Source organism: Triticum urartu, chromosome 7A (genome assembly GCF_056163025.1).
Source record: "Triticum urartu cultivar PI428250 chromosome 7A, HENAU_Tu73, whole genome shotgun sequence".
Taxonomy (NCBI): Eukaryota; Viridiplantae; Streptophyta; class Magnoliopsida; order Poales; family Poaceae; genus Triticum; species Triticum urartu.
The window spans coordinates 30,869,183-30,941,271 of NC_141879.1; the positions used below are offsets into that span (position 1 = coordinate 30,869,183).

General features: G+C 46.5%; 2 protein-coding genes and 2 pseudogenes across 2 annotated transcripts; 1 reads left to right on the forward strand and 3 right to left on the reverse strand.

Annotated features, from left to right (window-relative positions):
• Positions 1-1,518: 1,518 nt before the first annotated feature.
• On the reverse strand, positions 1,519-2,461 carry LOC147957289 (uncharacterized; annotated as a pseudogene).
• A 4,506-nt stretch (positions 2,462-6,967) lies between these two features.
• On the reverse strand, positions 6,968-7,425 carry LOC147957290 (protein phosphatase 2C 53-like). Its single transcript, XM_087531633.1, has 2 exons — positions 7,384-7,425; positions 6,968-7,246 (listed from the first exon to the last, which is right to left on the reverse strand). Exons 1-2 carry the CDS (start codon positions 7,423-7,425, stop codon positions 6,968-6,970), a joined length of 321 nt encoding a protein of 106 aa, XP_087387759.1.
• Positions 7,426-26,643: 19,218 nt separating this feature from the next.
• Positions 26,644-30,253, reverse strand: LOC147957291 (uncharacterized; annotated as a pseudogene).
• A 39,306-nt stretch (positions 30,254-69,559) lies between these two features.
• LOC147957292 (cytochrome P450 89A2-like) lies at positions 69,560-71,356 on the forward strand. The gene has a single exon (XM_087536778.1). The coding sequence runs from the start codon at positions 69,614-69,616 to the stop codon at positions 71,048-71,050; it is 1,437 nt and encodes a 478-aa protein (XP_087392904.1). The 5' UTR covers positions 69,560-69,613; the 3' UTR covers positions 71,051-71,356.
• The last annotated feature ends 733 nt before the right edge of the window (positions 71,357-72,089 follow it).

Genomic DNA, 72,089 nt, shown 5'->3' on the forward strand with positions numbered 1-72,089 from the left:
TGCCACTGAAAATGCTCATGATGATCGTTCACACATGTTTCTTCTATATTTGTGGTACTCACTAATTTATTTATATATTGCAGAAACCCATCTTTCTTACAAGTCACAGTTACGAAATTATGCTCAAGACCTACAGAAAGATTTACATTTGTATAACACCACTCAGAGTGGTCCGCATCATGAACCTATCTTCAAGTCAACAGTGACCATAGATGGGCCGACATTTGGAAGTCTGCAAGAATATGCTATAAAAAAGGAGGCAGAATCGGCTGCTGCGGCAACTGCCCTAGTGGCAATACGTCAAGAAGCAAAAATATCAGAGCAAATGCTTATGGTTTGTTTCATCTACTTTTTTTTATTCTCATGGGAGGCATTTTACTTGCACCGCCTCGCCTCTATATCAGCACTAACATCGTTTGACATTTATATGTATTAGTAGTAAACACATTCATCACCCACCTTGGATTTCAATATTCAAGAACTGAGTAAAAACGGTATTGATACACTCACTTCATTTAGTGAGAGTTGACAAACTGGATCTCTATCAAATGTTCAGCATAAAAAATAACCCATATACCTCCACACACAAAAAAACTCTGTTCTCTAAAAAATTAACCCAAACTAGCCCTTTTCCTCAATGCCAATCGGTCTGGTGTTCAACTTGGCTAGACTGCTATGACGTTTTGGCTCATTAAAAACCTGTGCCAGAGGTTCAAACGGCACGTAAATGGGCTGGGTATGCCCACCAACTCAAATTTTGCGACGTACATCGGCAAGTGAGTAGCATGTACTTGGATCAGTGAATGCTGATGTACAAAACCCGCATGCGCTGGAGCAATACCACCACTGGCGTGTTCTTCAGAGCTCACATTCTGAACATGGTTGCCTTGTTCAGCGCCGACAACAAGGGCACTCCAGCTCGAACAGAAGGAGCTCCCGTAGGAAGCCAGCACAAACATGTCCACTCACACACAGGTCGTCTTGATCCCATGTAGACTGTAGATGAAGCTCCGGTGTGTGCTCTCCGGAGGGGATGCAGCCCCTCATTAAGTACACCCCGCTTCCTTGGGGAGCCCTCTCAAGCAGTTCTAAAATAAAACTGTACGGGTCCCGCCCATGACATACAGCAGGAGTGTGTTGACCTGTTTTAGGCCGCAGTCACATTGAATCGTTGCCACCACGGTCTAGCTGCATAGTGGATCCTGATGGTAACAAATTTTGTAAGAGGGGGACAGAAACAATCAACTGAAATTTTGCTCACACACATCAGTAGACCAAATTGAGAATTGTCAACTAAAATTGCAATGAAACCCATGGGATAATGCACACTCCATATGAGATGGCACTCAAATTTCGCTCATAACATTTTTTGATGATAAACATGCATACAACACATAAACTTATGACAACAGCACATACTACTCAGTAACAGTTTTTTCTATTAAGAATAACAGTCTTCTAGCTAGCAACCACGGAGCCCTCAGCAACTCGCAGAAAAAAATATTGAATCTAACCAGGTCACCCGCAAATGGCATTTCCATCTAAAGTGGCGTTTTCAACAATATGCAGCACAACCTTAGGCTTGTTGTAGGTGTTCTTCCTGTGAATACCGATGCCATAGTTTCAGCATTTTGCCTCTTTTCTTTCTTTTTGAGGAAGGTCGGCCCTCTGTGGACACGTGGTGCTCTTGTGACATTGCTCCAGGCATATACTACAGAAGCGAGTGTGTTTGCTTGCACCGCATCCATCGGCAGCTTTCTCTTCGCACCCTGAACATCATATGGAGGCTTGTCCCTACCGATGGTTGGTCGACCTGGCTTACGCTTTCGTTCTGGAGCCTTTAGAGCGACGAAATTACCAATGTCACTACCTTTAGCGTCGCTCCCACACCCGCTGGAGGGTGCCCTCACTGAATCGGTTCCTTATCTTTCCCCTTGTCTTGATTCAGTCTTCTAGCTCCATTCCATCCCGCAACAGTGGCTATATATAGGTGTCAGTTTAGCCATTGCTGTCTTCAAGATATTTGCACACTCGTATGCACTTGTATTTGCATCTCCCAGCCTTACAACTTCAAGGGCATGGGTCCACATATTTGAGTGTCCGAATGTTATCGAGTTTACACAAATTTTGCCCTGAAGATGTGCCAAGTGGTCTAGCCGCATATCCCTCAATCTTTTGTCCAACGTTTCACAATGAGCTTTGCCTCTATCTAGTTTATACAAGGAAATCGCGGACCTGCAAAACACATAGTTCGTATGCTTAATTATGCTGCTCAACAATTTTTTTGATTTAGCAGGCTTGCAGCAAAAGCCTTGATCATCACAATAAATATTGTTACCTTAACAGTGTGGCAGCACAGCAAGCCTGTGTGCTCAAAATTACCACACTCACATATCAGTTCCCTGCCCTCCTCAACAACTTCGACTTTGTACACAACCCTGAACCCTGCACCACTGGTCATGTTTTTCTGGATGGTACCGCCACACAAAATAGGTTTTTCCTTTACAGATCTCATCTACCTTGTACTGCCCTGCTTCATATAGGACCTTGCGAAAATGTTCAAACATACCTCGAGTGTAGATTTCTCTAGCGAGCAACTCCAGCAGTGTGTTCATTTTCATTACTGGATATGTCTGCATGCATGGGATGCATTATTAATACTAGCAGGCGGAGGCATGGCGGCATGCCGTGCCTGTGGGGGAGCCTGTCCATGCGATTCCAATGGTTCATTTTATTGAAAGAAAAAAAGGAATAATGAATTGGGAGAGCAGTTGACCTACCATAAGTTTTTATTTATGTAGCAGTTTCATGCAGATCCAACAGATCCTGCACATTTTCGTGGATCATTACAGAAAAGCCTGGCCGTAGCAGTAGCATCACTATATGGGGTAACTTGATGAGACTTTCCTCCACAAGTGCACAGGAAATAGAGCTTTCTGCTGGTGCTCCATAGGTGTCATCACCATCTCCACCACGCCGTCGTGCTGGTTGAGATCCCATCTACTTCGCCTCTCTTGCTTGCTAGATCAAGAAGGAGGAGACGTCATCGAGCCGCACGTGTGCTGAATGCGGAGGTGCCGTCTGTTCGGCACTTGATCGGATTGGATCGTGATTGGATCGCGAAGAGTACGACTACATCAATGCGTTATATACGCTTCCGCTTTCGTTCTACAAGGTATCTAGACACACTCCCCTCTCGTTGCTTTGCATCTCTCCAAGATTAGATGTTGGGTGTTTCGTAGGAATTTTTTTTTTTGATTTTCATGTAATGTTCCCCATCATCACTATTTAAAAAAAAATAGTTCCTACTAGTTCAAAAGATGAGTTTCAATTTTTATTTTTAAGAAGCCAACCAAGTAACCTGTCTTGGAAGAGATAGGGTGTAGAGGTTGAGAGTGGAAAGAAAGAAACGGATGCGAGAAAGGAGAAAAGACGAGGAAGGTGGGAGGATGACGAAAAAAAATTCAGGCGGGAAGCGTTTTTGCGCCACACTCGTATGGTAATAAATTTAAATTACCCCAAAGGCTATCAATCCAGGTATGGTAAGGCCATAACTCGGGAAATATCGAATATGGTAATAAATTTAAATTACCACCAGGTATGGTAAGGCTATCCACATATAGTAATAAATCATATAGTAATAAATCATAATTAATCCACATATAGTAATAAATCAATCCAGGTATGGTAAGGTCATAACTCAGGAAATTTTGAATATGGTAATTATATGGTAATAAATTTAAATTACCCCAAAGGCTATCATTCCAGGTATGGTAAGGCCATAACTCGGGAAATATCGAATATGGTAATAAATTTAAATTACCACCAGGTATGGTAAGGCTATCCACGTATAGCATTAAATCATAATTAATCCACGTATAGTAATAAACCAATCCAGGTATGGTAAGGTCATAACTCAGGAAATTTTGAATATGGTAATTATATGGTAATAAATTTAAATTACCCCAAAGGCTATCAATCCAGGTATGGTAAGGCCATAACTCGGGAAATATCGAATATGTTAATAAATTTAAATTACCACCAGGTATGGTAAGGCTATCGATCCAGGTATGGCACGCCCTCACCCGATCACCTATCACAATCTCCAGCCCCACGCACGCACCAAAGAACCCACCCGGCACCAAACGCAGCTCCTCTCGATCCCCTCGAGTAAACGCCGCCTCCGTCGTGCGATCTTCCTGACACAGACGCCGTCGCCGCCTCCTTCCCACCTACGGCGTCCCCCACGTCCATGGTGACGGCGCTCGCGTCCTACACTGACCCTCCGCCTCATATAGGTTGGTCGTTGATGGAGTGGGATGTGCCGCTGCGGTTTGGGGAGGCGCAATCATGATCTGGTTGGGATCTCAGTGTGGACTCGTTCTCTGCGATGAAGGATGGCGCTGCCTCCCTTGCAAATGGGATCGGAGGAAGGGGCTCTACGTCGTGAATGTCGGCGAGGCAGTGGCCGAAGGTGAGCCCGACGGTGAGCACGGGTGTTCGTCCCATGAAATAGGCGGCCACGGAGGGCGGATCTGAGGCCACCCCAATCGCCAGTGGCCCTTCCTCCCATCGCTCATCGCCTCCATTCTCTCTCTCCTCTAAATCTTTGTTGCCCCTGCCTGATTCTGGCCGACGCCATCCGGCTCTCGCATCGACCACCACCAGCACGGCTGCGGACGAGGCGCAACCGCAGACGCCGCCGCCGCCATCCTCATCCACCTCCTCCACCATCCTTCCCAGCCGTCGTCGGGGGCACCCGCCATCTGCGCTCTAGCCCACCCGCTCCCTCCTATCCCCTCCCCCTGCCTGCCAGCCCCGTGATCCGTCGCACAGATGGCAGGTACTACAGCGACCTCCTCCCCAGCGGATCCGGCCTCCTCCGATGGAGATCCATCCTGGGCACCGCCTTATTCTCATGCGTGCACGTCTATATCAACGTCTCATTCCACCTCACCTGAGCCTTTACCTTCCCACCTCTGCTTCAGATCCACATCACTTTGCAAGGTATGTGCTTGATTGTTCCGAACTGGATCGATGGATTGTGCAAGGTACTTTGGGTGTCGTCATTGACGGCAATTGTCACGCCATGCTACCATCGGAGGGGTCCCTCATCGATGATTAGGGTCTTCCGAACTGCACGAGCTCCATTGAGAAGGATGATTTAATTCTGGTTTTGCCTACATGCTTTCTTTGCCTGTATCTACTTAGCTAATGTCTTCTTATAGATAGTAGCTGCTGAAGTGGTGATCAAAGTTGTTCACTATAAGGAAACAACCATGATAACAAAAGTGTATATTCCCTGACCTTTGACCTGAAGTACTTTTTCATTAGAAACTTGCAACAGCCAGGCATTGAAATTAGCAACAGCTTCGTACGTACTGAACTAATTTGCAGCAACACGTACTGAACTAAGTTAGGTTATGCTCATCGTTCCAACATGCTTAGTGATAACCACCTAGCAAGCTGATCAAACATGAAAAAATTGAAGTGCTACTGCTAATCGTACTATTATGAATGTGAAAATCTATTTAATTGGCTCTTCTCTAATTGTACACTTGCATAAATCTCAGATCTTGCAAATTACAGTATAACCATAAAAGTCATGCTTTGACTCCTATAGGGCCTTTTGCACTTTAATATGACCAATGATTTGCCTTAATATCACAGATTGTATTACTACCTTTCTAAGTGAATGACATTCAAGAAGGTCATTAAATAAAACCAAGAAATCCATAGTGCCAGTGATCCAAAAATCATAGGGCCTGGATATAGCTCTAGCAGACGTATGCGGCTTGCGCATCGAGCTTGGTCGTCTCGAGAATGGAGATAGGCGAGTTGTAGACAAGAGCATGTCCAGTTTTAAGTTTTCAAATTTTCCTAACTAGTAGATGTAGTAATATAACTACCTCTGGAAGGCTTTTATTTTTTGAAGTTTTTCTCATTTTCTTTTGATTTTTTCAAAACTGAAATGGCGATAAGGGGGGGTTAGAGTATGAAAATTGCCCCCTTTAGTGTGGGTTCGTGTCACGAACCCACACTAAAGGGAGCCTTTAGTGTGGGTTCGTGACACGAACCGGTACTATTAGTTAGACCTTTAGTGCCGGTTTGTGTCACAAACCGGTACTAAAGGGGCTCGTGGGGACCCGGCCTGGCGCCAGCCTGCCACTACCCCTTTAGTACCGGTTCGTGGCACGAACCGGTACTAAAGGCTCAACACGAACCGATACTAATGCATATGGTGCCTTTAGTGCCGGGCCAACTTCAAACCCACACTAATGTGTCTCACATTAGACCCTTTTTCTACTAGTGCCCCCTACAATGGACGTGATACTAATTTTTTCTACGAGCCAACAAAGTAACCTGTCTTGGAAGAGAGACGGTGTAGAGGTAGAGAGAGGAAAGAAAGAAATGGAAGCGAGAAAGGGCACAAGACTCGGAAGGCTGGAGGATGATGAAAAAATGTTCTGGCGTGAAGTGTTTTTGCGCCACACTCGTATGGAAAAAAAGGTTCATCGTGTATATGAAAAAATATATTCACCGTCTATTCAAACAAGTGTTCATCATGTACTTGAAAAGGTGTTCAACAAATATTTGAAAATGTGTTCAACACATATTTGATAAATGTTCATCTTGTATTTGAGAAAGTTTTCAACACATATTTGATGTTCATCGTGTATTTCAAAAATCTTTACCGCATATTTCAAAGCGTGTGCATAAGAACCAAACAAACTATACACGCCTTTGATACAATAGTAATACGTACGTACCTAAAGCCCGCGACATGGCAAGCCCCCCAATCCCGCAGATGCCTGTTGTTGGAGCTCCACACTTTGCCTCCGGACGCCTTGACGCGCGCCCTCTCGTCCGCCCGCTCCAGCTGTATCCACTCCTCATCAAGCTCAAAATTTGTCCAAAGGAGAAAAATACAATGCGCATGACGCGATTAATCTCACCTTTGGTCCTCTCACAACGGGATGGCATCATAGGCACGGCATAACACGGCGCGGGAGTCGCCGCAGTTGGCCACCAGGATGCTACCGCGGACCAGAAGCGCCACCACGGCAGTGCACCCCATGACGGGCCATCCCGATTCCGACAACCCCATCCCTAGTGCGTCCGCCCGCTCGAAGCTCCGGTTCAGCACCGCCTCCCACGCATGACACTCCGCCTGTTCTTCATTTTCCGGGCCGGCGAGCTCCTCCACCAAGATGGCGTGCATCTGTTCCCTGCACAGGGCTGACAGCTGCACCGCCACGTACCAAGCAAATCAAACGTGTAAGGTAGGGTGCACATGTGTCGAGTACTCGACCTGGATATGGCGTGGAAGGTTCGTAGTCTGGCCAAGTGAACCAACGACTAGGTGAGGAGAGGGGAGGTTACCTTGGGGTCGCCCTGGCCGTCGAAGAAGGCGAAGAAGTGCATGGGCGAGCCGTCGGCCTAGGCGCAGAAGAACCCGCACAGCCCCTTGTCCGATGTTGACCTGAACGCCAATGGGCCACATGCGCCACACAGCTCATGCCGTCGCTTCAGCGGGCTGTGTAGGAGAGCCGCCACCGCGCCGGAGCTCTCCCCTTCCACTGGACCCGTGACGTAGCCCTCCGACTGCTCCGAGGATGCATGGTACCCGGACAAGAGAGGTGAGGACAGGAACTCACCTTCCTCCAACTCCACGGCAGGGTTGGCTCCCGACTCGCCGGCAGCGCTGGCCATAACTACAGAGTACAGAGCACAGATCGACCACGCGAAGGGGCGAGCAGGTTGAGCACAATGCCTGCGGGCTACGGCTCAGCAAAGCCTTCGCTACCAAGCAATCTGCGGGGAAGAAACAGGCGCGGAATAGGAGGAGGAAGACTGAAGCACTCTCTACTTTATCCTATTTTTCGTACTAGTGATCAAAGCAATTTTGTGTATGAATCGGGGCTATAGGTGGCAGGCATCGGACAAGCGTCTTTCTTATCCATATTACTAGTCTTAATTAATTAATGTTTCTCCATTTTTAATGTTTCATTATTTCCTCCTATTTTATGGTCAATCTCAAATGATACTATATTTCCAACTCAAAAATGAAAAATACGATCTTTCATTTATTATTTCTCCTATTGATTCTTAGAATATTTTCTCATATTTTTGTGCCGCTGACACGTCATGAGGCATTTCTTCTGCATCTTCTTCCTTTTAACGTTTCATTATTTGCTTCTTTCTTTTCTCTTTCTCAGACAATATCTTCTATTTATTGTTGATAATTTGCTTATTGTTGTCGCATGTACTAGAAGATAGTGAAAGATCCAAATTCAGAGACATTATGTCACCCACGTCCCATCCTCATCCCGAAGGTGTGTCTAGCATCATCGGAAGGCATATGAGAGTAGTCTTCGTCGGATCTCTCAAGATCCTGTCGGTGCATGTCTTCGATGGATCTGTTTGGATCTAGTGTTCGTTCGATTTCGGTCATTTGTCTACACATTTGATCATTACGTTCTACACTTCTCATCTACAGTATCCATTGATTGCTATTGATTAATGTGTCATGATTTTCTCCTTATCTCTTTCGTCCTTCTCAGGCTGGCCCCGTGTTCAGAGCACTCGCCATTTGTTGTCTATCTTGAAGATTCAGAGAATGATCTCTGCATGTATTCTCTCTCCCCATTTAAATTACATGCGTTTGATTTTGTTGCCATATTTTGAATGATTGATATCTTTCAAACTAAACTTTGTTTCTGATACTTTTTTATAAATTTGAATCCGTAACAAGAAGAATTTGAACTGTCTTTTTATTTTACTTGTTTCAACTATCTTTGAAATTACTTTCATAAAACATTACATTATTCCACTATTTGAAAAACTGGTTTTGACGGTTTCACTATTTTAAAAAATTGTTCCTACTATTTCAAAAGATCAATTTCAATTTTTATTTTTAAGAAGCCAACAATGTAACCTGTCTTGGAAGAGATATGGTGTAGAGGTAGAGAGTGGAATGAAAGAAACGGAGGCGAGAAAGGGCAGAACATGAGGAAGGTGGGAGGATGAAGAAAAAAAGTTCCGGCGGGAAGTGTTTTTGTGCCACACTCGTATGGAAAAATAGTTCATCATGTATTTGAAAAAATAGATTCATCGTGCACTCAAAAAAGTGTTCATCATGTACTTGAAAAGGTGTTCAACAGATATTTGAAAAAGTGTTCAACACATATTTGAATAAATGTTCATCTTGTATTTGAAAAGTGTTCAACACATATCTGAAGTTCGTCGTGTATTTAAAAAATGTAAACCGCATTTTCAAAATATATTCAACGTATATTTCAAAATATATTCACTACGTATTTAAAGAATGTTCTTTTGTATTTAAAAAGTATTTACCATGTACTTGAAAAACTGTGCATTGCATATCTAAAAAAGTGTTCATCACAAATTTTTGAAAAACATATTCATTGCATATTTCGGAAAAAAAATGTGGATCACATATTTGTTAAAAACTGTTAAACACACACATTTGATTCTTTGTATATTGTATAAGATAGATATATACAAAACCAATATTAATGCATGGAAACAAAACGTGTACGTATGTATCTAAAGTGCAGGTAACTCTGACCCTGACCCCAAGATTTGCTAAAACCTCCACCGGTGCTTAGAGGCGGCCCGCGGGTCATTAAAAGTTTCTCTGCTGTGTTCTGGCACGGGGCTGATCTGAGGCATGATCGTGCATGCCTGGGTCCGCGAGTTCACGAAGGTAAGACGGGCGGTTCGGGCCTGACGTGTGTTCCCGGGGATCTGATCTGGGGCGCCAGAACTATTTCGCCGAGGAACAGCCGGCCGCTTTGGCTTTCCGTCGTCTTTTAGAAGTTTAATTAGGATTTTGCTGGTACGGATCATAGAGTGCACGTAGTAGTAGTTTCATCATGCGGTGATCTGTGTGGCGTTTCTAGTGAGAACCGTGTCCACTCTAGGCCTCGTGATATGTATAAGTTCCCTTGTTATTTTTTGCTCTTCCGTGAGTCTCTCTGAGGTCGCTATCTGAGATTGATTGTTGTCTCTGTAAGTTGGGAAAGAACGGGCTGCTGATTGCATGCCTCGTCCAACTCATATTCACGTATATATAGAGTACAGGATTACAATCAGGTTACAATAAACAGTTTCCATGTACAGTAGATACCATGCCATCTATATGAGGCTTGGCGTGAACGCCAAGATGAGCAGCACCGGATGTGCCTGATGCGGAAGAATCTGAACGGCCAGATACGGCCATCCGGTCATGCTCTAACACGCCCCCGCAGTCTGAACCCGGGAGAGCAGCGACGTGAAGACTGGTCCGGAAGTCATGAAATAATGCCGTCAGTAGTCCTTTGGTGAAAATGTCCGCAAATTGAGAGGACGAGGGGACATGAAGAACACGAACGACACCCAGAGCAACCTTATCGCGAAGAAAGTGAATGTCCAGCTCGATATGCTTCTTGCGACGATGTTGAACGTTGGCAGAAAGATAAACTGCAGTGACGTTATCGCAATAGACAATGGTAGCACTATTAATAGGTCGATGAAGTTCATGGAGTAATTGGCGGACCCAACAAGATTCAGCCACTGCCGTTGCAACAGCTCTATACTCTACCTCGGCGCTGGACCGTTGTTTGCCATCGCGAGGACCAAGAGATAAGGTTATCACCGAGGAACATGCAAAAACCCGACGTTGAACTTCTGGTGTCCGGGCATCCGGCCCAATCGGCATCAGAGTAGGCAGTGAGAGAATGGGAGGAAGAAGAGTGTAGGAGAAGACCATGATGGAGAGTACCTTTGAGGTATCGAAGAATGCGTTTAATTAGATGGAAGTGAGGCTCTTTAGGATCATGCATATGAAGGCAAACTTGTTGAATAGCATAGGCTATTTCGGGACGAGGGAGAGTGGCGTACTGGAGAGCTCCGGTGAGACTCCGGTAGAGAGAGGGATCGGTGACGGGAGTGCCAACCGAACCGGATAATTTGGCCTTGGTATCGATAGGAGTTTGGACGGGATGACAGTCGCGCATACCTGCACGAGAGAGAATGTCGAGAATATATTGGCGTTGAGATAGGTGAAGACCAGAGGCGGTGCGAGTTACAGAAATACCGAGGAAGTGGTGAAGGGTGCCGAGATCCTTCATGGCAAATTCGGTGCTAAGGGACATGATGATAGACCGTAGAAGTGTGTGAGTAGACGCGGTGAGAATGATGCCGTCGACATAAAGAAGAAGATAGGCTAAGTTATTGTTACGATTAAGGATAAATAGAGAGGCATCAGACTTGGACCCGATAAATCCCATTGTGCGAGCAAAGGTTGCGAAAAGCTGAAACCATGCACGAGGTGGCTGTTAGAGGCCATAGAGGGATTTGAGAAGATGACATACATGAGTGGGATGTTGAGGATCCAAGAAGCCGGATGGTTGTTGGCTGTAGACTACTTCATCAAGATGACCATGAAGGAGGGCGTTTTCAACGTCTAGTTGATGGATCGTCCAGGAGTGGGATGTAGCTAAAGAAAGAACAATACGAATGGTCGCAGGTTTGACGACGGAATTAAAAGTCTCATCAAAATCGACACCATGTTGTCGAGAGAACCCTCGAACAACCCACGGAGCTTTATGGCGAGAGAGAGAACCATCGGGATTGTGTTTGTGACGGAAGACCCATTTTCCGCTAACGATATTAGCACCTAAAGGGGGAGGAACTAATTGCCATGTTTGATTGAGTGTGAGAGTGTCGAATTCTTCCTGCATGGCGTGTCGCCAAGAGGGATCGCGTAGGGCAGTGAGATAATTGTATGGGATGGGAGAGGCTGTGATGGCAGATAAATTAAGGCGATCAATGGGTGGTGGAAGTCGGCCTGTGACTGAGCGTGTATGATGGAGTGATGGCGTTGGGTGCGTAGCTGACTCAGACGGAAGGGTTGCAGAACGTGTTTGAGATAGAGAACTTAGAGAAGGTGGTTCGGCTGGAGATGGAGGTGGGCCTGGAGATGTTGAACCTGAAGATGTTGGACCATCTAGTGGTGGAGAGGCGGAAGGAGTTGAGCTAGGTGTGGCTGGTTGGATGCTCTGGGAAGTGTGGCCGGGAAAACCATGCATAACGGGTGCATGCATAGTGGGTTTGGGACCTGGTACATGTAGAGATGAATTGAGTGTAGTGGTTGGCGTTGTAGCATGAGCTGCTGGGTGATGCACGTATTGAGGAGCTGGTGGTGGATCGAATAGGACAGCGGGTGGTGGTGGCGTAGAAGATGATTCGGGTGCATACGGAAATGTAGGCTCGTCAAAGATAACGTGACGCGAGATAATGATGCGCCGGGTTGTGAGATCAAGACAGCAGTACCCAGGATGACGTGTAGGATAACCAAGAAAAACACATTTAGTTGAGCGGGCGCTGAGCTTATTAGGGGAAGTGGAGGATGTGTTAGGGTAACAAAGGCAACCGAATACTCGAAGGTCATTGTAAGATGGAGAGAGGCCGAACAACAGGGTATATGGTGTTGAAAATTTCCGTGTGGCTGTAGGACAAATGTTTATGAGGTAGGTGGCAGTATGGAGGGCTTCGGCCCAAAGAGATGGTGGCATGGGGGCTTGGAAGAGAAGGGTGCGAATGACATTATTAGTGGTACGGATTGCTCGCTCGGCGGTACCATTTTGCTGGGAGGTGTAAGGACAAGATAGGCGAAAAAGAATGCCATGGGTGGTGCAGAACGTATTTAGTTTAGTGTTTTCAAATTCTCGTCCATTATCACATTGGAGTGCGGAAATAGACAAATTAAATTGGGTACGAGTGTAGGCGTGAAAAGCAGTGAAGGTGGTGTAAACATCAGACTTTTTGCGTAGGGGAAAGCTCCAAAAATAATGTGTATAGTCGTCGATGATGATAAGATAATAACAAAGATCAGAAGTGCTAGGAATTGGGGCGTCCATAAATCACAATGAATTATTTCAAACGGGCGAGTAGTAGAAGTTTGAGAAGCATAAAATGGTAGCCTAACATGTTTGCCTAACTGAAACGCATGACAGAGGGGAGGCCCTCCTTTATTGAAAGAAATATGCTTGGAGCTATTTAGACGTGACATGGTGTGGTTGTCGGGGTGGCCAAGTCGACGATGCCAAAGCGAGCGGGAGGCGATGATGGCGTGAGCTTCGGCAAGTGCTGGTTGGTGGAGAGGGTAGAGTGGTCCGGAGCTATTGCATCGAGAATCACGGTTTTGGATGGAAGGGCCTTCACAGAAAAAACCGAAGGGATCAAATTCAATAGAACAATAATTATTAATGGTAAGTTGACGAACAGATACGAGATTTTTGATAATGTTGGGAACTACAACATTATTGCGAAGATAGAGAGATTTAGAGAGAGATGCAAGTGTTTGAGAGCTAATATGAGTGATGGGAAGAGACGCACCATTGCCAACGGTTACTGTGTGAGCAGAGGATGGTGTGAGAGATTGAAGTTTACCCGGATCGGATGCCATATGGGAGGAAGCGCCGGAATACATGTACCATTGGGGAAGTGCATGTTGTTCAGGGCGGTGACAAGCGCAGGGTCGAGCTGTTGTTGCTGCTGCTGCAAGGTGGGAGGAGGTGGCGCCTGGTGAAATGCGTGTTGGTGTAGCCAGTTGCTGGAGCATATGTTGCATATGCTTGAGAAGTGCTTGTAGGACGAGGATCAAGAAGGCCTGGAGCTGGAGCACGCCATGCACGTGTTTGCTGCCATGGTTGAGGCTGGGACGGCGCCGGCTGTTGTACGTGGCCTGCACGAGTTGGCAGCCCTGTCCACGGATTAAACATCCATGGTTCACTGCGTCCATGACCACGTCCGCCACGGCCACGTCCACGGCCACCGCCGCCACCGCCGCGGTAGCCTTGGCCGTTGCTGTCGTAGGAGACTGAGCTGCCTCGTCCTGCGCCCCCGGAAGGTGCGCTCTCACCACCGGCGCTTGGAAGAATGTTGTTGCCGCTAGCCCATAGAGCTGTGGCAGTAGCGTTCTTGGCGTCCACCTTCTTCTGTGTCTTCTCAAGAATTAGTGCTGATCTTGTCTGCACAGTGTTCCTTCCTTGATGTCTATTGTTTTGTAAGCACTGATTTCAGTATGAATTGCCGCATAGGGTCACGGTGGTGGATGTTTGTTAACAAGTACATGATTTTTCTTATTCTTCATGTCTTTCTATTTATAGAAGAATCAAGTCCATTGACACAACATGAAATGGAGCAGCAAGGAACAAATAGTTGCTTGATGTTCCCCGATTAGCTACATAGTTGTGGATGTCACTGATGTGTGCTAATTCTTTATGCGCTTGATCCTATTGAACTGTTGTTGAGTTGTATTTTGTGTTGCATGTATTAAATGTTGTGGCCTACCTCTTAGTTGTGCATAGTTGAGGTTGAGGCCTACCCTGTATTTATATATACATGCACCAGCACCCCATCAATACAAGGATTATTGTATTGCAAAACATCTCTGGACATGATATCAGTTTTTTAGATTTTGATCCTCGTCTTCCGCTGCCGCCGCCGCCCCCGCCGCCGTGCGCTCATCCCGCGCCGCCGCCGCCGCCGCCACCCCAGCGCCGCCGCCGCCGCGCGACTCCTCCCGCGCCTCTGCCGCTGCCGCGACCCCCCCGCCGCCGCCGCCGCCGCCGCCGCGTGACTCCTCCCGCGCCGCCGCCGCCGCTCTCCCGCCGACCGCCGACCGCCCGCTGCCGCCGTCGGATCCCCGATGGCGTTCACCAGCCTGTCCGTCGCTGCCTCTGCTGTCCCGCCACCGGCACCCTTCGGTGCGGCCCCACCGCCATACGGCGCGACCGCCGCCTACGCCGCATCCGGCGTCAACCACATGCAGCCGGCCCTGCCAATGGCTGGTGGCCATGCTCCGCCCGCCCCATCGATGGCCTCTCCGGACTGGTATTGCCCGTTGCCGCCATCCGCGCCTCCCCAGCAGCAGCCGGCCCAGGGCGCAGGGTGGGCCCCGCACTACCCGCAGGATCTCCTCGCGGGCCACCAGGGGTTCGTCGGCGCACCTTACCAGTCAATCGGCGCCGGCTACATCGCCCTCCCTGTGCCGCCGCCCCTCGATGGTTATGGCCCGCCCGCTCCGGCGCTGCCCTACGGGGGCCTTTCGCCGCCGCCGATACCTATGCCATGGGACCCCGCCCTCCTCGCCGCCCAGCACTCCGCGCCATTGCCGAGTAGCTCTGTCGGCGGAGGCGACTGGTACATGGGCTCAGGTGCTACTGCGCATATGACAGCTCATCCCGGTAACCTAACCTCCTCCACTCCCGTTCACACACCCACTCGTATCACCGTCGGCAACGGCTCCTCCCTACCTATTAGTCATATCGGTAGCACTAGTTTTCCCTCCACTTCCACACCCATCACTATGTACAATGTTCTTGTTTCAGCTGAATTAGTCACGAACCTAGTTTCTGTTCGTCGTCTTACTCGTGAGAACCCACTTACTGTTGAATTTGATGGTGTTGGCTTTTCTATGAAAGACGCCCGTACCCGGATGGTCCATCGATGTGAAAGTCCCGATGAGCTCTACTATGTGCACGCCGGCGCCTCCACCTCCACACCCGCCGCCCTTGCCGCCGGCGTTGACCTTTGGCACGCTCACTTGGGTCACCCCAACCACACCGCTTTACGTCAGATTCTTAGGAGTTTCTCTTTCTCGTGTAATAAGCTCGACGAGCACTCTTGTGAGGCTTGTCACTTAGGCAAGCACGTTCGTCTTCCCTTTAGTGTGTCTTCTTGAGTTTCCACTTTTCCGTTTCAATTACTTCATAGTGATGTTTGGACTTCTCCCGTTGCGAGTAACACGGGCTATCTATACTACTTGGTGATTTTAGATGATTATTCTTATTATGTGTGGACTTTTCCCCTTCGTCGTAAATCCAATGCTTTAGCCACACTCACCGCCTATTATTCCTATGTCACCACCAAGTTCGGTCGCCCCATACTCGCACTCCAGAAAGATAACGAAAAAGAGTTTGACAACGTCGCTCTCCGCACACTTCCTGCCTCTCACGGTACCATCTTTCGTCTGACTTGTCCATACACTTCACAGCAGAACGGCCGCGCCAGCGCTTTCTCCGCACTCTTAATGACTGCGTTCGCACATTACTCTTTCACTCTAACGTGCCCGCTCGGTTTTGGCCCGATGCTCTCGCCACCGCCACTCTCTTAGTTAATATTCGTTCATGTCGCCCTCGGGGGAACTACGCCCCTCACCATCTTCTCTTTGGCACACCACCATACTATGATGGTCTCCGCATCTTCGGGTGTCTCTATTATCCTAGCACCGCGTCCACCACGCCACACAAGCTCGCACCACGATCCGTCCGATGCATCTTCCTTGTCTACCCTCCTAACAACAAAGGTTACCGGTGCTATGATTCTGTCACTCATCGCATGTACACCTCGAGGCACATGTACTTTGTCGATACGGTGTTCCCTTTTTTCCAGGTTCCAACGGCATCGGCTCCTTCGGCGCCGGCCCCCGTGCCCCCTTCGTGGAGCGATGCACGGCGGCACCCCCCGGCGCCCCCCCCCCCCGGCCCGGCGCCCTCTGCTACCCCCACCCAGCTTCCCGACTCCCTCCCCCGAGGTCGAGTCTGAGCGGGCCCTAGGGTCCCTGTCTCCCTCACACGAGGTTGAGCCCGGCACCCCGCCCGCCACCACAGCGACGGGCTCGACGTCAACCTCGCCCGTCGCCTCTTCCACCGCCGGATTGGCCGGCGCTGCTGCCGCCGCCGCCGCTGCTGCGTCCTCCGCCGCCGTTGCGGCCTCCGCCGCCGCCGCTGCCGCGATCCCCTCTGCGGCCGCGGCCCCCATCGCTGCACCGGGTGCCCCCGCCGCCGTGGCCCCCGTCCCCGCGGCATCCGCCGGCCCTGCTGCCCCATCACTTGGTGTGACCACCCGTGCCCGAGCAGGAGTGCTTCGGCCTAGAACGCGCTACTCCGCCGACGATTATGCGTGCACTGCCTCGATGTCGATGCCATCACCCATCCCCACCTCCGCTCGCGCTGCCCTTCGGCATCCCCACTGCCTAGCTGCGATGCAGGAGGAGTTCGATGCCCTACAGTGCAACCGCACGTGGCAGCTTGTTCCGCGACCCCCTCGTGCCAACATCATCTCTGGCAAGTGGGTGTTTCGCCACAAGACTCGCCCGGACGGTTCTCTCGAGCGCTACAAGGCTCGATGGGTGGTTCGGATTTCGGCGGCGCGCGGGCGTGCACTTCACCGACACCTTCGCCTCGGTTGTTAAACCGGGCACGATCCGCGCCGTGCTCCAGTTGGCGGTCTCGCGCGCCTGGCCTGTGCACCAGTTGGACGTCTCCAACGCCTTCTTGCACGGTCACCTTGCCGAGCAGGTGTACTGTGAGCAGCCCACTGGCTTCGTCCACGGCGAGCACCCAAACTTTATGTGCTTGCTCTCCCGTTCTCTTTATGGGTTAAAGCAGGCGCCTCGGGCTTGGTACCAGCGTATCGCAGCCTTCCTGCGGTCTTTGGGTTTTCGGTCCACTCGCTCCGATGCCTCACTATTCGTGTATCATCAGGGAGCTGACACTGCATATCTGCTGCTCTACGTCGAAGACATCATCCTCACGGCGTCCGCCCCCGATCTCCTTCAGCGGATGACTGCTCGTCTTCGTGATGAGTTCTCCCTCAAGGACTTGGGGCCCCTGCACTACTTCCTCAGCATCGAGGTGGTCCGCCGGCCTGACGGCTTCTTTCTGCATCAGCAGAAGTACGCCCACGAGCTCCTGCAGCGTGCCGGTATGCTTAACTGCAAGCCGGCGCCCACACCCGTCGACACGAAGGCGAAGGTCTCTGCTCTGGAGGGGTCTCTCGCGTCCGATGGAGCGTTTTATCGCTCCATTATTGGTGCTTTACAGTACCTGACGCTGACTCGACCCGACCTGCAGTACGCTGTTCAGCAGGTGTGCCTCCACATGCACGCCCCGCGTGACTCCCACTGGACCTTGGTGAAGCGTATTCTCCGTTATATACGTGGCACCATGTCCTTGGGACTCACCCTGACGGCCTCCGCCTCCACCGACCTCGTGGCCTACTCGGATGCCAACTGGGCTAGCTGCCCCGACACTCGACGCTCCACGTCCGGCTACTGCGTCTACCTTGGGCCCTCGTTGATCTCTTGGTCATCGAAGTAGCAGCCCATGGTCTCCCGCTCCAGCGCCGAGGCAGAGTATCGCGTCGTGGCTAATGCCGTGGCTGAGTGCTCTTGCTCCGTTAGCTGCTCCAGGAGTTGTTTTGTGAGGTTCATAAAGCTACTCTTATCTACTGCGATAACGTCGGCGCGGTCTACCTTTCCGCCAACCCGGTGCACCATCGCCGTACGAAGCATATAGAGCTCGATATTCACTTCGTGCGCGAGCAGGTTGCCCTTGGCCGTGTTCGGGTTCTTCATGTGCCAACGTCGCAACAGTTTGCTGATGTGATGACTAAGGGATTGCCTACTTCCGTCTTCGAGGAGTTTCGGTCCAGTCTCTGTGTCTCTGGCGACGCTTCGACTGCGGGGAGTGTTAAGTTGTATTTTGTGTTGCATGTATTACGTGTTGTGGCCCATCTCCTAGTTGTGTATAGTTGAGGTTGAGGCCTACCCTATATTTATATATACGTGCACCAGCACCCCATCAATACTAGGATTATTGTATTGAAAAACATCTCTCTACAGTTGTGTTGATATGTTAATTTACTTATATAAACTATGTGATAAGATTTCTCATGGTGTGTGCATTTTGAAGTTACCTCATCAATATCGGATACTCATATTTGTGCACTTAGGTGTTGTAGTCACTGAGTCAGCAATTACCAACGTGCTCTAAACTGTTAACAAATTTATTCTATGGAGAAAAGTGACAAGTCTAAAACAGAGAATGATCTTTTTGGGTACAAGAGAGTTCTTGTGGATGAAACTCATCTGGCTACTATTGGTCGCCTTCCAGTTAGGGTTAATTCAAATTTATCTTGGTTGCATGAACTCAGGGAAAGTGACTGCCTTTTTTATTCTGGTGGACACTTTTTGATCAGGGGAATGGAGAAGGTATTATTCTACTGCTCTCTCTTAATTTAATTGATGTATCATGTAGTCTGCAGGATGAAGACGAAAAAAGTTCTGGCGTGAAGTGTTTTTGCACCACGCTCCTATGGAAAAAAGTTCATCGTGTATACAAAAAAAAAAATTCATCATGTATCCAGAAAAGTGTTCATCATGTACTTGAAAAGGTGTTCAACAGATATTTGATAAAGTGTTCAACACATATTTGATAAATATTCATCTTCTATTTGACAAATTGTTCAACACATATTTGATGTTCATCGTGTGCTTCAAAAATGTTTACCGCGTATTTCCAAACATGTGCATAAGAACCAAACAAACTACACGCCTTGATATAGTAGTAATACGTATGTACCTGAAGCCCGCAACATGGCAAGCCCCCCAATCCCGCACCTACCCGTCGTTGGAGCGCGACACTTTGCCTCCAGCCGCCTTAACACGCGCCCTCTCGTCTGCCCGCTCCAATCATATCCACGCCTCATCAAGCTCAAAATTTGTCCATAGGAGAAAAAGACAATGTGCATGACGCGATTAATCTCACCTTGTGGTCCTCGGAAAACGGGATGGCATCACCGGCGCGGCAGAGCACGGCAAGGGAGTCGCCGCAGTTGGCCACCAGGACGCTGCCGCGGGCCAGAAGCGCCACCACGGCAGTGCGTCCGCCTCTTCCCCAGCCCCATCCCTAGTGCATACGCCAGCTCGAAGCTCCGGTTCAGCACCGCCTCCCACGCACGATACTCCGCCTCTTCGTCATTTCCTGGGCCGGCCAGCTCCTCCAACAAGATGGCGTGCATCTGTTCCCTGCACAGCGCCGACACCTGCACTGCCACGTACCAAGCAAATAAAATGTGTAAGGTAGGTGTACATGTGTCGAGCACTCGACCTGGATATGGCGTGAAAGGTGTTGTAGTCTGGCCAAGTGAAGCAATGACTAGGTGAGGAGAGGGGAGGTTACCTTGAGGCCGCCGTGGCCGTCGAAGACGGCAAAGAAATGCATGGGCGAGCCGTCGGCCCAGGCGCAGAAGAACGGGCGCAGCCCCTTCTCTGATGCCGACCCAAACACCGTGGGTCACATGGGCCACACAGCCGCTACCGTCACTTCAGCGGGATGTGCATGAGAGCTGCCACCATGCATGCGGGAGCTCTCCTGTAACGTAACCGTCTGACTCCTCCAAGGATGCGTAGTACCCGGACAAGAGAGGTGAGAACTGGACCTCACCTTCCTCCAAGGCCATGGCGGGGTTGGCTCCCGACTCGCCGGCGGCCCTGGCCATAACTACAGAGGAAGACTGGAGCGCTCAGCTGTACTTTCTCCTAATTTTTGTAGAGGAAGACCCAAGCAGCAGAGGAGGAAGACGGGAGCGCTCCTGAAGCAGTTTTGCATATATAAAGAAACGCACGGATCAAGCACACGTATCTTGAAATATTCACCGTGTACTTAAAAACGGTCCATCACATATTTCTAAAAAAATGTTCATCACATATTTGCAAAAAAACATGTTCATTGCCTATTTCTGAAAGAGAATGTGGATCACATATTTGGTAAAAAGTGTTCTACACATACTTTTGTTTCTTTGTATATTGTACTCCCTCTGTCCCATAATATAAGATGTTTTTTGACACTACACTAGAGTCAAAAAGCGTCTTACATTATGGGACGGAGGGAGTATCAGATAGATATGTACAAAGCCAATGTTAATGCATGAAAACAAAGCATGTATGTATGTATCTAAAGTGTAGGTAACTCTGACCCTGACATCAAGATTTGCTAAATCCTCCACCGGTCTCCTTGATAATCACCTTTTATTCAATGGAACTTTGGTCGGAGATAGAGATTCGTTTGCTTAGTGGCCACCCGCGGGTCGTTAAAAGTTTCTCCGCCCGCGGGCCGATCTGAGGCATGCCCGTGCACGCCTAGGTCCGCGAGTTCACGAAGGTACGACGGGTGGTTCGGGCCTAACGTGTGTTCCAGGGATCTGATCTAGGGCGCCGGAATTATTTCGCCGAGGAAAGGCCGGCTGCTTTGGCTGTCCGTCGTCTACGGTGATCTGTGTAACCACTATAGGCCTCATGATATGTGTAAGTTCCCGTTGTTATTTTTTGCTCTTCCGTGAGTCTTTCTGAGGTTGCTGTCTGAGATTGATTGTTATCTCTTGTCTGTTCGAGATCGCTCGGCCCATTCCTGATTGCAACGTTTTCGTTGACTCAGGTCGCAAGGTCGTCCCAGTGCCAGGCTTAGACTAGTCACAATGAAAGTAACTTAACTAGTAACATCACACATTTCAATACAAAATTGCTTATGTGGCAGCTAATTAATGAGGAGAGAGGGTTTTGTGGTAACTTAGCTAGTTACTGTAACATCACGCATTTCAAGGCATAATGAGTCTATAGCCTAATAAATGAACTCTTTCATGATACCACTCATATGTTACTACCCACTATGGAGGTACTAACATAGACTAGTAACATCGGCAAGTTACTACTCTATGTTACTCCCCACTGTGAGCAGTCTTAGGCAGTACTTCTTTCTTTTTGGTCTACCTAGGCGGTAGTCCTTCCGTAAATAAATATAAGAGATCTAAACGACTTTTATCTTTTCTTCGGGAGGGAGTACTTGTTGTATGAGTGCGCCTCGGAACAACTTGTATCCAAACCCCACGACATGGCAAGCATTCCCCGTACGCGCAGCTGCCTGTCTGCGGAGGCGCACACTTCTTCTCCCGCCGCCATCCCACCAGCGGCTCCAGCTGCATCTATGCATCAAGCTCAAATTCGTATAGCCAGACCAGACCAAAGGAGAGAAAGGCAATATGCATGAGGCAATTAATATCACCTTGTGGTTCTTGAAAAGTGGCAAGCCGTTACCGGCGCGGCAGAGCACGGCGCGGGAGTCCCCGCAAATGGCAACGCGGATTCTGCTGCGGACCAGGAGCGCCACCACGGCGGTGGGTGGACCCCATGATGGGCCATCCCGATGCGGACTGCCCCATCCCCGGCGTGTCAGCCAGCTGGAAGCTCCGCTTCAGCGCCGCCTCCCACGCACGACGGTCCGCCTCGTCATCCTCTTTCGGATGCTCCTTCTAGTAGGAACTTGCCCCGCCGGCCAGCTCCTCCACAAGTATGATGTGCATCTGGTCCTTGCACATGGCCGACCTCTGCGTCACCACATAGCAAGAAAATAAAAGTTGTAGCGGAAAGAGCATGGATGGTGTCGACCACTAGACTTGGAGGTGGTTTGGAAGGTTACCTGGGGTCGATGTGGCCGTCGAAGACGGCAACGAAGTGCATGGGGGATCCGTCGTCCGGGCGCAGCGATACGGTGTCCTCCATACCATTTCGCTGATCGAGTCCCCACTCCAACGTGAACCGGAAATTGAGGGACCACACTGCCGCCGCCGCCGCTTCAGTTGGCAGCACCGTAGCAGGGGCGCCGGCACCAAACCCGATCCATCCCCTTCCTCGGGGACTTCCAGGTACCCCTCCGACTCTGATGATGCGTTGTACCCGGACGAGGGCAGTGAGGACTGCGCTTCACCTTCCACGGAGGCCACGGCGGGGTCGGCTCCCCACTTGCCGTCGACGGGGACGTTGTTGACCCCGGCGTTGGCCAACTACAGATCGACGATCACGGGAGGCAGCTTATTGATTAGAACGGGCGAGGAGCGAGGGCGCTGAAGCAGCAGAGAATTCGCTACCAAGCAAAACTTGTGGGAAAGAAACGAACACACGAGGGGCGGAGGAAAGCTAGAGATGAAAAAGAATCCGGTCTTTGGGAGTGAACCAGTTTTGTGTAACGGACAAGATGTATGGAATTGTGGCTACGCGGCAGCAGGCGACAGACACTTGTTTATCCATTTATTACTCGTAATTAATTTCTCCTCTTTTTTAATATTTCAGCATCATTATCTTCTACTCCCTCCGTCCCATAATATAAGAGTGTTATTGACACTACTCTACTGTGAAAAATGCTTTTATATTATGAAACGGAGGGAGTATCTTCCATTTATAATCTTCTTTTCTTTTTTGGTGAAAAACTTGATTGCTCATTGATCAAACTAACATAGCCTATGACGCCCTCCCTCCCATGCGGCTCTCGTGTCGCCTACCGGGCGCCTCGAGGGCCATCAGATCTTTCGTCGTGCCGCCTCCCCTCATCCCTCTTCCCTCCCTCGCCGCCACCAGAGACGGCCACCGGCAAAGCCGGCGCGGGCGCCGGGGAAGGTGGCGGCAGGGATCTCGGCGCCCGGATCAAAACATATTCACTGCATATTTAAAGAAAGTTATTTGTATTTAAAAAATATTCACCGTGTACTTAAAAATGTTAATCACAAATTTCTGAAAAAGTTTGCATCACATATTTGTCAAAACAGTTATGCATAAAAATGACCATCATCTCCTGCTGAACTTGCACAAGTTCCGACGTCGACCCGAAAGCCATTGGCCATACTGTCGCCGCTGCCGCTTCAGCTCGTAGTTGGGGTGCTGCCAACACATTGGAGACATCTCCTTCCTCGACGTAATTCACAGGACCCTCCGATTATGTGTAGCACCTCGATGTGGTGTGTGGGGACCTCCGTAATTTAGGGATTGCCACTGAACCCTCCGACTATGTGTAGGGACACCACAGAATGTAGTGGGTGTCATTTCTTTGTGAAATTTCATATGTGGGTAGAGTGGTCGACCATGTATGTGAAAAAAAAGTTCAGATTTTTTTTGAAAAAAAAATCAGTATATTTTTTTTCCGAATTTACTATTCATAACAGGTGCGTGTGTCGAACCATGCCCCAAACAAAATTCATGTTCATTGAAAATCTTGAAATTTTAAAATTTCTCGAGCTGGGCTGAGGTACGTATTTGGAAAGTGTTAAAAGGAAAGCATCAAAAATGGGAAATGACAGAAATAAAAACCTTTCAGTTTTACGGCATTAATTGGAATTGACAGCACCCAACATGCGTTCAATAGTGAACGGCACGCTCTGCAAAGCTCTCAGCAAACTTCCAAATCCAAAGAAAGAAAGAAACGCAGTAGTGCTGGCTGGCGCGTCCAATTAGTGCACACGACGCCGGCCAGAACACAGCTGCGCGCAGATCAGATCAAAGCCCCCAGGAAATCCTTCCCTTCCCAGTTTCAATATAATCCCGGTTTCCTGTTTCTGATTCAGACCGCCCCCACGCGACGCGATCGACGATGTACAACCTGTGCCAGCAGCGGCGATAGGCGACGCCGGCTTACACCGACCGGGGCGAGGGCCCTGACCACGGGTCAAGGTTCCATTCCACCGTTGCCGTCGGCGGTGCCGAGTTCAGCTCGCCAGAGTCCGGGTCCCGCACGCTCATCCAGGCGCAGGACGTCGCCGCAAGGACAGCCTTGGAGGACATCGCCGCCAGGGAAGCGTTGGAGCACCCCTCGTCACCTCCGCAACTACTGACAGGTGAGTATGTATGCGCCCTAGCTAGCTAGATCTCGTTTTGTTCAAGATTTTAGGGCTCCGGTTAGCGCCAGATGCATGCGCCGTCGCCGCTCCGCCCCTCGGCAGCTACTTTCCGGTGTGTACGTCTGCGCCTTAGCTAGCTAGATCATGTTTTGTTCAAGATCCTAGTTCTCCGGCTAGCGCCAGATATATGCGCCGTCGCTGCTTCTCAGTCAACTACCAGAGCAGACGTGAGACGACTCCTAAGAACCTGATCCGCCACAACTGATGGGGCCTCGTCGTGCTCGACAAGATCCCAGAAGATCGACTTGTAAACAGTACATCCAGACTCTATACATATATGTGGGTTACGTTGCCGGTTGTTTGCAGACCACCATATATATATAAGTGGTGTCAACTGTGAAAATGAAGGTTTAAGCCGTTTTGATTGCTAGCTACTCAGAGAGCGTCTAGTAGAAATGGATAGCTTATTGGCTATTGAAGATTATTCTTTTGTTTTTTCTGTTCTCTTGATTGGCCTTTACTACCTATGTAGTCATATAAATGCCCCTCATGCCAAAAATTGATTTGATTTTTTACGTCTCTATCATGCCGCTGTGACGTTTTTATTCCTGCCACTGAAAATGCTCATGATGATCGTTCACACATGTTTCTTCTATATTTGTGGTACTCACTAATTTATTTATATATTGCAGAAATCCATCTTTCTTACAAGTCACAGTTACGAAATTATGTTCAAGACCTACAGAAAGATTTACATTTGTATAACACCACTCAGAGTGGTCCGCATCATGAACCTATCTTCAAGTCAACAGTGACCATAGATGGGCCGACATTTGGAAGTCTGCAAGAATATGCTATAAAAAAGGAGGCAGAATCGGCTGCTGCGGCAACTGCCCTAGTGGCAATACGTCAAGAAGCAAAAATATCAGAGCAAATGCTTATGGTTTGTTTCATCTACTTTTTTTTATTCTCATGGGAGGCATTTTACTTGCACCGCCTCGCCTCTATATCAGCACTAACATCGTTTGACATTTATATGTATTAGTAGTAAACACATCCATCACCCACCTTGGATTTCAATATTCAAGAACTGAGTAAAAACGGTATTGATACACTCACTTCATTTAGTGAGAGTTGACAAACTGGATCTCTATCAAATGTTCAGCATAAAAAATAACCCATATACCTCCACACACAAAAAAACCCTGTTCTCTAAAAAATTAACCCAAACTAGCCCTTTTCCTCAATGCCAATCGGTCTGGTGTTCAACTTGGCTAGACTGCTATGACGTTTTGGCTCATTAAAAACATGTGCCAGGGGTTCAAACGGCACGTAAATGGGCTGGGTATGCCCACCAACTCAAATTTTGCGACGTACATCGGCAAGTGAGTAGCATGTACTTGGATCAGTGAATGCTGATGTACAAAACCCGCATGCGCTGGAGCAATGCCACCACTGGCGTGTTCTTCAGAACTCACATTCTGAACATGGTTGCCTTGGTCAGCGCCGACAGCAAGGGCACTCCAGCTCGAACAGAAGGAGCTCCCGTAGGAAGCCAGCACAAACATGTCCACTCACACACAGGTCGTCTTGATCCCATGTAGACTGTAGATGAAGCTCCGGTGTGTGCTCTCCGGAGGGGATGCAGCCCCTCGTTAAGTACACCCCGCTTCCTTGGGGAGCCCTCTCAAGCAGTTCTAAAATAAAACTGTACGGGTCCCGCCCATGACATACAGCAGGAGTGTGTTGACCTGTTTTAGGCCGCAGTCACATTGAATCGTTGCCACCACGGTCTAGCTGCATAGTGGATCCTGATGGTAACAAATTTTGTAAGAGGGGGACAGAAACAATCAACTGAAATTTTGCTCACACACATCAGTAGACCAAATTGAGAATTGTCAACTAAAATTGCAATGAAACCCATGGGATAATGCACACTCCATATGAGATGGCACTCAAATTTCGCTCATAACATTTTTTGATGATAAACATGCATACAACACATAAACTGATGACAACAGCACATACTACTCAGTAACAGTTTTTTCTATTAAGAATAACAGTCTTCTAGCTAGCAACCACGGAGCCCTCAGCAACTCGCAGAAAAAAATATTGAATCTAACCAGGTCACCCGCAAATGGCATTTCCATCTAAAGTGGCGTTTTCAACAATATGCAGCACAACCTTAGGCTTGTTGTAGGTGTTCTTCCTGTGAATACCGATGCCATAGTTTCAGCATTTTGCCTCTTTTCTTTCTTTTTGAGGAAGGTCGGCCCTCTGTGGACACGTGGTGCTCTTGTGACATTGCTCCAGGCATATACTACAGAAGCGAGTGTGTTTGCTTGCACCGCATCCATCGGCAGCTTTCTCTTCGCACCCTGAACATCATATGGAGGCTTGTCCCTACCGATGGTTGGTCGACCTGGCTTACGCTTTCGTTCTGGAGCCTTTAGAGCGATGAAATTACCAATGTCACTACCTTTAGCGTCGCTCCCACACCCGCTGGAGGGTGCCCTCACTGAATCGGTTCCTTATCTTTCCCCTTGTCTTGATTCAGTCTTCTAGCTCCATTCCATCCCGCAACAGTGGCTATATATAGGTGTCAGTTTAGCCATTGCTGTCTTCAAGATATTTGCACACTCGTATGCACTTGTATTTGCATCTCCCAGCCTTACAACTTCAAGGGCATGGGTCCACATATTTGAGTGTCCGAATGTTATCGAGTTTACACAAATTTTGCCCTGAAGATGTGCCAAGTGGTCTAGCCGCATATCCCTCAATCTTTTGTCCAACGTTTCACAATGAGCTTTGCCTCTATCTAGTTTATACAAGGAAATCGCGGACCTGCAAAACACATAGTTCGTATGCTTAATTATGCTGCTCAACAATTTTTTTGATTTAGCAGGCTTGCAGCAAAAGCCTTGATCATCACAATAAATATTGTTACCTTAACAGTGTGGCAGCACAGCAAGCCTGTGTGCTCAAAATTACCACACTCACATATCAGTTCCCTGCCCTCCTCAACAACTTCGACTTTGTACACAACCCTGAACCCTGCACCACTGGTCATGTTTTTCTGGATGGTACCGCCACACAAAATAGGTTTTTCCTTTACAGATCTCATCTACCTTGTACTGCCCTGCTTCATATAGGACCTTGCGAAAATGTTCAAACATACCTCAAGTGTAGATTTCTCTAGCGAGCAACTCCAGCAGTGTGTTCATTTTCATTACTGGATATGTCTGCATGCATGGGATGCATTATTAATACTAGCAGGCGGAGGCATGGCGGCATGCCGTGCCTGTGGGGGAGCCTGTCCATGTGATTCCAATGGTTCATTTTATTGAAAGAAAAAAAGGAATAATGAATTGGGAGAGCAGTTGACCTACCATAAGTTTTTATTTATCTAGCAGTTTCATGCAGATCCAACAGATCCTGCACATTTTCGTGGATCATTACAGAAAAGCCTGGCCGTAGCAGTAGCATCACTATATGGGGTAACTTGATGAGACTTTCCTCCACAAGTGCACAGGAAATAGAGCTTTCTGCTGGTGCTCCATAGGTGTCATCACCATCTCCACCACGCCGTCGTGCTGGTTGAGATCCCATCTACTTCGCCTCTCTTGCTTGCTGGATCAAGAAGGAGGAGACGTCATCGAGCCGCACGTGTGCTGAATGCGGAGGTGCCGTCTATTCGGCACTTGATCGGATTGGATCGTGATTGGATCGCGAAGAGTACAACTACATCAATGCGTTATATACGCTTCCGCTTTCGTTCTACAAGGTATCTAGACACACTCCCCTCTCGTTGCTTTGCATCTCTCCAAGATTAGATGTTGGGTGTTACGTAGGATTTTTTTTTTGATTTTCATGTAATGTTCCCCATCATCACTATTTAAAAAAAATAGTTCCTACTAGTTCAAAAGATGAGTTTCAATTTTTATTTTTAAGAAGCCAACCAAGTAACCTGTCTTGGAAGAGATAGGGTGTAGAGGTTGAGAGTGGAAAGAAAGAAACGGATGCGAGAAAGGAGAAAAGACGAGGAAGGTGGGAGGATGAAGAAAAAAAATTCAGGCGGGAAGCGTTTTTGCGCCACACTCGTATGGAAAAAAAGTTCATCATGTATTTGAAAAAATATATCCATTGTGCACTCAAAAAAGTGTTCATCGTGTACTTGAAAAGGTGTTCCACAGATATTTCAAAAAGTGTTCAACACATATTTGAATAAATGTTCATCTTGTATTTGAAAAATGTTCAACACATATTTGAAGTTCATCGTGTATTTAAAAAATGTTAACCGCATTTTCAAAAAATATTCAAAATATATTTCAAAACATATTCACTCCGTATTTAAAGAATGTTCATTTGTATTTCAAAAATATTTACCGTGTACTTGAAAAACTATCCATCGCATATTTCTAAAAAAATGTTCATCACATATTTGGAAAAAAACATGTTCATTGCATACTTCTGAAAAAAATGTGGATCACATATTTATTAAAAAATCTTTAACACATACTTTCGTTTCTCTGTATATTGTATAAGATAGATATGTACAAAGCCAATGTTAATGCATGGAAACAAAACGTGTACGTATGTATCTAAAGTGTAGGTAAATCTGACCCTGACCCGAAGGTTTGCTAAATCCTCCACCGGTCTCCTTGATAATCACCTTTTATTTAATGGAACTGTGGTCGATCGGAGATAGATATTAGTTTGCTTAGCGGTGGCCCGCGGGTCGTTAAAAGTTTCTCCGCTGTGATCTGGCCCGGGGCCGATCTGAGGCATGCCCGTGCACTCCTTGGTCCGCGAGTTCACGAACGTACGACGGGTGGTTCGAGCCTGACGTGTGTTCCCAGGGATCTGATCTGGGGCGCCGGAATTATTTCGCTGAGGAATGGCCGGCCGCTTTGGCTGTCTGTTGTCTATGATGATCTGTGTAGCAGAGGTGGCGTTTCTAGAGAGAACCGTGTCCACTCTAGGCCTCGTGATATGTGTAAGCTCCCGTTGTTATTTTTTGCTCTTCCGTGAGTCTCACTGAGGTCGCTGTCTGAGATTGATTGTTGTCTCTTGTCTGTCTTAAGTCGCTCGGCCCGTTCCTGATGGCAACGTTCTCTGACTGAGGTCGCATGGTCGTCCAATGGCAGGCTTAGGCAGTACTTCTTTCTTTTTGGCCTACCTAAGTTGTACTCCTTCCGTAAATAAATACAAGAGATCTAAACAACTTTTATCTTTTCTTCCAGAGGGAGTACTTGTTGTATGAGTGCGCCTCGGAACAACTTATATCCAAACCCCACGACATGACAAGCATTCCCCGTACACGCAGCTGCCCGTCTGCCGAGGCGCACACTTCCTCTCCCGCCGCCGTCCCAACAAGCAGCTCCAGCTGCATCTATGCATGAAGCTCAAATTCGTATAGCCAGACGAGATCAAAGGAGAGAAAGGCAATATGCATGAGGTAATTAATCTCACCTTGTGGTTCTCGGAGAGTGGCTAGGCGTTTCCAGCGCGGCAGAGGATTCTGGCACGCACCAGGAGCTCCACCACGGCGGTGGGTGGACCCCATGATGGGCCATCCCGATGCCGACTGCCCCATCCACAGCGCATCCGCCCGCTCGAAGCTCCACTTCAGCGCCGCCTCCCACACAAGATGCTCCGCCTCGTCATCCTTTTCCGGGTGCTCCTTCGGGTAGGCTGTTACCGTGCCCGCCGGCTCGTCCGCAAGTATGACGTCCATCTGTTACCGCAAGTATGACGTCCATCTGTTACCTGCACAGGGCTGACACTGCACCTTGACGTAGCAAGCAAATCAAAGGTGTAGTGGAAAGTACGTGGACGGTGTCGACCACTAGACCCGGAGGTGGCTTGGAATGTTAACTAGGGGTCGCCATGGCCGTCGAAGACGGCAAAGAAGTGCATGGGGGAGCCGTCGGCCCGGGAGCAGCGATATGGTGTGCTCCATACCCTTTCGCGGATCCATTCCCCACTCCGACGCGGACCGGAAAGAGAGGGACCACACTGCCGCAGCCGCCGCTTCAACTGGCAGCACTGCAACAGGGGCGCTAGCACCACACCCGATCCATGCCCTTCCTCGGTGCCTGCCAGGTACCCCTCCAACTCCGACGATGCATTGTACCTGGACGAGGGTGGTGGGGACTGTGCCTTGCCTCCCACGGAGGCCACGGCGGGGTCGGCTCCCCACTCGCCGGCGGCGGGGACATTGTTGACACCGGCGTTGGCCATAACTACAGATCGACGATCACGGGAGGGAGCATATTGATTAGAACGGGCGAGGGCCCTGAAGAAGTAGATAATTCAATACCAAGCAAAACTTGTTTGAAAGAAACGAACACACAAGGGGCGGAAGAAAGCTGTAGGATGAAGAAGAAATGAAATCCAGTCTTTGTGAGGGAACCAGTTTTGTTGAACAGACATGATGTATGGAATTGTGGCTACGCGGCAGCGTGCGATAGTCATGTGTTTATCCATTTATTACTCGTAATTAATTTCTCCTCTTTTGTAATATTTCGAACAATTTTCTTCAACTAGATGATACCCCGCGCGTTGCTCCGGAAACCTTGTTAAAAATTTGTATAATAGGTGCTACAAAATGAACTAAAACTAAAGCAACACAAACATTAATTTTAAACATTAAAAACATGAAGCATGTAGCAAAATAATATATAAAAAGTGCAAAACCTCTAAATTATAGTACTATATATAAATGCTATTTCTTGCAAAAGAGAAACATTAACTACATAGGTATTCTCTCAGCATTCAACACATGTTGTCGATGACAATAACAAAAAAAAGTCAACACACATACTATTAGAGTTAGTGTAAGTGCATCTAGTGCCACCTCTAGTTGGTTTTGGAGTATTGACGACAAACCTAGTTGAGGGACTAATGTGTTTGTGAGAATTGCAGGATAACACAGGTAGAAGTCCCTCATTGATTCGGTTTTCCTACCAGAGATGACCCCTAAAAATGTATGAAGACATTGATGTCAAAGGTGGTATATGAAGATATTCACATTGAAGACTATGACAAGAGAAGAAACCGCATGAAGCCTATGGAGCTCGAAGACTTAGATCTTTCGTAATTCTTTTTCTTCTGTGTTGAGTCATAGGAACCACCGTACTGTTAAGTGGGGTCCAAGAGAACCAGTCAGAATGACTGAAGTGATGCTTAAACAAAAACCTATGTCTTCGAGTGAAGACTATGAGAGCAAATCTTGTCCAAAGTCGGACAAGTCAGCTTTGCTTGTAGCCCAAGTAAAGTTGCCGTGTGAGTTTAAAATCTGACCGTTGGAACACGTGTCAGTTCCTTAGTGACCCAGGGTCATTTCGGACAAATCAGGTCGGGTTGCCTAGTGGCTATAAATAGCCCACCCCCTACAACCATAAACGGTTGGCTGCTCAGATTCAGAGTACGGCTTTTGTCGTTTGAGAGCAACCCACCTCGAAGCCTTTGAGAGAGAATTCCTTGTGAGGATAATGCCCTAACCACCTAGAGCCAAAGAGAATTAGGCATCACTTAAGTCTTCTTGTCTGAGTGATCTGAAGACTTATTACACTTGAGGACTGTGCATCCTCCAGCCGGTTAGGCGTCGTGTTCTGAGCATCCAAGAGATATTGTGGATTGCCGGTGAACGAAGTCTGTGAAGGTTTGGAAGTCTACCTTGAAGACTTACCAGAGTGATTGGGCGAGGTCTGTGTGACCTTAGCTCAAGGGGAATACGGTGAGGACTGGGTGTCCTGAGCTACGTGTTTAGGACTGGGTGTCCGGGACTGTGTGTCCTTTGGTTTAAATACCTAGCCGCCCTAACCAGACGTACAGTTGTCACAGCAACTGGAACTGGTCCAACAAATCTTTTTCTTCAACGAGTCACTGGTTTCATCCTTCCCATCTCTTTACTTACTGTTACTCTGTGTGAAGTCATTGTATGTTTGCTCTATCTTTTGTCTTCACTGAGTGACTGTGTGATCCGTTTGGCTTCTTAATATCTTCCTGCCTGATCCTTACTACCTAGCTACTGTTAGTCATTGTCCTTTCACTTCATTGAATACATGACTATGGTTTATCTAGTGTAGTCTAACTTCCGCTGCATGGTAATAGGTTTATTTCTATCGTTTGTTTTCGAAACTTTCATGTTTTGAAGACTTTCATAAAAATCCCCTATTCACCGCCCTCTAGTCAATATAACGCACTTTCAATTGGTATCAGAGCAAGGTGCTCCCTTGTTCTGTGTGATTCGGTTTAACCACCTGGAGTTTTAGCTATGTCGACTGCATGGATAATTAAAGTCTCCGCTGCGTGCCCCGTCTTCGATGGAACTGAATATCCCTACTGGAAGAATAAGATGTGCATGCATCTTGAAGCCATTGACGTCGACCTATGGTATGTCGTCAAGAACGGCGTTCCCAAGGCTGGAGATGGTGTCACTGCTGCTGATGTCAAGAAGTTCGTTCATCTGGACTCTACTGCCAAGAACATTATCTGTGGTCATCTGACCAAAGGACAGTATGGCCGTGTGAGCGCTTTGGAAACATCTAAACTGGTTTGGGACTAGCTCTCCAAGGTCAACGAAGGCGTCTCAACCCAGAGAGATCAGACAATCAGCGTTCTTCGCAACCTCTTCAATCGCTTCAAGCGTAATGACAATGAGAATGTCCAGCTCACATTTGACCGACTCACTGACATCACAAATGAGCTTCAAGCCCTCGGCGCCACTGAGATCACCAAGAATGAAGTCGTCAAGACACTACTGAGATCACTTGACAGTTCGATTGACACCCTAGCCCTGATGATTCAAGAACGACCTGATTTCAAGACACTCGATCCGTCCGACATACTTGAGAGGCTCAACACACATGAGTTTCAGCTTTCTGAGAAAAGAGATATCTACGGTCCAAACTATGGGAGAACTCGTGCCCTGAAGGCAAAAGCTGTCTCCTCATCTGAAGAAGAATCTGATAGCAGTTCTGACGATCCTGAAGACATTGGAAAGGAACTTGCTCTGCTTGTAAGGAAGTTCCAAAGATTCACCAAGAAGAAAGGCTTCAGAAAGTCCTCACGATCAAGCTCAAGGAATGATGAAGCTTCTTCTCATGACTACAAGAAGAAAACATGTCACAAGTGCAAGAAAACTGGCCACTTCATCTCTGAGTGTCCGCAGTTGGACAATGAAAACAGAAAGAAGAAGAAGAAGAGCAAGGCATATGACTCTGACGACAAGAAGAAGAAAAAATACTCAAAGTCTTCTTCCAAGTCTTCCTCAAAGTCTTCATCACACAAGAAGAGCTCATCTGGCAAGGCACGTGCGTTTGTTGGCAAGGAAATGGATTCAGAGGAGGAGTCTGCGTCTGAGGAGGCGGAGGTGGAGTCTGAGGAGGAGTCCTATTCTGGTGTTGCAAGTCTGGCTACAGCATACGTTGCCAAGTCCATCTTCAACACTGAAGACAATGACTTCACCACCGACGCCGATGCAAATGACAAGGACGACTATGCTCCTACCTACTGCTTCATGGCACGCGGTGCCAAGGGTACGACACCAGCGTCTTCAGAATGGATTATTGATAGTGGGTGTACAAATCACATGACTTGCAAAAGAAGCCTTCTTATGGACTCAACCTTACGTCCATCCGACAAGAGCCACATCACATTTGCTGACACTGGTAAAAGTAAGGTATTGGGTCTAGGTAGATTTGCAATCTCAAAGGATCAATAGATGGACAAAGTCATGCTTGTTGAATCCCTTGGCTTCAACTTAATGTCTGTCTCAATGCTTTGCGATTTGAACATGATCGTAATATTTGGAAAATATCGCTGCCTTGTTCTAATGGAATCTGACAAGTCTCTAGTGTTTGAAGGGTATCGGAAAGATGATTTGTATGTGGTAGATTTCTCAGTAGGACCAATGCTTGCCGTATGTGTTCTAGCAAAAGCTTCAGAATGCTGGCTCTGGCATCGGAGGCTTGGGCATGCTGGCATGAGGAACCTCCACACCCTTGCAAAGAAGAAGCATGTCATAGGCATCGAGGGCATCAAGTTCAAGAAATATCACTTATGCGGTGCCTGTGAAGCAGGAAAGATGACGAGGGCCAAGCATCCCTCGAAGACAATCAAGACTACGACTCAACCCTTGGAGCTGCTTCACATGGATCTTTTCGGTCCCACTCATTACTCAACTCTTACTACTACTGCTTGTATTTATGGCTTCGTCATTGTTGATGATTATTCTAGATACACTTTGGTGCATATAATCCTTTACAAGACTGAAGTGCAGGATGTCTTCAGACGCTTTGCCAATCGAGCAATGAACAACTATGGTGCCAAGATAAAGCACATCAGAAGTGACAATGGCACTGAATTCAACAACACTGGCCTTGATACATATCTTGATACCTTGGGCATCACACATGAATTCTCAGCCCCGTATACGCCACAGCAGAATGGCATCGTCGAACGCAAGAACAGAACACTCATTGAGATGGCCAGAACAATGCTAGATGAATACAAGACTCCAAGAAAATTCTGGCCTGAAGCCATTGATACTGCATGCCATACAATCAATCGTGTTTATCTTCACAAGCTTCTGAACAAGACATCGTATGAGCTCCTCACTGGCAAGAAGCCAAATGTCAGTTACTTCAGAGTATTTGGCGCAAGGTGCTGGATCAAGGACCCACATCACACTTCAAAGTTTGCCCCAAAAGCACATGAGGGTTTTATGCTTGGATATGGAAAGGATTCGCACTCCTATAGAGTCTTCAACCTCTTTCATTATAAAGTGGTTGAAACCATGGATGTGCGGTTCGATGAGACTAACGGTTCACAAAGAGAGCACTTGCCAAATGTGCTAGATGAAGTTGCATCCAATGAATCAATCAAGTTAATGGGAACTGGAGAAATCATAACTTCTGAAGCTCATCCTGAAGAGGAACTCATCATCTCGGCACCAGATCAACCTGAAGACAATGCTCAACCTGAAGACAATCCCTCCAACAACGACAATGATCAGCAAGAGCAAAGTCTTCGCCCTGTACATCCTCGTGTTGCCAATGAAGTGCAGATTGAGAGAATAATTGACAGCATCAATGCACCTGGTCCGCTCACTCGATCAAGGGCAACCCAGCTGGCAAATTTCTCTGGGCACTTCGCATTTGTCTCAATAACAGAACCCAAGAAAGTGGAAGAAGTCTTCATGAAACCTGAATGGATTCAAGCTATGCAAGAAGAGCTTCAATAGTTTGAGCTGAATAATGTATGGGAACTGGTTAAGCGTCCTGATCCTCGGAAGCACAACATAACAGGCACAAAATGGATATACCGCAACAAGCAAGATGAGCATGGTCAAGTTGTCAGAAACAAAGCTCGTCTAGTTGCTCAAGGATATACTCAAGTGGAAGGCATTGACTTCGATGAAACATTTGCTCCTGTGGCTAGACTTGAAGCTATACGCATATTGCTGGCCTATGCAAATCATCACAACATACTTCTTTATCAAATGATGTGAAGAGCGCCTTTCTCAATGGAAAGATTGAAGAAGAAGTGTATGTTGCACAACCACCTGGCTTTGAAGATCCAAAACATCCTGATATGGTATACAAGCTCAACAAGGCACTGTATGGTCTCAAACAAGCCCCTCGGGCCTGGTATGACACACTCAAATACTTCCTGAAGAGCAAAGGCTTCATACCTGGTTCCCTCGACCCCACTCTCTTCACGAAGACATATGATGGTGAACTGTTTGTGTGCCAAATATATGTGGATGACATTATCTTCGGCTGCACCAATCAGAAGTACAGTGAAGAGTTTGGATATATGATGCAAGAGCAATATCAGATGTCCATGATGGGAGAGCTGAAGTTTTTCCTCGGTCTTCAAATACGACAGCAACGCAACGGCATCTTCATATCTCAAGAGAAGTATCTCAAAGATTGCCTTAAGAAGTTCGGTATGCAAGACTGCAAAGGGTTCACGATGCCAATGCCAGCCAAGCATCATCTGGGTCCTGACGACAATGGTAAAGAGTTCGATCAAAAGGTATACCGCTCCATGATTGGTTCTTTGCTTTATCTATGTGCATCTAGGCCAGATATTATGCTTAGTGTTTGCATGTGTGCTCGATTTCAAGCGGCACCAAAGGAGTCGCATCACTTAGCTGTGAAGCGAATTCTCAAATGTCCTGTGATCAGGCACACATCCTAACACTTATGCATATTGATGACTTAGATGTGCAACACACGAAGTAAAGTATATCTTCAATCAATGAAGACATACATTCTAAGTGTGAATACATTAATGTGAAATTTGACTTCGGAGCGCCACGATAATTGTGCGCCGTGTCTGGGTCTAATACTTCCTATACGGTGGGTAACTCCACCACCAAATGTTCTATTTGAAGTGTTTCACTCATGGCGTTACCTTGCTATGTCTTCACATTCGGTTTGGTTTCAATCTCAACATGTTTTCATGATTATCTTCACTATGTTGATTATATATATATATACTAGTGTTCTGTCCTCTACAGCATTCACTTATAGCTATGTCTTCTTGTTGAATCTTTTGATCCAAGTGAATGTGATCGGACCCTAACCTCTCTGTGCTCTCTATCTCAAACTCTATCTCTCCAAATCATATGCATTCTATTGAAACTGTCGAATGTCTTCTCTGCGTCCTTGTCAGCAGAAGATACAGAGACAAACATTAAGTCCGTTTTCAATGCTCATTCCTACACATGAAACCCGGAGAAGTTGGAACGACCACCCGACAATCCAGGCGTGTGTGAGACGTGAAACAAACCCCAATATACTGCATGATGGCCACGTGTTCCTCAGATGTGAATCGCTAGGGGCACCTGTGTAATAACATAGTACCGCCCCTGTACCTATAAATACACCCTTCACAGCGGTCATTATCTCTTCTTCCACTCTCGCACGAACCCTAGCGCCACCGCTAGCCCTCGACGACGCCGACGACGAATGCTTCACTGCCGCAACCTCTCCGACGCCGTCTTCACGCCGACCGCGGACATCGTCCTCTCCACTGTCGCCGTAGGTGTCCTCCGTCGCCAAGTTAGGGCACGGAAGATTGAACTGCTCGGCCTCCTCTTCCACTCCGTCTAGCAGTTCCCAGTGTGGTAAATAAAACTTCTTTTTACAGTCCCTTTTTATCTTATGGCTTTGTCACTTTCTACCATAAGAAGTTTCTATTCACACAAGTTAGATCTCTCTCATACTGCATCTCATAACATGCCTAGTATATTCACTTATGCTTCACAAAGTAGTTAGATTCCTCACTTGTACTGATTTGTGGATTCGTACAAATCTGGAACCAACTGCTTATCTATGAGTGAATGTCTTCGCATGATGAGGTCAATGTCTTCTAAACTGATTTACCTTCAAAATCTTCTGAGAATGCATATGACCTCTTCCCCTTCCCTCGCACCTTAATGCTGTCACAGGTACATGTCCGTGGGAGAATCCTTTGGTTCTCATAGTCTGCATTCATTTGCAGAATTCTTACAGCATCACATAAACTCTCCCGAAGCCAGTTCCTGTTGGTCCAGCAAGCGAAAACCTTTGAAGCCTTTGAACGTGTTGAAGCCTTTCAAGTTAAAGTTTATGGCTTCAGAGAAATCAGTAAGGAAGGGTGGCAGAAAGCGTCGTGGAGAAACATCCAGAGATCTGCCAGATGACCTCTCAGAGCTTTACAAGACAGACCCTGAAGAGGATTACAATCAGCGCAAAACACGAATCCAATGGATTCGACGCTATTGGGTAGAACAGTGGTTCAAGTACAGATTTGTGACAAAGGAATATGCTGAAAAGAATGCCATCAAGCGACCATGGGGAGACATCCTCTACAAAAATATTCAACCCAGGACCAGAGATGAAGCCATTGTTCAAGGCTTCTATCCCTGCATGGTCCGTGGGCCACAGCCTGCAGATGCACACCCATCGTCACTACTATGGTGCCGTGACGACAATCTGTTCAAGCGCAACTTCCAGTTTGCCACGAACTCAGCGAAGCAGAACAAGAAGTCTTTTGGATTAGACTTCAACCCTGGTCCTTCTGCTCCAAGGGCTGACGGCACACGCGATGCGGAACCCAATGTCGTCGGTCCTTTCTACAACTTTGCAGGACTCATCACCCATATCTTGGTTCAAGGGACAGCCGTGAATGAGCCTGCAGCTGACGCTGAATCAGATGAAGCGCCTGCAGCGCCAACGCCAAAGAAGCTGAACAAGCCCAAAGCTTCAAAGCCTGCCCCTTCACCAAAAATCTTAAGGGCGAAGCCACTGGCAACTGCGCCTCCTAAAGACAGTGTGCAGTCCGAAGATTTATCACGCATCTCCAAGCCCCCAAAGGCCAAGATGCCTCTGACACACACCGGCCAAGAGCTAACAGCTGCTGCCATTCTGCGCAATGATGACATTGATCTGTCAAGTGATGAAGATCTTGCAGATGACGCTCTTGAGCAACTCATCAAGAGCAAAGAAGAAGCCGAAATCTTCAATGATCTGTCTCTCTTTGATGTAACCATCATCCACAACTTCATTGACGAGTGGTTTGACACGCCAAACATCAGCTTTGATGATCTGCAGCTACCCATTGGCCTCAGTGTCGCCTTCCAAGTCGCCATTGCATCAGAGTTAGCCATCGCCCAGCGCGTTGTTGAACTGAAGCAGAAGATTGACTATGGGAAATCTCAGTTCAAGAAGCATATGGCCAAGCTCAATGTGCAAGAAGTGAAGAACTTCAAGATCATGATGAACGAGCTCAAGGAAGCCTTTCTGAAGAAACGTGCAGAAGCTCAAGGTTCGCGTGAGCGCATGAAGGCCCTGGCTGACAGATGTGTGCAAGCCTACAATGAGGCTGAGAAGCGCAAGGCCCTTGGGCGTCCTGGTATCGACCCCAGGATGGCTGCCAAGAAGAAGAAGAAGCCCGCTATGGCTGAACCTGAAGCACCAAGGCAGGAAGCAGATCCCATTGTCTTCCCAACTAGCATGACTGGCCCGAAGCAAAAGGCCAGGTCAACCGCTTCAGAACTGAAGAAGACCAGGACTACTGAGGCTGAAGCAAGGAAGAGAAAACATCCTGAAGCCTCTGCTACTGCCCCCGCCAAGAAGAAAAGAAAGACCAAGCAGGAACGGGCTGCTCCCACAGAGCCCTTGATTGTTGAACCCATTTCCATGGTTCACCCCGACGCTGATCCACAAGACCGTCAACTGACTGTCCATGAGCCTGCTTTCTCAGAGGCTCATGAAGCTGAAGACATTGGTCACCATGACCATGTTGAAGATGATGCAGTCCTTCCTCAGCTAGAGCACCAACAGGTATCATCGCCTGTGCTAACGCACAGCGAACGCATAAGCATTGGTCGTCCACTGACGCCAATTGCACAGGATGCTTCATGGGCTGATCGCCCACAAGAGGAAGAAGACTCTGAGGCCCAGCCAACACCAACTCCACAGGCGTCGCCTGCGTTGCGCCGTCTTCGCAAAGGTCCAAGGCCTCAAGTCTCTGCTGAAGACAATCCGGCTGCATCAGCCGCGGAAGAAGAAGTTCCACAAGCTGCTAACCCCCTGTCCTATCAAGAAGCAGTTCTCGAGTAGAACATGCTTGTGACCGACCCTCCAGCTCGTCAAGTGGAGGATGAAAATCTTGAGGCTGCCACAACCACCAATGAAGCTAATGTGGAGCCCTCCCCACCAAAAGCATCAGAAGACAGTGAAGCCACTGATCCTGACACTTCTGTTCCTGAGTTTGCTGCCGGTCCTCAATTCGACTATCATGTTGAGCACAGGCCTCAGGTCCAGAAGCCAATCCCAAGATTTCCAAGGTTCCCAGGTCCTGCATTAGCACCTGGCTCCTTCAATATCAATGGCTTCAGGGCAGACAACACATTCTTCAATAGCTCCAGGAACCCCTACTCAAGGGAAAGGATATCATCTGATCGGTTCTGGAGCTATCCTCAGCGAAGCTATTACTCATGCATTCTGTACAACCAAGGTCGCATCTTCCCACACAAGCGCCTTGACATTGAAGCTATAGCTGGTCTGCCCTGTCTGGAAGAAACTTTGGATTGCTTCAAGGAAGTTGGACTGCTGCCGTTCGTTACTGACCAAGAGCATTGGAATGAAGAGCTGCTGCTCCAATTTTATGACACACTTCACATTCGAGGGTATAACAGAGATCCAAAGACTTGGGTCCTGGAGTGGATGACTGGAAACGTTCATCACGAAGCCAAAGCCTTTGACATCATTGAGCTCACTGGCTTGCCCACTCCTGGCGATCTCTATGAGCATGGCTGTCAGCTTCACAGTGAAGCTGTTGAGAGCATCTTTCAAAAGACTGAACCCAATATGAGTCAGATGCTCAGTATGATGAAGCCATTGCCCCAAGATGCTGCTTATCCCATGGAGTTCTTTGTTGAAGACCTTGATTATCTGCCCAGGACCATTTATCATATCATAAGGCGAACTCTCTGGCCAATCAAAGGACATTCTCCCCATGCCAAGCTGGAAGGTGCAATGAAGACTTTGGTCTTCTATATTCTTCATGGAAAATGCTTCAATACACAGGATTTCTTCATTCGCCATTTGCTGCATCTGGCTCTGATCTGTGTGGTTTGAAGTTCTACGCCCCTTGGGTGATGCGGCTGATCAAACTCCACTCTGCTATCTCATATCAGCCATCTCCCCACAATCATCGGATCTTTTTGCCTGATGTGGATATGTCTATTGAAGCCATATATCCTGAGCCTGCCAAGGAACCTCTAAGTCTTCAGAATGCAGAGCATCAAAGTTTCTCTCAGAACGTTGAAGGCGTTGAAGCAGTAACACGTGTGTATCCTTTGGCTGGCACTACCCGTGCACCGCATCCTGCTCTTATTGAAGCCACTGATAGCACCATTGCTCAACGACCCAAGAAGCGCACTCATGTTCTCAATGACCGAGAGCTTCTGGTGGCCCTTCATCAGAAACAGGATAGGCATCATGACTGGCTAAAGCGTCAAATGTAAAGCCTCTTGGTGGATGTTAATCGCATTCGCAATCATGCCACTAAGAACGCCTTTGTTGCTCATGAAACATCTCGACGCACATGGAAAGGGCTGATGCTGCTGTGTTCTGAAGATGATCTGCAAGAGGATGGCTTCACTGAGCGCTTCAAGTTTGACTCCACACCTCCTCGCAGAGCTGTGCTGCGACGAACTCCATCACTTGAAGACTCTGAGTTCTCTTCCTCTGCTGCAACTGTGAATGCCAGAGTGATCGAGGATGAAGACGATGCTACTTCACCGCCACCTCCTTCAGCATGCTTCGACTCTGCTCCAAGCTCTTCTGCACCGCCAAACACCACCAACGACCCTGCTGCTTCACCTACTCCTCATGGGAATGAGTAGATGCTCTATGTCTTCAAACCTTTTTGGTCCTTACTGACAAAAGGGGGAGAAGCATATGACTTTGATAGTCTTCAAGCGGGTCCATATGGGCGGGTGCTTTATATTTTGCTTCGTGCTTACAACTCTCGTTTTGCTACATTTGGTTCTTTGAGTTGTAACACTTAAACTCGATGGTCGTCTGCTACTTATTTGCCACCTTGTGTTGCGATGATAAATTCCGCATGTGCGATGATAAATTCCGCACTTAGATCATTCTGCAGACGTCCATTTTTCATTATGCATGTCATTATCTTCACATACTTTCTCATGCATAGTGGATTGTCATCACAAGTTGAAGTGGATCTCCACAAGTACAACCTGCCATGTGCATTTGCATTCCAAAAGCAAATTACTTAGATGCACATCTTCAGGGGGAGCCCTTGCAACTTATGAAGACAATTTCTTATCCTTTACAATTTCACAGATTATATTCCCCGTTGAAAACTTGAACTAGTTTGTCATCAATCACCAAAACGGGGGAGATTGTAAGTGCATCTAGTGCCACCCCTAGTTGGTTTTGGAGTATTGATGACAAACCTAGTTGAGGGACTAATGTGTTTGTGAGAATTGCAGGATAACACAGGTAGAAGTCCCTCATTGATTCGGTTTTCCTACCAGAGATGGCCCCTAAAAATGTATGAAGACATTGATGTCAAAGGTGGTATATGAAGATATTCACATTGAAGACTATGACAAGAGAAGACACCGCATGAAGCCTATGGAGCTCGAAGACTTAGATCTTTCGTAATTCTTTTTCTTCTGTGTTGAGTCATAGGAACCACCGTACTGTTAAGTGGGGTCCAAGAGAACCAGTCAGAATGACTGAAGTGATGCTTAAACAAAAACCTATGTCTTCGAGTGAAGACTATGAGAGCAAATCTTGTCCAGAGTCGGACAAGTCAGCTTTGCTTGTAGCCCAAGTAAAGTTGCCGTGTGAGTTTAAAATCTGACCGTTGGAACACGTGTCAGTTCCTTAGTGACCCATGGTCATTTCGTAAAAATCAGGTCGGGTTGCCTAGTGGCTATAAATAGCCCACCCCCTACAACCATAAACGGTTGGCTGCTCAGATTCAGAGTACGGCTTTTGTCCTTTGAGAGCAATCCACCTCGAAGCCTTTGAGAGAGAATTCCTTGAGAGGATAAAGCCCTAACCACCCAGAGCCAAAGAGAATTAGGCATCACTTAAGTCTTCTTGTCTGAGTGATCTGAAGACTTATTACACTTGAGGACTGTGCATCCTCCAGCCGGTTAGGCGTCGCATTCTGAGGATCCAAGAGACATTGTGGATTGCCGGTGAACGAAGTCTGTAAAGGTTTGGGAGTCTACCTTGAAGACTTACAAGAGTGATTGGGCGAGGTCTGTGTGACCTTAGCTCAAGGGGAATACGGTGAGGACTGGGTGTCCTGAGCTGCGTGTTCAGGACTGTGTGTCCTTTGGTTTAAATACCTAGCCCCCTAACCAGATGTACAGTTGTCACAGCAACTGGAACTGGTCCAACAAATCTTTGTCTTCAACGAGTCACTAGTTTCATCCTTCCCATCTCTTTACTTACTGTTACTCTGTGTGAAGTCATTGTATGTTTGCTCTATTTTTTGTCTTCACTGAGTGACTGTGTGATCCGTTTGGCTTCTTAATATCTTCCTGCCTGATCCTTACTACCTAGCTACTGTTAGTCATTGTCCTTTCACTTCATTGAATACATGACTATGGTTTATCTAGTGTAGTCTAACTTCCGCTGTATGGTAATAGGTTTATTTCTATCGTTTGTCTTCGAAACTTCCATGTTTTGAAGACTTTCATAAAATCGCCTATTCACCCCCCTCTAGTCGATATAACGCACTTTCAGTTAGTACATGGGCTGATAGGGTAAGTGGACAGAATTGTACACCAAAAAAATTTAATGAGACATCCATCTCTGTTTTAAGTTTTAACCTGTTTTGGACATCAATCTTGGCAAGTATCACCCTCTTTTTCTATAAAAAAAGAGAGATACACATAAGTATCATTATTAATTGTATGCATTTGTGTGTATAAGCATAATATGAAGCAACAATTTGATCTTCCAATACGAGATTTGCTCAAATCTCGATGCACACTCTATATGCCCAGCGTAAGCTAGTGTAACAATACTTGAAAGACATGAAACATGCATCTTACGACTACATAATCAGTTGCACTTTCTTCGGACATAAAACAAAAAGAACATGACTTGAGGAGGGGGCGGTTGATTATTCATATGGCTGTATAAAAACTTATTTTTCTTGTTTTACAACACCGTGGATGAAGGTAAATTTTGGTAGTTCATCAGCATATATTGTGAAATTGACCATGAATATGAAGAAAATAACAGGTGGATGACATTAGTGACAAATATATCAATGGATATGAAAGATTTAAATGGGTACGTGTGCACATGTACTGCAAAGCAACAAACATGTCTGTCTCAACAGTGGAGTAATAAGAAGAGACCACAGGTCAAGCGTAAGGAATGATATACAGCAATTAAGTATTAAATTGTAGTCAGGCCATGACTTACTTTCTTCGTAAAAGTAATCTTGTTCATACATATATAGTTCTCACCTGAAACTTTGAGGCAGCTTATTTATGAACGTATGATGCTTTGTCATAACTCTGATGTGTTGTTGTACGAAATGATCAGATATTAAGATTTATTCCAGTAGCATCCCACACAAAAAGTTAGTTAGGAACCATATCATACCAGAATGGATTCCAGCAATCTGAACTTTCCCACAATCCTGAAAATTGCCTCCTTTTTTTGCGCCGACGTGAAAATTGGTTCCACCTAACTGAAAGATTCCAAGTTGTATGATACATGTGAATCTACTGCCATCTGCAGAGACAAACTTACATAAAAGAAAATCCAAGATTTTCCTAATTAATTACATGCCAAAGCATGCAGAAATCAGATTGTGCAAGTAACTTGCGTAAGTCATGTATATCATACGATTCCCTTTCTATCAAATAAAAAAGGAAGAGAGTAAATGAATGCCACAACTAGGATGTGGTCCTGTTTTTCTAATTCCAAATCAATCTTTTTCTAGGGGACTTCTGATTAATCTGGGAGAAGACGTCTGTACCTCATTGCCTCCGGTTCTTGATGTGTGATGTCGTCTCTAGTCATGCTCTCCTGTATCTCCCGTCGACAGAGCCGCCGCCACACTCGGTCATGCTCCCCTACCTTCTCTCTCACATAGCTGCAAGATGTCTTGTCCTTCTCGTCTCTCCCTCTCAGATCGGTCGAGCAGCTGCAGGCGGAAGGAGCCGAGCCGCGGAAGGCAGGAGGTACAGATCAGTCCTCGACCAGACGGACAGCTTCAGCGGTTAAGAGTAGGATCTGGGCGCTTTGTTCAAACCAGTAGTACGGTGGCACCGCTGCAACTGCAACCTCTATAGTCCGCTCAACATGGACGATGTGGCGCTCGGCTGTCGCTTCCGCAGCCAAAAGTCGGGCCGCCACAGAAGCTAGAAGCCATGGCTGCCAGACCTAGGAAAGGGGTTGGAGCACAAGCTCCTAGCTGCCGCTCATCTTCCATGGAGGCAGATTTCCAACCGGAGAGAAGATCGGACGTGCAGACGAAATGAAGGAGTATATGCAGTGGGGAGTTGAGGAGAAGATGGTGTGTCTCTTTAAAGAGTAGATAGACTATCTGATCGGTTTTAGAATACGAAGAGGAACCGATGCGTACTAAAAGAAATTAAATCACATAATTTGTTTTGTGGTGTTTTTTTTTCTTTAGCTGGGGTGACAAATTTGCTGAGGTGGTTGGTTGCATGTTGTTGCTGATGTGGATAGGCTGCATGTCAAGAGAAATCATCTAGTGGAGGGCTTCTATTTAGATATAGAAGATATCTTCCATTTATTATCTTCTTTTGTTTTTTTGGGGGGGCTCTTTATTGCTCATTGGTCAAACTGAGATAGCCCATGACGCCCTCCCATGCGGCGCTCGTATCGCCTCCCGGGCGCCTCGGGGGCAATCAGATATTTTGTCGCGCCGCCTTCCCTCATCCCCCTTCCCTCCTTCGCCGCTAAAAGAGACGGCCACCGGCAAAGCCCGCGCGGGTGCCGGGGAAGGTGGTGGCGGGGATCTCGGCGCCCAAATCAAAACATATTCACTGCATATTTAAAGACATTTCACTAGTGCAGAACCGGGCAATAGCACCGGTTCGTAAGGCCCTTTAGTGCCGGTTCCATAACCGGCACTAAAGTATGGTCACTAAAGGCCCCCCCTTCAGTACCAGTTCAGCACGAACCGGTGCTAAAGGGCAACCACGTGGCAAGAGCCAGCTCCGGGGGCCGGGATCCTTTAGTACCGGTTGGTAACACCAACCGGTACTAAAATGTTTGGGGGGTTTTTGGTTTTATGATTTCTTTTTCATTTAATTTTGTGTTTTCCATTTTAATTCTTTTTCGTTTGCTGGTATTTTATGGTACTACACATTGTACACGTTATGCATATATATATATATATATATATATATATAGATAATTTCTAGTAGAACCAATCATATATATATCATCAATGTCTCACAAATCACCATATTAATTCACACATACACACATGTATAGCTATATACAATTTCTCCTACATATGCATGTTGCCTTCGGAGCCAGTGGCATTAGCCTAATTGGTGCCTTCGGAGCACGATGACAATTGGAAGTGGTTCATGACCTGGTCGATGGGGGCGGTAGCGGGTAATAGTATTCTCCTTTCGGATTTATGACCTGGTCGAGCAAAAATCCTGCTATTTTCTCTTGAAGTGCTTCTACGCGCTCCGTTTCTAGGAGCTTGTCCCGCACCTCTTTGAACTGTTAAGAAGGAGATCAATATGCATGTGTATTAGTTGTGTGACTAGATATCGATAATGGTGTAAAAATTGTGAATAGTGTTCTGACAAGCGTACCCATTCTTGTCTTTGAGATCTGCTCCTTTTGGACGCCATCATGCGAATGTTCTCGCAAACGCAGAATGCACACAGATCAGTCCCCTGCGCCTGCTTCAGGGCCTTTATTACGAGAATGAAATTTAATTTGATCAAATAATAATTAATCAAGCATGATAATTAAAGAGATGGTAGCTAACTAGCTAGCTAGTACTACTTAATTACTTACCTTGGGTCGAAACCATTTCAGCTGTCGTTTCCATTCGCCTTCCATGACGCTGATGAACCTTGCCCAAGCCCTGCCCGCCGACAAAGAAAATGAATAAAGGGGTTATTAAATAGTTCATATCATGAAATAACGAACTAAATAGGCTGAGATATATAGTTAATAATGATTGAAATTACATGTTGACTATCCCAAACAAGATGTTATAGTCACTATTTGCTTTGAGTAGCGAGTCCAGTATTTGAACTGTTCCGGCGTCAACTTTAATGATACACAAGATCCAGTGAAATCTTCATGCACACACGTTTGCATGTCTTAATTAAGCGGGCATATGTAAGCAAAAACATATAGCTAGCTAGTAGGCAAAAACATAGAATTTGTAATACAAGAAAGTGTTACTCACTGGAAGTTGTAAGGAAGTAGTATATCTTCATTGTATTTGAGGCGCTTCAAGAACTCTAGCATGCTGTCCTCTACCTGCTTCTCAGTCAACTACCAAAGTAGATTTGCCCGAACGACGAGCACACGGATCCGCCCAGGTCCGCGTCCGTGTCGCCTCCGCCCAGGCGACTCGGGCGTCCCCAACAGCCGCCGTCCACCACCCTTCTCCGACCACCCCCCTCTCCCCGTCGCCGCCGACAACAAGGATCCACTTCCATGGCGGCGGCGAGGATCTTCCCCATCGTGGCGGCGGCGGATCTAGCTTTTCGACGGTGGCGGATGCTCAGGCGGCGAAGTCTCTCTGAGGCGCCGGCAAGGGAAGGGGGATCCGGCGATCTACGGCTGGGACTCCCATGTGATAGCAAAAAGCAAAAAGTAAAATGTGTAAAAGGTGTTGAAGCAAAAAGTAAAATGTGTAGTACATAATATTAGGGACCACCCACGTGATAGCATGCAGCACCATCCATCACGGAACGTGCGAGTGTCAATTGGACGATAAAGCAAGCGGCTGATGTAGACGCAGAAATCAGTCTGATGATTAGAATCTTTCTCCTTTAATTTGAAGCTTTTCAATTTTGCAACTTACTGCTATGCATGGATCTGTCCTTAAGTCTCAACCAGATGAAAACACCAATCTGCACGAGTAATTGCACCCCAACACTTATTTTGCCCTAACAACAGTTTATGACTGCAAATCACAAAGCTACCACGACAAAACCTAATGCAAATATGTAAATATCAACATCATATTTTACTACTTTTCCAATCATCCATGCACCCTTTTATAAAGGATTGTCTGTTTTACACTCTCTGACTCTTTTTTCTATCCATGGAAATGTATCATCCGTCCATGTTACAAGTTGTTCCACAAACTCTTTTCGACCAACATAAAACCAACCAATGGTGTCAATTACCTCCAAAGATTGGGTAGAATGACTACCAGGTGATATTAAACTGCACGGTGTAGTAATCTGTAGAATTTGGGAAGGCTTAAGTATATTAGCAAGGTTATCAATAATCAATTCAGAGAGACAAGTTCAACAAATGTTGAACGCCGGAACTGCGTTGGTCCAGGGATAGATCAGACTAGCGATGCGGTTTAAGAACACTAACACAACTAGCAGCAACAGATGATATGCAATACCTCTTGACAAAAAAATATAATCTCCAAAATAGGGTACATTGAAACTTCCTTTCTCTTTCAACTTTTCCTCTGCTTACCGCAGTATCACTTGGAGTCCCCGAAGAGTGGGATGAGGACCCGAACTCCAACCCTAGCCGCCGGGCGCCGCCACACCTCCAGCCTTCCTCTCCCCGTCGCCGCCGGCGAGCGCCGCCGGGCAAAGCCCGCGCGAAGTCGGCGGCGGTGGGTTTTCCTCCCCTACAAGCAAGGCGGGCTGCGCGGGGCTCACTACAAGGATTCCGGTCTATTGCAACAAAATTTATTGCTACAACCATCTTTTGTTGCAATAGAACGTAATATTACCACAAATTCCTCGGTTGTAGTAATAGGGTGCACATACTGCCACAACCGAATCTTGTCGCGATAAATACACATTTTGTTGCAATAGAGACCACGTATTGCAACAAACTACATCGTTGTTGAAACATGGTAGCGATATTGCGACAAACAAATTACGTTGCGTGAGATAGTTGTTTTGTTGTAATAGAGACTAGGTATTTCAACAAAATAACGACTCGTGGTAATATTAGGAAAGATATTGCGACACCTGCGAGACGTTGTGTTAGTCACAAATATTGTTGCAGAACATTGGCTAACTATTGCAACAAAATATGTATTGGTCGCAATAGCATATATTTTTCGCCTCAATTTTGTCATGCTGCAATAACTATTGTTTACTGCGACAAGTTGCAGTATATTGCAACAATCCCCTACTGTTGCAAAAAAGAAAAAAAAATTGCAACGACATTCGTATAGTTAACGACAGACCTTCATGAGGGCCTCCTGGCCTGTAGCACCCGAGCAAATCTGCAAATGTTTTTAGTAGCCCCTAATCCTATCATGACCGGCAACTCATCAGCCCATGATTCATTGTCATCAGCCCGCAATACATAACCCGAGAGAACGACCTACTTTGTAAAAAAAACAAAGAATGACCTAGATGAACGGAATAGCTTATTTTGGTCTCCATGTGGCTTCGGTAGTAGATCACTAAGTGCCTAGGTCATCCTCCACTCCTCCAGTTCGGTTGGCCTCCATCTTCGCTTAGTCCCCATTCCCGAGTTAATTGCATGGAGGTACCGCACTTACGGCAGTTGTAACGAATCCATATCACTATTCAAAAATTTTGCATATCAGTACGCATGTTTAGGGCAAGTTGTTACAAAATGATCAGGAACCGACGTGGCATATGTTTTTGTAAAAAGCTCCCTTACATTATATACTTAATACTTAATCACGCAAATGTCAAAAAAATTGTAGAAAAGCCCCCTTGCATTATATACTTTAGTACTTAATCACGCAAATGCCTGGGAATGTCAAAAAATTGTTGTGCGGCAAAGATTTGAACCAGTGACCTCCCGTTTACGGCGCATGGGCTCAGCCACTAAACAAGGCACCGTGCATTGTTTGATTATTAGGATATACTATACAGCTTATATTATTTGATAGTTAAACAAAAAAAACATTGCAGTTACGCTGCAAGGGCTCGGCCACTACACCAGGCACCATCCTTTGTTCTTTTTTTTTTGTGGGTAGGCACCATCCTTTGTTCGACTTGGATACTAGGTCATTATATTGTTTGATCGTTAAACAAACCAAAAAGGTGGGCTGTGGCTTGTGGACATATCTCCTGATGGGCTGGGCCAGATCGCAAGTACATATCTCCCGCTATTTGCTCCGTTCTTATTTTTAAAATACAAATATATATATATATATGAACAATTTTGAAATACACATTAAACATATTATAATGTACATTCAATAATTTTCAAATACGATTGAATATTTTTGTAATATACATTGAACAATTCACAAATACACATTGAAGGTTTTGTGTAATATATGCTGAATAAAAATCAAATACATAATTAATATTTTTAGTATTTCGTTGACAAAAAATTCGAGAATTTTTTAATATATGTTGAACTTTTTCGATATACTGCGATATTTTTCTTAATATAAGATGACATTTTTTTAATACACAGTGAACTTTTGTATCATACCAAAAAATAGAAATACTGAACAAAGAAAAAAAATAAAAAAATAAAATAAAAACAAATAAACAAAAATAGAAAAAAGAAAAAATGAAGAGAAAATGAAAAATGAAACAGAAATAGAAAAAAATGAAGAAACAGTGAAGCTCGACCGTGGGCTGGCCCAAACTGGGCATCGGGTCTGGGCGCCTTCAGCGATGCCGCGCCTCCTTGACGCGTCAAATAAGATCCTCCCAGACCTAGCGATTCGGCGAGATCTCAATGGAGGGCAGAAGACACATAGTTTAACTAGAAAGAAGGAGAAGAAAAGTAGGGCTGGATTTGCTGATGGGCTAATTTAGAGTAGTAGTATATTCAACTCAGTATTCAGAGGCCCAGGCGACAGAATTCCAGGTCAACAGAGTTTTGACCGATTTTTCCAAACTGTTTGCAGCAGTGAAGTGTATTATGTATCAAGACCTTCTGATGAGTGCATAAATTCAATTCAAACATGGTTTATGTAGACAAACTAGACCATGACCTCTTTCTCTACAAATGGATCTCGATCCGAGCCCAGGCTGTTGGGTCTTCCTTGGATTGGATTATATTGGATCGGCGGCATCCTCATACTAGAAGCCCTGGTTAGTTGGTAGCCCGGGAGCGTCGGTTACATTTATCTTGCTAGATCGGTTAGCTAGGATTTGCTCGTTGGAAAATGTCGAATATATATGGTGGCATTTGACTTTGGTTGTATGATTAACATGATAACCCCCTATATATGTATGTATAAACTACTTGTTGATATGGGACAAAGATTATGAGATAGATGAGCTATGGCTCTATTCCCCCCATATGTGTGGAAACCACAGGATGTCAGATGAAGATGATCTATATATGTTCTTGGTTTATGTATTTTCATGCGAGGATCTAGTATGCCCTGATAGCTACTCTTTCTCCCATGTGATTAGCTAAGGTTTGCTAGTTGGAAAATGTTAAATGTATGTGGTGGCATTGAATTTGATTGTATGATCAACATGATGATCCCCTATATATGTATGTATAAACTACTTGTTGATATGGGACAAAGATGATGATGAGATATATGAGCTCTAGCTCTATTTTCCCATATGTGTGGAAAGCACAAGACCTTCGACAAAGATGATCTATATATGTACTTGGTGTAGGTATTTCCATGCGTGGCCGTCGGGTCGTCTTCGAAGTCAATTCTATTGGATTGGCGGACCGGCCGGTAAGAAGAAAGGGTTGAAAGCGGTTTTCCATCATGTTATTTGTGTTCTTCGCCATCTCCCATTTTACCCCACCTTGAGTTGTGTTTCAAGGCAAAAGTTTTAAAGCCAGGGTGACATGAGGTTTCTTTTTTTTTTGAAAGGGTGACATGAGGTTTCTTTCAATAAGTGTAGCGCACACCACCTCATTACCCTCGCCAGCTCGGTTGTTGTTCTTGTGTCAACTGCATACTCTTCCCGCCATCACAACCATCATATACGATTGCCAACGACGTGGATATCTATCTCGACCAGTTAGTGAAATAACCTTTTATGAACAAATTTTAGTAATATTATTTTCAGCAGCAGATATATTCCATATTGATTTGAAATATTTTTTCCAATTTATTTCATTATTTTAAATGTTCCCTTAAAAAATACTTTCTACACAAATAATTAAGCATGTACTCTGCTCTACGGAAGTAATATTTAACCTTCCCGCTAATGCCCTAGTCTCCCTCTAATTTTTTTTGGTAATTTCGCACTAGATAATTTAGTACTCCCTCCTTTCCGGTTTATAGGGCTTATCTCAAAATTTTAGTTTTTCCATTTTATAAGGCTCAATTTGGTTGTTTTCCATCACATGTTCAGATTCCAAGGTGCATTAAATCATTGCATGCAAGTACTAAAAGAAAATTGACCAATGCATGTAACTTATGCATGCATGCATTGCAATTAATGCATTGGTAAACATACTTTTTTGAGGAAAACAAGAGCATTAATTGGGTGCTTTTGCAAACTACAAAAAGTATCCACCACTCACCATCTACCTTGGTTGATGAGAATTTTGAATTGAGCCTTATAAATCGGAAAGGAGGGAGTACTAGTATGTCTGGCGCCACAAATTCTTAACCTCCCCGCTAAACACCCCCCACAAATACTTCCGATTATTTCTCTTCACCAAATCGTCCAGATTGGATCTGAGCTCTCTCGTTCCGGTTCCTCCATCCTCACAGCGTCATGACGGCGTCGACACTGCGGACCACACCAGAGTCCATCGAGCGTACACTCTATCTCAGGTTATTCCTTTCTCCCAAATCTCCTCCGCATAGATGTGCAGCGCAGCGCAGCGCCTAGAGACGGGCGAACGCGGCGTGTTGGTGGAGGAGGCGGCAGTCAGAGAGGCCGGGGATGAAGCCGGCGAGGCCCTCCTAGTCTGTGAGCGTGGCCCAGACGGCCTTGAGCGCCGCGCTGACCCGCACCCGCGCGCGCACCAGCCGCCAGTTCTTCTTCACCGGCAGCTCCCGCACCCCCCTCTCGAACCCGTCCCGCGGCCGTGAGATCCTTCCCTTCATAGGTGTCCTCGCCAGCGACATCGGGCGCGCTCTTGGAGGAGGACGGGGAGGAGACCGGAAGGGTGTTCCATTGGGAATGGGCGGGGCGGGAGACGAGTCGGATTTGCGTGGGGCTGGAGAAATTGGTGGTGGTGGTTGCAGTCAGGAGGAGGCAGAGGCGGAGGCAGTGGGGGTGGGGGCGGCCATGCGGAGAAGAGGAGGAGGGGCAGCAGGAGGCAGTGGACGGCATGCCATGGCAGCGCTCCCTTTCCATCGTAGAACTACCATGCCGATGGCCGCCGTGCAGCATTCCTCACTCTCGCCGAGCTGGGAGACGGTCGACCTGCTGTCGTCAATGCCGTCCGCGGCCTCGGCCACGACGACCACAGTCATGGCGGCCGCGACCACGATCAGGACTCCTGTATTTTTGTATTTTGGAGTGTCCCACGTTTTTTGTAAATAGTCCCAATTTTTCCTTTTCAGTGATGGCAGCTGACCCTCGTCTTGCTCCCCAGCGGCGGACGCAGATGCACAGGAACTGGTTCAGTTTCTATCAAGCACACACAGAGCAGAGGAAAAAGAACAGAGTACTAGTGCAGTTTAGGTGAAAGAGAGAGACAGGCAGGTTTAGGCAACATTGAGCTGAGAAACGAATGCTTAATACTCTTATTTACACAAGGTTCTCTGGCACTGTTAGGAAACGACTTATGCTGCAACACATGCAGACAAACACTGAACCTAGATTAGCCAGCTTGAACACGCACACCTACAGTCAAACTTGCAGCTAATTGCAAGACGACCTACCCACAATTACACAAGTGCATTCACATTGCAGTAACAATTGTTTGACTGTAATCAGGTTTAAGCTAACATTCACTGTGTAAAATATTACCAAGTTAATAGCAGAACCACTGTCCAGATTCTTAAAAGCGTATGTGGTAGAGTAGTAGTTTGCTTACCACATTCAGGCTAGATTACTGCATGTGTATGTACTGGGAGTAGCCTTGTCAGGATGGGCTCTAATTGGTGTGTCATGTGTATGCTTCACAGCTTCAATATAGACTTGATTACAGAAAGCCTAGTTTTTAATTTCTAAATCAAAATTATAGACATATGCTATGCTAAAAGACTTCTGTTCTGCATGCTTCTGTTTTGCACGCTATAACACAATCAGATGTCATTCAATCTTTTAAGCCTAGCTTCTTTTTGCTTACAATAGCTTCAGTATAGACTCGACTAGATATTTTTCTGGTCGCTTTTTTATGCCTGCTTTAAGTATTGCATTTCTTCTGAAATTGATTCAAATTATGATATTACCTACCGAAGGGCACAATGATGAATTCAACGCAAGATCCTGCTGGTAGGAGACCGAGTACAATACAGCGATAACTTGGTAATGATATTTTATGTTCACTTCAATTTATGCCATAGCAGCAAAGGTAATTAACATTTGAGATTAACATGCAGTTAGGGATGCGTCAGGTAATGTGCACGCTTCAGAGGAAAGAGATGATGCCCATTACTCCTTCTGCAAGGTACACAACATCCTTAATTCTTAATCACTTATCTGAATGGTGCGCATTGATAATGCTTAAGTCCCTCAATTGTTTTTGGGTTCAGTAAGAAAGGATGTGTTCTCGTAACAAGGATGGAAAGTATAACAGCTTACAAAAACCAACATGGACAACACAGATCTAGTAAAATGTTTATGACAATTAAGCTATCTCTAACATTTGGTATAATGCAGAAAATCCTGGAATTCTTAATCATCAAAACTGTAAATCTTATACAGGAACTCAAGAACAACCTGACACTCATATGTCTGCTAATGACATGTGTGCATTGGATGAATGGCCACCCCATGCTCGCCACAACCATGCACAACTACAGAATGGTACTTTTTTTTATATTTGTGTCCTCGTTTCTTGCAGTGTAATACCTTGAGGAGAGGTTAAAAGAAGAGTGAGCTGAAAGGGAAAGATTGCTGGAAGAGGAGCGAAGATCAAGACTGGAATTTGAGAAAAAAATGATGGCAAAGTTTGCACAGTTGTCCCACTAGATGGGAACCCAACAGACCCAAACGCAAACACATCAGGTAATTATAGTCATATGCTTGCAAACTTGTAAGGTTTATTTTGCTTGCTTGCATTGCTAAAAGTGCACTTCTATTTGCAGATGCATGAGAAAAGGACTGGCAAAGAGAATAATAATCCAAAGTTGCAAAATACTCTTTTACAGACAGGGACTCTAGGTACAAGGCACAATGTAATTGCTCCAAATACATTCATACAAGCTGCAACAATGCATTTTTGAATGTTTCGAGCAATGTTAAGTCAGAAGCTTGGTTTGTCTTCATGTTGACCTTTATTTCATATGGAAATGGCATTCATAATGTGCAATTGTCTACTTGCTTGCACTACTGGACGTAGGGAAGCCAGAAATAGAACAGTTTTCTCACCATTAGAAATTGTGAACTTGCGCCAGCATGTATTTGTTTCACAGAAGTTTAGATGTTTGATTAATTTAGGTAATTATTCTTGTGTTTGAGCTATAAATTCTTTTGTGAAATTACCCAATTCTTTTTGCATAGAACCTAATTGTTGATGATGTAGTATATCAGGCACAAGCATTTGCTTGCTAGCTGTTGTGTTCATAACAATTGGGTAGAAAGCTACCCATGCATGCCAGTATAAAGTAATTATACAATTGTCATGACCGTGATTATATCTTTATGCTAATTTGTTGTTGTGTTGTTTCTTTATTTTCCTGTCTAATTATTTTCTATTTTCATTTAACTTGAGCCAAATAAATTTTTGATTTCTTCATTTAAGGGTCCAAAGATTTAATTGGAATTGACTCTAGACCATGGACAATTTAGTCTTCACTCTTAATTAGGATGGCACATTCAGTATGTTGAATGCGTGCTAAATTATATTTCAGTTTCATTTGATGGATATTGGCTATGCAAACATTGATATTTTATGAATCTAAATCATATATGTATTATTTGAATCATATTATTTGAAACATTGATGGTACACTTTATATCGTTGCAATTAGTTATCACAGCAAATAGGCAGTCCGTTGAGATAGCTACTTGTCGCCACCAATCTAGTTATGTTGAAATAGTCTTTCCACCATGAAACATTTGTATTGTCACAACGGCCTCTCACCACAAACATGTTGTCCGTTGTGACAACTATTTATCACCACCAAAATGAGCATGTTGCAATTTTAGTGTCACCACGTCCGAAGAGTCGTTGCCATATGTTACTGCCACAAACGTAGGACTCGTGGTGAAAGGACTATGCCCACAAAAACAAGAGTTGTTGCCATAGGGTATAGTCACAAATGTCTATTACCACGGAAGAGCACTCGCCACGGGGAAAGAGTTGTCGCAATAGATTATTGCCACAAATGTCGGCATGATTCGCCACCTGTTGCATTAAGCTATGGCCACAAGCCAAAATGTGGCATTAAGTGCGAGCTGCCACAAGGGAAAATGTGGCAACTTGTCACATGGTTGTTGCAATAGCACGCTTTCTTGCCACATTTATTTTTTTGTGGCAATAACCTATTACCATGTGTCCTGTCACAACGGCTGGCAACGAACATCATGTCGTGGCAATAGGTACCTATTGCGACAATTGGGCACTTATTGCGATGAACGCTTTTGTTGCAATAGACCCGAATCCTTGTAGTGGCTGCTGCACTTAGCGAAGGCGAGGGGCGCTGCGGCATGTGACTGGGCGCGGGCTGGCGCTGCCCGACGCGCCATGACGGCGAGTGGCGGGGCGCGCGCGCCGCCGGCGAGAGGAGGTCGCGGGTCCGACAAGCGCGGGGTCGTTGCGGTCGATCGGGGCAGATCTGGCCTCTGCCGGTTTGTGGCTGAAGGGCGAGGAGGGGGTGCCGGCGTGCGCGCCGTTGGCGCGAGGAGGCCTCTGGCGCCATAGGAACGGGGTTGGCCGGCCAGATCTGGTCGTTAGCTCGCTTACGGTGGGATGGTTTGGCGCCACGGGCCTTCTAATCAGATGGCTGCGTTTCGCACCTGGGTCGGCTGCGTTTTTGGCGTGTGGAGGCAGTAGTGGTGGAGTCGGGGTTGCTAGTGGTGTTTCTCCTTCAAGCGCGTACACGACGGCTCCCTTGAGCGGTGGCGCCGTCCAGTTTGCTTGGGGCTTCACGAGGCTTGCGCAAACCAGATCCAGCACGAGTACTCTTGGCCTTGCGCACAGTGGTGCGGACGGCGCAATTTGGCTTGGATCACGCCCAGTTCTGCGCGCTGCGGTGCCGACCGGCTATGTCCGGCTTTCCCTCGACCTTTCTTGTGCGCTGCGGTGCGGAGGATCGCCCAGTTCTGCGCACAGAGGTAGAGGATGGCCAGATCCGGCTTGGCTCGCCCAAGGTCTGCGAGCGGCTGTGCGGACCGGCCAGGTTGGCGTGTGCTCGCCGAGTTCTGCGTGCGGCTTCGACGTACTCGTTGTTGGTAGTGTTCGCATGGGGCTGTGATGCTCCGTGGCGCTGGTGGCCTCGGATCCTGGGATTGTTGGTGGAAGGCTTGGCTCCGGATGAAAATCATGCATCGACCTTGTCGTTGCCGACGGTAGCGGCATCCACGGATCTCGTCCTCCTCCTTGGAGGTATCATTATGGAGCCGCTTGCCCTTCCTATCCAACGGCGTGAGATCTCCGTCTGAAAACCTAAGATCGGGCAGTGCCAGATCGGGTGACGGCGGTGTCTGAAAACCTAAGATCAACATCGTTTTCCTCCTTGGGGGCGTCACCTGGGAGAATCCCGACGATGGATCCGATGGTCTTCACGATTGATGGTAGAGCTTGGGTTTGTGGTGCTGCCGACGGGTCCATTTTATTTCTTTTCTTTTTGCACTGTTTTTTCGGTGCTTTCCTCCTGTGAGGATTCTTGTAACACCTTCTTCTGATCAATGAATTTGGCAGTTCTCCTGCCAACATTCAAAAAAAAAACTTTTCCTCTGAATGTTTTTCCATGATATTTTTCTCAAGATGATTATTCACTTAAGGTTTTCAAAGCAAAAAGAATCACTCAATTCCGAGTTTAGGCGAGGGGTCAGTAAAATCTAGAACCGGTCTAAAAAAACTGTGACAAACAGTGGTCTGAAACTCCGAATAGCAGAACATATTTGCAGTAGCAAAAAAGAATGCTCTTGATAACCTGATCAGCATCGATGACTACATTGCGATAGCAGCACATATTTGTACTTTGGTGTTGAACCGGGCAAGTACCAATAACGTAGATAGAATAGATGCAGACATAATAAAGATAGAGCATGGATGGGTCTATAACATAGATTGATAACCCCAATATGTACTACGGCATACAGGCATGCCCAGCTTTCTCTCCATCGCTGAGGAAATCAGTCATTGTCTTCTGACTCGGAATCATCATCATACTCAGAATCAGACGCATCATCGTCATCGGAGTCGACATACTCGATATAACCCTGCGTGGCTTGATCAGCATCAGGGGCACAAACAGTGATCTTGACATCTTCTTTGATCTTGGCCCACTGCGCCTTGGTCCATGCATTGATCTTCGTAGTCGACCTCAAAGTAGCCATGATTCTGAACCGACTCGCGGACCTTTTTCTGGTACTCCTCAAAGTCGTCGTCAATTCTCTTGAACAGCTCCAGATCGCTCTGGTGGCGCAGCCTCCTCTCGGCAATCTCCTCCGGAGTGTACAGCTCGGCCAGGTCGTCCAGGTAGTCAATGCTGGGGAGGTCGCCCCTCTTCAGGGACAAAATCAGCTTGACATCCTCCGCCGGCACCCGAAACATGGCCTTGTTGCCACCTGACAGAATCTTAGTCGACGCTGCTTCTGCTGTGGCATCACGGGCAATAGATCCATCGGCACTCTTCTTGGGGATGACGGCTGATAGCTTCCCCTCAACCAACATCTTGTCAATCTCTGCCTTGTTGGATTTAGAACGCTAGATCCAAATACCAGGAGCTACACGTACGTGCAAGGCTAACACCGAAGCACACCAGCAGGCTGCTTAATTTATTTCTTCTCAATTAATAGCACATGCACGTATCTTGCCGTAGACCTGCGTACGTGTACTTGACCTGGGCTGGCTAGCTTGATCGATGGGATCGGCGTACTTCGGCGTCGTTGGCGAAACACTTGCGAACGAAACAAACTGATCGATAGATCGCACGAGCCTTGCTCTTGCTTTGTATTGCTTTCGTTGTGGATAGGGGCTAGCTTAACCAAACCAAGTCGGCTTGTAAAACTAGTCCTAGTCGGACATGCATACACGCACTTGTAATTAACACGTACATGTATGGACTAATAGCGTCATGTTTAACTCTAGGCCACTGCTAGGCGACGGCGCACCGGCCTAAATTTGGGCCGGTCGCACCGCAGCCCCACGATGCGTGCGCCTCGGGCCGCACGATTCAGCTCTCCTCCCCCCGCATCATCCCCTCCTTCTTCCTCCTATCCGCCTTCTTCTCCCGCATCATCAATCGGAAAAAACGGAGCAACAGCCGGCTGTCGGGGAGAGAAAAGTTGCGGCGAGCGCCGGCGACCTTGCCGTATTCCCCTCGCCTAAGATGAGAGCGCCGCCGCACACGCAGGCTCGCCGCCATTGCAGACCCGCCATGGCTCCTAGGGCAGGCCATGGTATGGTCCTCAAGCTCCCGAAGCGGTGTGACTCGGCTGCGTCCAGGGATGCTGGAACCATCCAGTCCTGGTGCTGCGACCGACGAGCACCCAACCCCCGGCGACCGAAGGATTCAGAGAAAGCTTCAAGCATGAAAAAAGCTACAACCGGCATAGAAGAAAAAGCTTCAAACATGAAAAAAAAAGCTTCAAGCGGCATCAAGAAAAGATTCAACCGGTGTGAAAAAATGTTTCGATCGGAATGGGAAAAAGCTTCAGCCATGGCAGAAAAGCTTCAAGCATGGAAAAAAGCTTCAAGCGGCATCAAGAAAAGATTCAAGCGGCATCAAAAAAAGATTCAACCGGTGTGAAAAAATGTTTCGATCTGAATGGGAAAAAGCTTCAGCCATGGCAGAAAAGCTTCATCCGGTGTGGAAAAAAGCTTCAAGCGGCATCAAGAAAAGATTCAACCAGTGTGAAAAAATGTTTCGATCTGAATCGGAAAAAGCTTCAGCCATGGAAGAAAAGCTTCATCCGGTGTGGAAAAAAGCTTCAATCGATATGGAAAAAAGCTTCCACCATGAAGCTTTCGAAAAACGAGTATTGGTGAGAGCTACGGGGCGACGGCGAAAGCTGCAACGAGCGTTGAAGAGAGCTACAAGTGGCTATGGAAAAAGCTTCAACAGTTGCAGCTCCGGCGCGGTCGGTTGCAACTCCGGCGTGGCCGGGTCCGGTGAGGCAGAGCTCCTGTGGGGCGGATCCAAGCAGATCTGGCCGAGGGCCGCCGGATCGGCTGATTCCCGTGGTCGCGGCACCTTGGGAGGCCTGCAGGCAGTGATGGTAAACCATGGCTGCAGGGCCTGAGAAGGAAGCAGAGAAGGAACGAGGGAGATGAGTGGTAAAGAAGAGAAAAAAAGGAAGGAGAAGGATAAGAGGGATGTATGCGTGCGTGCCCTTTGACCGTGTGGCGCGTGCATGGACGCGTGACCGGCCGAATGCTCGGCCGGTGCGCTGTTCCCAAACGTTTCCCTTAACTCTAACATGCCTCCCCTCTCCTTGACCCGAACGGATCGTAAGATCCTGCCTGCTCTTGTCCTGTGGACATCGAAAGATCGATCCGTCCCTCTGGCAGCTGCTCACCTTCCATGTAGCTGGATCTCGCGGCTACCATCCTCACCGAAGCATGGTCGATCCCCCGCCTCCGTATACTTGGCAGCAGTGCACGACTTCATCATCCACTTTCCTGGCTCCTCAACTGCCATGGCCTTGATGACCGGAAGCGCAATCGCGATCTGTATAAAGAAGGGAAAGAGGAACCCTGGGCGAGCGACCCCTTCTTGCCTCACCCTGTCGGTATCGGACACGTTTCGCGCCCCGACTCGGCCGGAACTCGACGACACGCTAGGCTGGGCCCTGCTGCCCCTGCCTCCCCGTCTCCTCTTCTCCCCCGCCCCCTTCTTTATTTTTCTTTCACGTTCTTTCCAGTGAAAAAAGCTTGCTCTTTGTAAAAACATACTATTGTGTATTTAATTTTACAAAATCAGATGTTTGTATCTTTGATCAAGTTCGTAAAGAAATATTATAACAAATTAATAAATTACAAAAATATATTTCAAGAGAAAAGTAATAATACTGAATTGTTATTATAGTTATTGATGTTTTGCTCTATACATTTGGTAAAATAGAGAGGGGTGTGATTCAAAAAAATGCACCATATATTTGGTAAAAAACTCTTTTCTTGACTGTTCCATTTTGAACTACTTAAAAATCTTGTCAATGTATGTACTTATTGAAAAAACTTATCAAGCGTTTTGATCTATCTCTATAGATCTTGATGCTCAATATGTAAGCAGCTTCACCGAGGTCCTTCTTCGAAAAACTCCTTTCAAATACTCCATTATACTTTGCGGAATAATTCTACATTATTTCCGATCAACAATATGTCATTTACATATACTTATCAGAAATACTGTAGTGCTCCCACTCACTTTCTTGTAAATACAGACTTCATCGCAACTCTGTATAAAACTATATGCTTTGATCAACTTATCAAAGCGTATATTCCAACTCCGAGATGCTTACACCAGTCCATAGATGGATCGCTGGAGCTTGCATATTTTGTTAACACCTTTAGGATCGACAAAACCTTCTAGTCGCATCATATACAACTCTTCTTTAATAAATCCATTAAGGAATGCAGTTTTTTTATCCATTTGCCGGATTTCATAAAATGCGGCAATTGCTAACATGATTCGGACAGACTTAAGCATAGATACGAGTGAAAAACTCTCATCGTAGTCAACACCTTGAACTTGTCGAAAACCTTTTGCGACAATTCTAGCTTTGTAGATAGTAACACTACTATCAGCGTCTGTCTTCCTCTTGAAGATCCATTTATTTTCTATGGCTTGCCGATCATCGGGCAAATCCATCAAAGTCCATACTTTGTTCTCATACATTGATCATATCTCAGATTTCATGGCCTCAAACCATTTCGCGGAATCTGGGCTCATCATCGCTTCCTCATAGTTCGTAGGTTCGCCATGGTTAAGTAACATGACCTTCAGAACAGGATTACCGTACCACTCTGGTGCGGATCTCACTCTGGTTTACCTACGAGATTCGGTAGTAACTTGATCTGAAGTTATATGATCATCATCATTAGCTTCCTCACTAATTGGTGTAGGTGTCACAGAAACTGGTTCCTGTGATATACTACTTTCCAACAAGTGAGCAGGTACAGTTACCTCATCAAGTTCTACTTTCCTCCCACTCACTTCTTTCGAGAGAAACTCCTTCTCTAGAAAGGATCCATTCTTAGCAACGAATGTTTTTTGCCTTCGGATCTGTGATAGAAGGTGTACCCAACAATCTCCTTTGGGTATCCTATGAAGACATATTTCTCCGATTTGGGTTTGAGCTTATCGGGATGAAACTTTTTCATATAAGCATCATAGTCCCAAACTTTAAGAAACGACAACTTTGGTTTCTTGCCAAAACACAGTTCAGATTGTGTCGTCTCAACGGACTTAGATGGTGCCCTTTTTAACGTGAATGCAGCTGTCTTTAATGCATAACCCCAAAACGATAGTGGTAAATCGGTAAGAAACATCATAGATTGTACTATATCCAACAAAGTACAGTTATGACGTTCGGACACACCATTATGATGTGGTGTTCCAGGTGGCATGAATTTGTGAAACTATTCCACATTGTTTCAAATGAAGACCAAACTCGTAACTCAAATATTTGTCTCCACGATCAGATCGTAGAAACCTTATTTTCTTGTCACGGTGATTTTCCACTTCACTCTAAAATTCTTTGATCTTTTCAAATGTTTCATCAAGTAGATATACCCATATCTGCTCAAATCATCTATGAAGGTCAGAAAATAACGATACCGACCGCGAGCCTTAACACTCATCGGATCGCATACATCAGTATGTATTATTTCCAATAAGTCAGTTGCTCGCTCCATTGTTCCGGAGAACGGAGTTTTAGTCATCTTGCCCATGAGGCATGGTTCGCAAGCATCAAGTGATTCATAATCAAGTGATTTCAAAAGCCCATCAGCATGAAGTTTTTTCATGCGCTTTACACCAATATGACCTAAACGGCAGTGCCACAAATAAGTTGCACTATCATTATTAACTTTGCATCTTTTGGTTTCAATATTATGAATATGTGTATCACTACGATCGAGATCCAACGAACCATTTTCATTGGTGTGTATGACCATAGAAAGTTTTATTCATGTAAACAGAACAACAATTGTTCTCTAACTTAAATGAATAACCGTATTGCAATAAACATGATCAAATCATATTTATGCTCAACGCAAACACCAAATAACACTTATTTAGGTTCAACATTAATCCCGAAAGTATAGGGAGTGTGCGATGATGATCATATCAATCTTGGAACCACTTCCAATACACATCGTCACTTCACCTTTAACTAGTCTCTGTTTATTCCGCAACTCCCGTTTCGAGTTACTAATCTTAGCAACTGAACTAGTACCAAATACTGAGGGGTTGCTATGAACACTAGTAAAGTACACATCAATAACATGTATATCAAATATACCTTTGTTTACTTTGCCATCCTTTCTTATCCACCAAATACTTGGGGTAGTTCCGCTTCCAGTGACCAATCCCTTTGCAGTAGAAGCACTTTGTCTCAGGCTTAGGACCAGACTTGGGTTTCTTCACTTGAGAAGCAACTTGCTTGCCGTTCTTCTTGAAGTTCCCCTTCTTCCTTTTGCCCTTTTCATGAAACTAGTGGTCTTGTCTACCATCAACACTTGATGTTATTCTTGATTTCTACCTTCGTCGATTTTAGCATCACGAAGAGCTTGGGAATCGTTTCCGTTATCCCTTGCATACTATAGTTCATCACGAAGTTCTACTAACTTAGTGATGGTGACTAGAGAATTCTGTCAATCACTATCTTATCTGAAAGATTAATTCCCACTTGATTTAAGCGATTGTAGTACCCAGACAATCTGAGTACATGCTCACTGCTTGAGCGATTCTCCTCCATCTTGTAGCTATAGAACTTGTTGGAGACTTCATATCTCTCAACTCGGGTATTTGCTTGAAATATTAACTTCAATTCCTGGAACATCTCATATGGTCCATGACGTTCAGAACGTCTTTGAAGTCCCGATTCTAAGCCGTTAAGCATGGTGCACTAAACTATGAAATAGTCATCATATTGAGCTAGCCAAACGTTCATAACGTCTACATCTGCTCCTGCAATAGGTCTGTCACCTAGCGGTGCATCAAGGACATAATTCTTCTATGCAGCAATGAGGATAAACCTCAGATCACGGATCCAATCCGCATCATTGCTACTAACATCTTTCAACACAATTTTCTCTAGGAACATATCAAAATAAACACAGGGAAGCAACAACGCGAGCTATTGGTCTACAACATAATTTGCAATATACTACCAGGACTAAGTTCATGATAAATTTAAGTTCAATTAATCATATTACTTAAGAACTCCCACTTAGATAGACATCCCTCTAATCCTCTAAGTGATCGCGTGATCCAAATCAACTAAACCATGTCCGATCATCACGTGAGATGGAGCAGTTTCATTGGTGAACATCACTATGTTGATCATATCTACTATATGATTCACGCTCAACCTTTCGGTCTCCGTGTTCCGAGGCCAGATCTGTATATGCTTGACTCGTCATGTATAACCTGAGTATTCCGCGTGTGCAACTGTTTTGCACCCATTGTATTTGAACATAGAGCCTATCACACCCGATCATCACGTGGTGTCTCAGCACGAAGAACTTTCGCAACGGTGCATACTCAGGGCGAACACTTCTTGATAATTAGTGAGAGATCATCTTAAAATGCTACCGTCAAACTAAGAAAAAATAAGATGTATAAAAGGTAAACATCATATGCAATCAAAATATGTGACATGATATGGCCATCATCATCTTGCTTCTTTGATCTCCATCCCCAAAGTACTGTCATGATCTATATCGTCACCAGCATGACACTATGATCTCCATCATCTGGATCTATATCAATGTGTCGTCACGTGGTCGTCTCGCCAACAATTGCTCTTGCAACTATTGCTATCGCATAGCGATAAAGTAAAGCAATTATTGGACGCTTGCATCTTATGCAATAGAGAGACAACCATAAGGATTTTGCCAGTTGCTGATAACTTCAACAAAACATGATCATCTTATACAACAACTTTTATCTCATCACGTCTTGACCATATCACATCACAACATGCCCTGCAAAAACAAGTTAGACGTCCTCTACTTTGTTGTTGCAAGTTTTACGTGGCTGCTACGGGCTTAGCAAGAATCGTTCTTACCTACGCATCAAAAACCACAACGATAGTTTGTCAAGTTGGTGCTATTTTAACCTTCGCAAGGACCGGGCGTAACCACACTCGGTTCAACTAAAGTTGGAGAAACTGACACCCGCCAGCCACCTGTGTGCAAAACACGTCGGTAGAACTAGTCTCGCGTAAGCGTACACGTAATGTCGGTCCGGGTCGCTTCATCCAACAATACCGCCGAACCAAAGTGTGACATGCTGGTAAGCAGTATGACTTATATCGCCCACAAATCAATTGTGTTCTACTCGTGCATATTACATCATCGCATAAAACCTGGCTCTGATACCACTGTTCGGGAACGTACTAATTTCAAAAAATTTCCTATGCACACGCAAGATCATGGTGATGCATAGCAACGAAAGGGGAGAGTGTGATCTACGTACCCTTGTAGATCGATAACGGAAGCGTTTAGTTGATGTAGTCGTACGTCTCCACGGCCCGACCGATCAAGCACCGAAACTACGGCACCTCCGAGTTCTAGCACACGTTCAGCTCGATGACGATCCCCGGACTCCGATCCAGCAAAGTGTCGGGGAAGAGTTCTGTCAGCACGACGGCGTGGTGACGATCTTGATGTACTACCGTCGCAGGGCTTTGCCTAAGCACCGCTACAATATTATCGAGGACTATGGTGGAAGGGGGCACCGCACACGGCTAAGAATATGATCACGTGGATCAACTTGTGTCTCTGGGGTGCCCCTGCCTCCGTATATAAAGGTTCAAGAGGGGGAGGCCGGCCGGCCATCATAGGGCGCGCCAGGAGGAGTCCTACTCCCTCCGGGAGTAGGACTTCTCCCCCAATCCTAGTTGGAATAGGATTCGCGAGGTGGAAAAGAGAGAGAGAAGGAGGAGGGCGCCGGCCACCTCTCTCCTTGTCCTATTCGGACTAGGGGGGAGGGGAGCGCGGCCCAGCCCTGGCCGCCTCTCCTCTTCTTCCACTAAGGCCCACTTAGGCCCATATAGCTCCCGGGGGGTTCCGGTAACCTCCCGGTACTCCGATAAAATCCCGATTTCACCCGGAACACTTCCGATATCCAAACATAGGCTTCCAATATATCAATCTTTATGTCTCGACCATTTCGAGACTCCTCGTCATGTCCGTGATCTCATCCGGGACTCCGAACAACCTTCGGTACATCAAAACTTATAAACTCATAATATAACTGTCATCGAAACCTTAAGCGTGCGGACCCTACGGGTTCGAGAACAATGTAGACATGACCGAGATACGTCTCCGGTCAATAACCAATAGCGGGACCTGGATGCCCATATTGGCTCCTACATATTCTACGAAGATCTTTATCGGTCAGACCGCATAACAACATACGTTGTTCCCTTTGTCATGGGTATGTTACTTGCCCAAGATTCGATCGTCGGTATCCAATACCTAGTTCAATCTCGTTACCGGCAAGTCTCTTTACTCGTTCCGTAATACATCATCCCACAACTAACTCATTAGTTGCAATGCTTGCATGGCTTAAGTGATGTGCATTACCGACAGGGCCCAGAGATACCTCTCCGACATTCGGAGTGACAAATCCTAATCTCGAAATACGCCAACCCAACATGTACCTTTGGAGACACCTGTAGAGCTCCTTTATAATCACCCAGCTACATTGTGACGTTTGGTAGCACACAAAGTGTTCCTCCGGCAAACGGGAGTTGCATAATCTCATAGTCATAGGAACATGTATAAGTCATGAAGAAAGCAATAACAACATACTAAACGATCGGGTGCTAAGCTAATGGAATGGGTCATGTCAATCAGATCATTCAACTAATGATGTGATCCCGTTAATCAAATAACAACTCTTTGTCCATGGTTAGGAAACATAACCATCTTTGATTAACGAGCTAGTCAAGTAGAGGCATACTAGTGACACTCTCTTTGTCTATGTATTCACACATGTATTATGTTTCCGGTTAATGCAATTGTAGCATGAATAATAAACATTTATCATGATATAAGGAAATAAATAATAACTTTATTATTGCCTCTAGGGCATATTTCCTTCACCCCCCCCCCCCTCGCGGATTTTTTTGCATATCAAAACCAATAGATAAGACTATCAAATAATTGAGATCCTTCTTCTCCTTGCCCTTGCTCTCTTGTGTAACCCAACGTCACTTTTAATTTATAATTTTGATGAATATAAATTGTAACAATCTAAGTTTCGAAATTTTAGATTTTTAATGTATGGAAGATTAGAAGTCGATTGGGGAATATTGTTTTAACATTTCAGATTATGAGTTAGATATATATAAATAGTAATGAATAAGGCTATAAGAAGTTAAATTGATAGGTTCGCATCATTAGATTTCAAATTGTTTGTTCAGTACTTTGATATACTTTTTTTTCAAAAAGATGAATTTGAATCCAGGATGGCAAAGCTGTATTACCTGGCAATGGCGGCATTTTATGCGTCGTTACCTTGGCGAATGCATTGCTCGAAGTTTGCTTGGACTAGATCTTCAGGGTGAATAACCATGATCTAACCTTCGATAGTGGGTTCGAACAATGGCAGAGCTTGCGTGCCATTCTATTCCTGGACGCATCCCTTTTGGAGAACCTTTTCTCGCAATCCTTATGTTGTCATGATATGGTTGGTGTTGATGCTCACTGCTATCACTGTTTTTCATCATTTCGGGAGTTTTTTTTTTCAATCTGCAAGTATAGCTTCGGTCACGTATGACTTTACTATTTGCCGACATGATATTTTGTGTGTGTGCCTTAGTGTTGGTTGTGTGCATACTCATTATGCACAGCCTGGATGAGTACACATTATGATATGCTATGGTACGAGACAATACAAAACACTTTTTGGAAGGGCTCCGTTTTTAGTCGTTCCTTTGAGTTTTGTTACGGTTTGTGTCCTGCTCAGGAAGGCGAGACGGCGGCGGTTCCCTGAAAACGGAATAAAGGTCTCGCAGCCTAGTCCCCGTTCTGGTGGTGCGTCTATCATCGTTTGTGGGCGTGTGGTGGTGTGTCTCTGGCGGATCTATCTTTGATGGATTTGCTCGGATCTGGTCGTTGTTCCTCTACATTCGTATGTCTTCGGGTTGGATCCTTTTAATCTACGTTATTCTTCATCGGCGGCGGTTGCTATTCTGGTGCGCTGGTCCTATTAGGATTTAGCACGATGACTTCCTGACGGTCTACTACAACAAGTTGTGCCCGACTGTGGCAATGGAGGGGCGATGACAGGGACGCGCCTTCGGCTCGCTTCAGTGCTTGTAATCATCGCTATGTGGTCTGCGGATCTGGATGTAATTTTTATTATTTTTGGTGTTTTGTTGTACTGCGATGATTGAAAATGAATAGATTGAAAGTCTTTTTCACGATTATATATATATATGTAGCACATCTGCTCCCACTTGATAAAGTCCAAATAATGCAGCAAGCACGCTGCACAGAACTGACCGAAGCTTTAGCTTTCAATGGAAGGAAAGGAAACCAAACCAAAAGACTGATGCAAGTGTGAGTGTACATGCATGCCAATGTTATGTCACTCTCAATCATTTTTAGCTAGCATTATGGACGATCGGTCAAGTTATTAATTTGGATATACTGGTTGTGTCTATCAATGCCACTAAAGTATCAATAACAAGACACGATATGACCCATCGGTGCGGCAAGGGTGATCAGCAGCAACCAACAAATCTTGCTATAAAAAGATATGACCTACCTTCTAAAAAAATGAGAACAATATCGTGTCGGGCATGTGGCAGAGAGACGTATGAGTAGTATCAGTGCTACCCTAAATGATTACAGCTATATAAAGGCATACACTCGGCCACACGCACACACACAAGTAACCAACAGGTAGGAGTATCTAACAAATGGAGCTCCTTGTGCTCATTGCTCTTCTTCTCTTGGGCTTGACCGTACTGATCAGGCGGCGTAGCTACATCTACACTACTAGTACCAGTCGTGCCCGTGCTCCAGCTGCTGTGGTGATCCAGAGGATCGCCGATCCTGCGGTAGCCCACCGCGCGCTCGTCGAGAACGCCGACGACTTCTCGGACCGCCCGGTGGCGCCCTTTCTGGTCTTTCTGGAGAAGAAACACGGCCAGTATGGCGACGGCCTAGCCTCCGCGCCGTACGGCCCTCTCTGGCGTGCTTTCCGGTGCAACATCACCTCCGAGACCCTCCACCCGTCGCGCCTCGGGCACGTCACGCCGCTGCAGCGTGAGGCTATCCATGGCCTCGTCGCCAATTTGGGGAAGGAACTGCCGGTGGTCGCCGTCGTCCGCGACCACCTCTACCCTTCCATCTTCTCGCTACTCGCGCGCCTGTGCTTCGGCGACGACGTGGACGAGGGGCATGTGCGCGTCATGGGCTGCCTGATACGGGAGTTCCAGCAGGTTGCCGTCGGAGAGGCTCGGGCCTCGCCTGGCACCATGTTGGCCAAGCTCGCGGAGTGGAGACGGCTGCGCCGGCTCTTGGCCATACACGGCCGGTTGGGCGAGTTGTACCTCCCTCTTGTCGACGCACGGCGGGAGTCCCGACCGACATGCGACGGTGGCGGCCGTCGTCCATACGTCGACTCGCTCATCGACCTACGCGTCCCCGACGGAGGCAAGGGTGACGGTGCAGGGCGGCGCGCTGTTAGGGACGACGAGTTCGTGAACCTGCTGTCGGAGTTTCTGGGCGCTGGCACGGGGACGGTGATGGCAAGCATCGAATGGACCCTCGCCCACCTGGTAAACGACCAGGAGATCCAGAAAAAGCTTCGGGACGAGGTCGACGGCGCCGGCGGGGCCGTGGCCGCCAGCTCCAGCAGGAGCCTCATCCGTGGCATGCCGTATCTGAACGCGGTCGTGCTCGAGACCCTCCGCTTGCATCCACAGGTGCCCTTCGTCCAGCGCCACGTCCATGCCGACGCAGCGGAGGTGCTCGGAGTCGGAGGAAAAACCAGCGGCGACTTCATTGCACAGTTCACTGTTGGAGACATGGGAAGGGACGGCAAGACGTGGATCGATCCGGACGAGTTCCGGCCGGAGCGGTTCCTTCCCGGCGGTGAGGCAGAGGACGTCGGCCCTTTGCCGGGGACCAAGGAGATAAGGATGATGCCATTCGGCGCCGGGCATAGGTTCTGCCCGGGCGTGGGTCTGGCCATGATGAACATCAAGTGCTTCTTGGCTGCCCTTGTGCATGAGTTCGAGTGGGCGCCTCCGGGGACGGAGGGCTGCGCCGGCGTCGACATGACGGAGCTCAACACCTTCATCAAGGCGATGAAGAAGCCCCTTTCCGCACGTCTCACGCGACGCACTTAATCCTCGGCGTCTGGTGTTTGTCGTCTACTTTGGCCACGTTGGGATGCATGCATGGCGGCAGCCGTGGTCTTTCTTCTTCCAGTGTGGTGTGTGCCTGTGTCATGGGCGACTCCGTGCCGGCCATCATGCCGACTGACGAGCTTGTGGTGGCCATCTCGCCTCTAGTGTATATCTGTGCACGTCATGATATCGTTCTGTGCTCTTGCTATCTTGTGTGGTTGATGTAACGGTGTTTCCGGCGTATAATTAAGTAAATGTTGCACATATATAGTAAAAGTGCACGTGCAACGCACGGAAGTTTGAGAATTTCTTCAATAATTTGATTAGCTAGATCAATTTTTTGTTCATAATAGTTGTCACAATAACTTATTAGGAGTATGTTTTAATAACAATTGGTCTAACCTGAAATTTTATAACAACCCAAACTTCAACTTTGTCGTCCTAAATATAATCACACACCATGGAGCAAAGCTTGAATTGCAAGAACGCTCGGTCCTCTCCAAGAAGGGCATACCAAATCATCTCCTTTTTTCATCCACACGGATAGAATATTCAAAATAATGTCATCATAATCAACATGAGCAAAACATAGGAAAAAATAATGAGATGCTATCGTTCTATACGAGGCAATGAGCAGCTTCAACAGCCGGTGTCCTGTCATCTACCATGAAGATTGGGAACTTCGTAACTCCAAGATATCCTTCAATATTTCACAAAATTCCAGGAAATCACAAGTACGATGAGACAGAGAAAGCACTGGCACTGCCACCCATGACTCAGTCCTCGGTAATTCAACATCATGAATATGGAAAGACCAAATAAAGATCAAGAAGGCGACATGTCTACCGGATCTGGCTTGCCTGCTCCCTCGCCATGCTCCCATACGTGCTCCCATTCCATCCTACGGCTGTCTTTTTCTCTTTTTTTTTCTAATCTAATCATCTCCCGCCTTGATTTTAAGGGGGTGGGGCCGGACCTTATTTTGTTCCAAATAAATCATGCCACGTATGCGGGAGCACGGATGGGAGCACGCTGGGGG

Coding starts and splice junctions, on each gene's coding strand:
- LOC147957290 (XM_087531633.1), bottom strand. CDS start 7,425: ATGCACTTCTTCGCCTTCTTCGACGGCCAGGGCGACCCCAAG. Junction 7,247..7,383: donor ACGGCCAGGGCGACCCCAAG/GTAACCTCCCCT, acceptor GTGGCGGTGCAG/CTGTCAGCCCTGTGCAGGGA.
- LOC147957292 (XM_087536778.1), top strand. CDS start 69,614: ATGGAGCTCCTTGTGCTCATTGCTCTTCTTCTCTTGGGCTTGACCGTA.